A 72089-nucleotide genomic window follows, 5' to 3' on the forward strand; every position below is an offset into this window, starting at 1 on the left:
TCTGTACGACCTAGTAATTGTCACCATCTCTGTACGACCTAGTAATTGTCACCATCTCTGTACGACCTAGTAATTGTCACCATCTCTGTACGACCTAGTAATTGTCACCATCTCTGTACGACCTAGTAATTGTCACCATCTCTGTACGACCTAGTAATTGTCACCATCTCTGTACGACCTAGTAATTGTCACCATCTCTGTACGACCTAGTAATTGTCACCATCTCTGTACGACCTAGTAATTGTCACCATCTCTGTACGACCTAGTAATTGTCACCATCTCTGTACGACCTAGTAATTGTCACCATCTCTGTACGACCTAGTAATTGTCACCATCTCTGTACGACCTAGTAATTGTCACCATCTCTGTACGACCTAGTAATTGTCACCATCTCTGTACGACCTAGTAATTGTCACCATCTCTGTACGACCTAGTAATTGTCACCATCTCTGTACGACCTAGTAATTGTCACCATCTCTGTACGACCTAGTAATTGTCACCATCTCTGTACGACCTAGTAATTGTCACCATCTCTGTACGACCTAGTAATTGTCACCATCTCTGTACGACCTAGTAATTGTCACCATCTCTGTACGACCTAGTAATTGTCACCATCTCTGTACGACCTAGTAATTGTCACCATCTCTGTACGACCTAGTAATTGTCACCATCTCTGTACGACCTAGTAATTGTCACCATCTCTGTACGACCTAGTAATTGTCACCATCTCTGTACGACCTAGTAATTGTCACCATCTCTGTACGACCTAGTAATTGTCACCATCTCTGTACGACCTAGTAATTGTCACCATCTCTGTACGACCTAGTAATTGTCACCATCTCTGTACGACCTAGTAATTGTCACCATCTCTGTACGACCTAGTAATTGTCACCATCTCTGTACGACCTAGTAATTGTCACCATCTCTGTACGACCTAGTAATTGTCACCATCTCTGTACGACCTAGTAATTGTCACCATCTCTGTACGACCTAGTAATTGTCACCATCTCTGTACGACCTAGTAATTGTCACCATCTCTGTACGACCTAGTAATTGTCACCATCTCTGTACGACCTAGTAATTGTCACCATCTCTGTACGACCTAGTAATTGTCACCATCTCTGTACGACCTAGTAATTGTCACCATCTCTGTACGACCTAGTAATTGTCACCATCTCTGTACGACCTAGTAATTGTCACCATCTCTGTACGACCTAGTAATTGTCACCATCTCTGTACGACCTAGTAATTGTCACCATCTCTGTACGACCTAGTAATTGTCACCATCTCTGTACGACCTAGTAATTGTCACCATCTCTGTACGACCTAGTAATTGTCACCATCTCTGTACGACCTAGTAATTGTCACCATCTCTGTACGACCTAGTAATTGTCACCATCTCTGTACGACCTAGTAATTGTCACCATCTCTGTACGACCTAGTAATTGTCACCATCTCTGTACGACCTAGTAATTGTCACCATCTCTGTACGACCTAGTAATTGTCACCATCTCTGTACGACCTAGTAATTGTCACCATCTCTGTACGACCTAGTAATTGTCACCATCTCTGTACGACCTAGTAATTGTCACCATCTCTGTACGACCTAGTAATTGTCACCATCTCTGTACGACCTAGTAATTGTCACCATCTCTGTACGACCTAGTAATTGTCACCATCTCTGTACGACCTAGTAATTGTCACCATCTCTGTACGACCTAGTAATTGTCACCATCTCTGTACGACCTAGTAATTGTCACCATCTCTGTACGACCTAGTAATTGTCACCATCTCTGTACGACCTAGTAATTGTCACCATCTCTGTACGACCTAGTAATTGTCACCATCTCTGTACGACCTAGTAATTGTCACCATCTCTGTACGACCTAGTAATTGTCACCATCTCTGTACGACCTAGTAATTGTCACCATCTCTGTACGACCTAGTAATTGTCACCATCTCTGTACGACCTAGTAATTGTCACCATCTCTGTACGACCTAGTAATTGTCACCATCTCTGTACGACCTAGTAATTGTCACCATCTCTGTACGACCTAGTAATTGTCACCATCTCTGTACGACCTAGTAATTGTCACCATCTCTGTACGACCTAGTAATTGTCACCATCTCTGTACGACCTAGTAATTGTCACCATCTCTGTACGACCTAGTAATTGTCACCATCTCTGTACGACCTAGTAATTGTCACCATCTCTGTACGACCTAGTAATTGTCACCATCTCTATACGACATAGTAATCACACCATCTCTGTACGACCTAATTGTCACCATCTCTGTACGACCTAGTAATTGTCACCATCTCTGTGCGACCTAGTAATTGTCACCATCTCTGTACGACCAGTAATTGTCACCATCTCTGTACGACCTAGTAATTGTCACCATCTCTCTACGACCTAGTAATTGTCCCCATCTCTGTTCGCCCTTTTAATTAACCCCATCTCTGTACGCCCTAGTAATCTCACCATCTCTGTACGACCGTGTATAATTATGTTGCCTTAGGCTCTGTACGACCTAGAAATTGTCACCATCTCTGTACTACCTTGTAATTGTCACCATCTCTGTCCGACCTAGTAATCACACCATGTCTGTACGACCTAGTAATTGTCACCATCTCTGTACGACCTAGTAATCACACCATCTCTGTACGACCTTGCAATTGTCACCATCTCTGTACGACCTTGTATAATTATGTTGCCTTAGGCACGTCATTTCACCTTTTTGATATCACGCAGCTTGCACAAACCTAATTATGATATCACCTTCCACTGTTTCGACCTGCACTGTCTACCGTCTGGTCATTGATTAGGCGCTCTGTTAGTGATATATCTCGCGATTTCTACAGACCCGATGTCTGCGTGCGTTTCTGATTATAGTTCTCCAGCTACTTCATTAAAAATATATCTGCTTGTGCTTTTTCTTTATTCGGAAAATCAATAATCAATCCCGATAAATGGAATAATTATTTTACTAGTTAATAATATTCCTGTGGTAAAGTGTGAATAGAAAAATTGATGCCATGAAGTTACAGTTTCATTGTTTCCTTGTGAAAGCCAACTTCGACGTTAGCAAAATTCGTACATTCTTAATTCTATCATTGCGTCTGTATACTAATCAGAGAGGTAAATTACAAACAGTAATGGTGAGCAATAGGTAACGTACAATGTCTATATTTAGATGTGGTTCCCGCTGCAGTACGCGCACCACATATACATACATACCATTCGTCCAGCTGGCATCATTATTGTCTACATAATGTTGTCACGTAGTATCACCTTTACCGTCATTACCAGTGAAACACGGTCAGTGTAATCCAGGATCAGCGCTTGTACTCCTCGTTAAGCTTTTCTCCTGAATTAGATTCGTCACCTCTAAGAAACAAAGACATATAAAAAGAAAACAATTAAATAAAGGGATTGAATGATTTCTTTATTGTTATCATGTCGGCACAGGTATTGGTAGAGATATAAAATGGTATCCCAACTCATACACATTTTTTGTATGCTTTATTTTCAAATATCGTTCGTTAAAATATAATGATTCATGTAAATCAGTATTTGTTCTTAAAATTGGGGCCTTTTGATATATGTAAATACCCCTACAGAGTCCACTTTATAACTATTTTGAGCACCTTAACGCCTTTGTGATGATCCAGCAACCAAACTCCTAACCGAAAATGATACTATTGCATTATACACACGGTATAGTTCTGATAGAAAATCTATTTTTGGTATTTTTGCTATATTTAGGAGCATGCTATCGTACTTTTCTAATAATTTCTGATTAAAACATCGCTGTTATATAATTTTTATATTCACCTTCCAATATGTGCTGACAGAGAGCCCATTGTACGACCCTGTTTCTCTACTTCATGGCGCCTTTCTCTTTAATAATCCTTATTTGGAAATGAGGACATCAATTTGATTAGCTGTTATAAATACAATCTTAATAGGTTGTACCAAAATGCCCTAATATTACAAAAATGAAATTTGAAATAATTTGGTGTCTGAACTATATTATATAATTGTTCAAAGAGAGGTAACTCCCTATATATTTTCTCTATCGCCAGCCTGATACCGGGTAGAAGTGATAGACATGCGTTCTGAGTTGCTTGTATATAATTGTACGTATTTAGAATGCTGAGACCCCGTTAGTGTGTCAATCCTTAATATAAGATAAAGTGTACAGTAGGGAGTTAAACGTGAAGAGGTGGGGATGACGATACGTTAGCAAAAAAAGGTTGCAACTACTTTTGTATAACCCGTTGGGCATTGTGCTCATTAAACAGATAGCTGACAACCCTAAATATAAATAAATGCGTTTAATGCAAAACAAACTGCATCAAACTTTTCTTTTACAGAAGTGTATGGAATGTGATACATGTTGTATCTTAATGCGTATAAAAAACCTGCTTACTGTATATCATTTTACATAAAGGGTGCAATAATATGAAATTTGTTACATTAAGGTGGTACCTCTTTGAATTCGGGGTTGAAATATCGCATTCTCTTATGCGAAATACATAAATGGTTTTGTTACATTTATAGATTATCACACCGTATTTTCAGTGTTTGTCGTGAGAACAAATTTCTCATCGGGAGCATGTGCATAAAATCGAGAGGACTCAAGATTTTATCTACGTGCGAGCGATGATAATTTTTTTCTAACGTTAAAAATTGAAAATGCTGTATGATAATCTATTTATCATCTATATACTACTACCTTATATATTTCTCCATTTAAAAAAAATCAACTAAACACCATGTTTTCCAAATCAAATGACTTCTAAGATCAATGGTAAACGATCGCCTGTGACAAACGTAAACAAATAGAAGTTTTGCGCGGAGGAATACAATGAACCAGCAAATGACGATAGGATAAATATTTCCCCCTAACTTTGTAGTGAAATGTTTTTGACAGTCTATTTTCATACGCGGATCATTTTTGTGTTGACACTATTTCCGCTTTCGGACGTCATCTGGCGGTAGCAGACGTTCTTTTTTGAGAAAATACGTTCCCAAGTGCTGGAGAATGGGAAAATCCGTTCTCAAGTTCTTCTCAAGTTCTTCTCAAGTCGTTCTTAACTTTTTCTCATACTGACAACCAATGAGAATGAATTTATCATGCTACCGGTAGGTGGTATAAAGTAGTATATAGATGATAATGAGGGTTTTCACAGCAAGTGTCTCGTGTTATCTTTTCAATGATTATGAGTTATGATAAGTACATATATGTACATATTTATGTTCTGTGACTTTCACTGTCAAATATCTTCGGGAAATAATATCTGTACATGTCCGCAAATTGCCATTAATAATCGATTCAGCATCGCGTATTCATTAATGTAAAACGGATTCATATATTATTGTTGTGAAATCAGATTGCATGCAGGTTTGTCTAACTTAATTGGTGCAGATTTGTCTAACCAAACTGATATATAATTCCAAAAAATATCTATACCATCAATAGTAACACATAAAAAAAGGCATACGTCAAATTCTGATACCATAAAGACAACACACAGAAACTAATTGATTTACTCGCAACAGCTAAGGTCATTTCAGCGCCGGCTTTCTAGGGAGACTCCACAAAAGAGAAAGAGTAGAAGGAGAAGACAAGGTGCAAACGTGTTATTCCGTCTTTGCGTATTGCAGAGTTATCTTCTCTTGGGAGCAGGTATTGATTGTTACGTCACTTGTTTGTGAGAGTAACGTTAACGTCATCAATTTTTGAGAAAACGACGTAATTTTCTCACACAAACCAATGACGTAACATTCAATACCTGCTCCCAAGAGAAGATAACTCTGCAATACGCAAAGACGGAATAGCATATATCATACGAATATCAGGGACGCTATGAACCGTATCAACTCATCAGAGGCGATATTGTGTGATTCACAAAGGGGGACGTTTCCGGCACCACATCTGATCACCAGGTGATGTATCTCCTAACACAAAATGTAGATCAATAACGTTAAAACACACGGTGAGAAAGTATGTAGCCAGAGAAGAAGTTGATTAAGGATATTTGATGACGACCGTAAATTGTCTTCAACGTAAAATGAATCATCATGGCGATAAAGAAAAAATACCAGGCTTATTATATTAATGGTCCACCCGCTACATTTCCCTACAGTACACATGCTTCTTATTTCCTAATTTGATTGGCTAAAAGGGCGCCTTAATCTAAAGCAAATATGGTCAACAGCATAAATAACTCTGGAACATACTAAGCATGCTTATAATTATTAATTTAGCAGGACCCATCTGTCAAAACACTTTTACTACTTTTTAATGTCCAACAGGACACATCTTTCAAGAAAATGCTTATTTATATTTGTTAACAGGCCACGTCTCACAAAACATACTTTCATATTTTTTGACTGTCGAATAGGATGTCACAAGAACTTACTTATTCTATTTTTTTTTTTTTGTCAACAGCCTGCACCTCTTACATACTTTTGTCTATTGCTAGCAGGGTCCATCTGTCAAAACTCACTTACTTTTTACTGATTTTTCATTAGTAAGCATTATAAAGGGGGAAATGGCTTTAAAACATTGTGAAATTTAAATTAAATATATGGCATTCATTTTTGTATATTTAGAAAGTTTTGTGGAATGGAATGGAAAAGCATTTTTGAAGATGTGTACTACATTTTGTACATAAACGAGTGTTCTATTAGGATAATTGATACTTTCACCTTTCTGAAAATAGCAATGGTGTGTGGTACAAATTATTTGCGTTGTCTGTCGGTAGATTTGCGTATGCATATGTGTAAATATAATGTATTGTTGTGTTCTACCTATTATGATACTTTGGTTCGTAAATATTAATTGAATATTGTCCAATTAATTGAAAAAAAGATTGATGTTGTTTCTGTCCGCCTTTGACTTATAATGAACAGGAAATCATGGAATATCTGCTATATTTGCTTACGTGGTTTATTTGTGCCAAATCACAAAGAAACCAATAAAATTCAGAAAATAACTTATACTCCAGGCGGAGATATGTACAGGTTGTCTCCCTTGACGCGTGTACTCGCTTTCTTTATGATCAAAATTGACCTTTTCAGGCTTAAAGAAATAAAATTTTATATTTTCTTTATTTCTTATAAAGGTTTATCGTAAAAACAAAACGATGTAAAAATAGATTATTCCAACAAATCTGTCATGCTTGATATGTGGGTTTGCATTGTAATCTTGTCAAATGTCTGTCGTACAGTACTGTTATACTTCCAGGCGTAATTCTGCCTGAATCGTCACGATCTAACCACTGTTATCAAAACATGGGAAGACACAAATATTATCAAGTTTAATTTTGACCCATATTTATTGACGAATTCGACGACTGCTTTCTAGATAGTTTGTGTTCAAATTGTTGAAAATAATATAGTCAATATGTATAATACTGCGATGAAAAACTATATGTACCTGCACGAACAACAGGGATAGGTTACAGAAACTCCGTGTAGCTACGATAATCAGCAGGAAGTCAGATACCCAGAAGGAAACAATAAATAAATAATAAGAGACACTTGATAAAATACGCTAAACTATGACCTAACTCATAAACTAGTGGGTTCATAAAAGATTCTTGTTATCGTTGTTATTTGGATTACAATACTGTCTTGATAACAATCCCCCTTAAAGGGACATCACGTGAAAAGCCATATTTTTTTTTAATGAATGCACTTCCACTTATGTTACCTCGCTATCCCCATATTCATAGTCCGTTCCAAAAGTCCAGTTTGACCACTTGAATTGTTCGGGAAAGCCCTGCTAAAAATAGCGCCGATAACGTCACCTAACACGAGCGGTCTGGGCAAGATGAAAAGGTTTCCAAAGGGGCCCCCAGAGAGGGGCGTCAGGCAACTGCAACTTCTTACCGCAATACGAAACCAAGTTATATGATTTCTAAGTCCGTATCTAAACTTATTGAACAGTAGTTAGAAGAAGTTAATTGCACACTTGCCAATATTCAGAATTTAAATTTATTTAGCTTTAAACATATTTGTTGCCAATAAGATTGAACAAGGGATGGGGCACACGTTTTTACAATTTATCACAGCCTTCTCTCGTCATACATTTACAATTAAATGTCAGCAATGATAATAGGCATAAACATAAAGTATATATATATATAAATATATATTAAATTTGATACCGGCATGTGACATCTGTACGGGGCTAAACATCTTTCTTCAACCGTGGGACAAACCTTTCTGTAAAAAGGAATATTCACGAGACGATTATCCTTTTTCAAATGTTTTCATAAAGTGCATATATGCAATGACAAACTACACGCGTATAAAAAGAGAAACGTTTGTGATTTTTTTATTACATTGTACAACTCAATATCTTTGGCCAATTTTTGTTTCTATACCATGCATAAAATGTTATGTATACTCTCTTTCCCACTTTCACTGTCTCCATACGCTAACTCTTAGTAAGTCATACTATTAGCCATCACACACACTAAACTGTATGGCAAAACCACTACGTGTACATGTAGCATATGTGTCAGATATGGGACGTGTTGAGCTACTTGACAATTAAATGTTTTCAATACTTTTCATAGATCAAAGCATTCTTGTCAATGGACCATTTTTTATGTTGAGTCAAATTTTCTTTAATCATTTCATTTTTGACCGAAACAGAAGCCGTAGTTATCGGCAGCACGCGTCATTTTTACAACGTAAACAAATGTTTCTTCTCCTATTTTCAATACGTATTCCGATTCTATCTGAATTGGAAAAATAATTCTTTATAGAGAAAAGGTTGTTACATGATCATACATTCTAAGTCAACAACATATGAAAACATGAACTGTTGAAATATCACGATTTAAAAAAAAAATGTTACGCGATCCTATTTACTAGAATTAGGTTCTCCTTTCTTAGCTATTCATCCTGGCCCGTCATTTTGACATTTTTAATCTAGCTGCGATAATGAAGCTTTCTGACGACGAGAGATTTTTTTTATATATTGCGTCGTTGCGCCAGAGGAAGCCGGGTATTCATACTAGTACTAATTTAAATCTTGTATGTAAAGACAAACAAAAAATCGTTTAATTCAGCAATATAATTTAATCATACCATTTTAGTGAACCCGGTTGTATTATAAATTATGTAAATCTAAAAGCGCACGTATCGCATTTGACCCCGATCACGAGTACCGACAGAGACAGAATACACCATGGCTATCACAACAGTTAACCCTTGGAGGGCCTCATGACAAAATCAAACTAACCAGTCACTTATCCCTTCCTTTCGCATAAAGCAGTTGTATAATGATAGAAACACAAAGTAAACTCTCTCCGATACATGCCCATTGATATATTAAACTAAGTTCATCTGTGTTCAAACTCAGACAAAGATACTAGCGAGGTTATAGTTTTAGATATTTATTCATAACATTAACAGCGCTAGCATTTCTGTCGATTCCATTTCAGCTTAACTGGCTATCCGGAATAATACATGCACCGTACTAACTGCTAGGGCAGTTATTTTCTCCCACCTGTAATAATGATTCCGTAACGTCCTCCTTGCGCTAGCTTTTGACCATTTGGCAACTTTTCGCTTCGTAGCTGACACGGTACAACACTTTTCTTTGGCTTACTTCACACGGCCAGTCATTTTGTTTACAAATAAATGGTGTACAATGCGCATGCGCTAGTAGAGGGAAATCCATGAACAAAACGTTGATCAGACAGGTAGAAATACCGATGATTATCTTAAATTTAATCATTTTTATGAATCTATTTCAGTCGAATCCGATCGTTATTTTCCATAAGGAGTCTCACTTGATATGTTTATGTATTATTTGAAAAAAACCCACCAAAAAATAGTTACTTCAGCGTGATGCCCCTTTAACGAAGTGTCATCTCCACGCAGAGTTACGGTCCATGCAGGAACGACAACGCTGGGTAGAGATTGCCTCATACAGTCTCCATATCGTACAGAAATATAAACGTAGTTCTTAAGTGTAATGGGCAATACATGAATTCCCTCCAAAGACAACCACAGAGTACAAAATCAATATTTGTTTTATTAGAGGTTGGCATAACAACATATACCTAATTTCCGCAAAAGAACCAGTGTTGAAATTAACCAGATACTTGAACATTTCTGGTAAATATTTGTGTGTTATATTAATAATGCCCAATAAACATATATAGACATTATACCGTAGTGATGATTGAATCCGGGATAGCTATTCGTGACGTTGGATCACAGAGTTACGGCCTGTCGTAAAGTCTCGTTTTACAGTTGCCTTGAATTCAATCTTGATCGTTTCTTAGCAATAATTTTCAGAGGAGTATCAATAAAGAAAATACGTTCATAGCATTTATCTCATCTCAATATTTAGTTTTGAAACGAAAATACAAACTAAAAGCAAAGATGATTAGTTGGTGTTAAAGATGAGAATCAGTAACTGGCCTCTTTTGCAGACTCAATCAAGGTACTCGTGACAAGATATGGTGTATATATAACTATAGAGTTGTATCACTTTTGCTTTGATGTGATCATAACAAACGAATAAGATAGTTGAAGTTGCAGGGTGATAGTGATGGAATAATACCAGACATACGTTTTATGGTTAAATAAAGGCACGATTCTTGGGGATAAAACAGTTATTTGATGTACCGGCATTGGGTTACAAATTGATGAAACGGTCAAATAGTGAAATATTAATGTCTAAAAACTGTCAAGAGAACCAGAAATATTCCTTCGGTTTTTGTATGGGGTATGGTAGTGTAATAATGGGGAAAAAATACTATGACAGATGAAATACGTGTTGTTCCCAAATAAAGATACCTTTCGAATTCCTCAAAATCCATAATACAATTATTTAAATACTGGGGTATGCAGTGTCTTAATACGGTCATAGCGCTGAAACTTATGGTACAAAAAAACATGACAGAAAAGTTTAGAAATCCAATAAAAACAAGCCATGTTTGTAAGTTGTATTTTGTCGGGAAACGGAAATCTTGTTATACAGAAGCATGATAAACTAGTACTTCGTCCTCCGTAAACAAGGAGGGAAGAGGGGTTCCGAAGGTGTCAACAAAAACCTCGAAACCATTTCTCAAAACAACTATATATGAACTGAGGAAGGATTGGTACGGAGACAACTGAAAATAATTACAAGGGAAGAAAGACCACGAATTCAGCAAGAGTTAACGTTTTTGGTTTCATAGCCGTCATTTGATATTACAAAAATGAGTAAGTATGCTTTCCTTGGTGTTCAAGTCTAGATCAGTTTTCAAGCAGGAAATACAACGATGTCTGTAGGATTAACAAGGATTACCCAATCAGATGTTTTGTCTGCTGACACAGTTACATACTTATGCAGATCGTTAGATATGTTTTGGACATTGCATGTTCGTTTTGATTTTCAAGCTGATGAATTGTTATTATGATGGACCGGATAGATTTTAACACACACTGATAGAAAACACAATTTGCAATGCTTTCGTTATGCCCATTTTCTATCGTACCCTTCCATAAGAATCCATTAGTATCTTAAAGTTCATATTTATAATTCCAATTGATATTACCGTTCCTTCCTAGCTTTGTTGTATAATAATTAAATCAGCAGTCACAAAGTGTCCAACTTGAACAATGATTCCTGACGCATATTACCTATAGGAACAACACAAATTGTTCATACAGTAAAATTGTAATCAGATTATAGAGTATGGCGTGCCAAACGCTGCAATATTCAATTATTGAACATATATATAAAATAATTGTATATTGCAACGTTTGACACGCCATAATACAGTACTTATGTCAGGCAAAAGGCTAACAACATACTTTGAATGGTTTCAAGGTTTACAACATACTTTGAATGGTTCCAAGGTTTACAGCATACTTTGAATGGTTCCAAGGTTTACAACATATTTTGAATGGTTCAGGGACAATTTATTTGTTATTTATTAACAGTTGCATTCCATTTTTCACTTTATGGAATCAATAAGTTCCGCTCAGGAGTACAGCAGGGGTCAATACTGAGTTCACAAAGTTAATACTTCGTATGTCCACCGTTTGCCTGAATGCAAGCCTGGCAACGTCGACGCATGGAGCCTATCAGACGGTTCATGAATGCTTGTGGGATGGCATTCCAGATCTGTACCAACGCTGCAGCCAAATCAGCCAACGTCACCGGTTGATTAGGTAATGGCCGTAATCTGCGCTTCATTTCATCCCAGACGTGTTCAATGGGCGACAGATCGGGGGATACAGCAGGCCAGTACAACACGTCAACGTTCTGCTGCGCCAGAAAGTCCATAGCGACACGAGCTGTGCGTGGCCTGGCGTTGTCCTGCTGTAGCGTAATGTGACGTTGCTGCCCTTGCACGAATGGAACGACGTGGGACCGGAGGATCTCGTCACGGTAACGTAGCGCGTTCAAATTCCCGTTAACAACCACCAGAGGCGTTCTCTCGTTGGCTGTGATGCCGCTCCAAATCAAAACGCTGCTTCCGCCGAAAGAACGTCGTTGTACCACACACGCGTCACGGAAACGTTCTCCAACGCGACGATACACTCTGGAACGGCCGTCACTACTATCCAGGGGTCCGTAACTGAAAGCGTTCTTAAGTGTCAAGAACACCTTAAAGTGACCTTAGTGTAACTAATAGCAGTCGTAGGGTAGAGTTAAGAATATAACGGTATATCCGCTAAGAGCAACGGGACCTGCTTCTCTTACTGCCCTCTTAGTTATGTAGGATATCTGGAGGCATCCTTACTTAATTAAGATTACCCTAAGCTATTTATTGACGTTTTATGGTGTAACTGGTAAATGTATTACTTTACTAAGGGTGGCCATACCCTCTTTTTGCATTCAATTACACAGAAAAAAACACTATCATGGCTGCCATGCTTTTGCACCTTAAACAAAACATCCCACGACGTTTGTTGAGGGACAGAAAAAAACCACTGGATTACTTTAGTGACGAAGCCATCATAGCAAGTTATCGACTTGACAGGCAATCTATCTTGGAACTGTGTAATATGATGACGAATGAATTGTCACGCCCAACTCATCGAAATCGAGCTCTCCCCGTTTCGCGCCAAGTAATGGTTGCTCTCCGATATTACGCATATGGAAGCTACATGTCAGTTATTGGGGATGCTCATGGAGTAAGTAAAATGGCAGTATCCCGTGCAATAAACCACGTGTCTTTAGCACTAGCCCGTCGCAGTCGTACAGACATTGTATTTCCTATGGATCAACAACAGCAAGGTGATGTCAAACGAGAATTCTTGGCAATGAGGGGATTTCACAATGTCCTTGGGGCTGTGGGTGGATCGTTAATCCCATTGCGACACCATCTGAAGACGGACACTTATATGTGTCAAGAAAAGGATTACATGCCTTGAACATTCAAGGAGTTTGTAATGCCGACAGCATATTTCTAAATATTAGGGCAAAATGGCCGGGATCAACACATGACGCTATTATATGGAGTAACTGCAGTTTCAGTGCCGCATTTGAAACAGGAACTATAACTGATGGTTGGCTACTGGGATACAGTGGCTATGGGCTAAAACTTTGGCTGTTGACTCCAAAGCAGAATCCCCAAACGCAAGGGGACCGGCGTTACAATGTATGCCACAGAGGAACACGTTGTGCCATTGAACGGACATTTTGCATTTGGAAAATGAGATTTAGATGTCTCCACAGAGGTATCACTCTCTCCCCCAAACGGTCATGCAATGTAATTCTTGCAACAGCAGTTCTACACAACATATGTATCCGAAGGCGTTTGCAACTGCCAGACGAGGACGGGGAACAAGGTGATGATGACAACGATGATAACGATGTGTTCAGTGCCGATAGCAACTCGGGAATTCAAGTAAGGGAACGACTGATTGGGCGGGTGTTTTCCAATGCTTTGAAAAAAAGAACTATTTACTTCATACATGTAATAATGCTTTTATTGGACATACAATAACAGTATACAAAATGTTTTGTTGAACATTGTGTTTTATTATTAAATTGAAATTAAAGTATACATTACCTTTATATTTTTTTTAAAATTTTCACCATTCGTTTTCGTTCCACAAAAAAAGTCTAATATATTTTCCGTCTTCATTACAGCAACAGTACCAGTGCTGTCAAACCTGTCATTTACACCTGACACCATACAACTTGCCTGACTTACCTTGACCTTGAACTTATTGTGTTACAAATGTTTTCCGTCTTCACTGCAGCAACAATACCCTTCATCCAAGGGGAAATTAGTCATGATCGGAAGTGAAATTGGTCCATCTATCCCTGAATTCAGTAGTTTTGGAACTTTGATTAAAACTCTTACCTCAAAAATGGTTTGATCTATAGGGTTGTGTATGCATAGTCAGAATATGTTGGAATGTACTGAAAGACAGAGTCACTAGTCACAGTACTGACACGGTTTGGCAAATTGATTCTCTCGTCACTTTCAACGGATAGAGTAGACTTTCTTTAAAGCAGCCAACATGTCTTTCTCGCATTTCAGTCGCTGCTGTTCAATACTTATTCTATCGCGTTCAACAGTCAGGCGCATTTCCTCAACTGCTAATTTTCTTTCTCCTAATTTATAAATGTCATAAGGACTGGCACCAGTCGTCGCTGGTGAATCATATTGGGAAATCCTTTTCCGTTTTCTTGTTGAGGTACAAGAAGGCAATGCTGCAGATGAATTCAAATTGGATTTTGAGGCGACATCTACTATTTGACTTGCAATATCTGATTGTCTCTGTGTGCCTTCATCATGTCCGCCATAACTATCATCAGCATTGTCATGTTCATCGTCATCGGTAAAAAGTTCTTCTTCACACTCCAGGGACCTACTGAAATGATAATAACACACGACAATGAAATTGAAATTACTTTATTTCATTTGAGTACTTAATATTACTATTTAATTGTAAACATGTTTTGGTGTGTGTACATTCACAGATGCGAGACACAGACTGAGAGACACCCCCAGCTCCAACCCCACCCCATCCCTGACCCTATTTGGTGTATACATAATATACCAAATACGGTCTAGAAGGAGTATCTCGGCTTCATATCTGTATCAAATTTAGGTCAGAACATCTGCTAATTGTAATTTGTTGAAAAGTTAATAGTTTTAAAATAAGCAATAGAAGGTCCCTGGAGCATGGTATTTTGCATGGTTAAACATGAACACAAATAAGATAAAACAAAAACTTGCTATTCTGTATGAAACAATTTGTTTACACTAGGTCTTACCTTATATTTTGGGATGAAGTTTGAGTGAAATCTATGGTATCGCCAAACTCTGTTTCCAGTCCATAAACGGCAGTGGCGCCAAGTATTTTCAAAATACGTTCTTCGAGGCCCGTGATTTCATCATCGCCATTTCCGGGTCCACCCCCTGTCATACGCCTTTCCCTCCTGATTTTAGCCTGTTTCCCCTTAACTATCGAACTCCAGTCATGTCATTTTTTCTTAACATCTTCAGCACATACTTCACTTGCAATATATTTCCAAACTTTCTTCTTTCTATCGTTTATGATCGTATCCGAAAATGTTCCTAAAATAACATCACGATTCCTTTCAACCTCTCCCAGAAGAACCTCCAGTTTATTACTCATAATTAGGTTTTCTTATCTTAACAGACGTTTTGTTCCCTTCTTTTATCGATGCCATCTTTTCTTAATTTTTGGTTCACAACAACATTCTGCGTGACGGTAATGCTTATCCTGTTAGTGTAAAGCAGTATGCATTTCAAACGTAGAAAAGACCGTGTGAGCAAATAGTTAAAAAAACCGGAAGACGGTAAACTTTATTTTCCTGAAAATTTACCGCTCTTAGCGCTGGTCGTACGTAATAACTTTAAGAGAAGTTTAAGGTTGGTAGGGGCGGCTTACGAACACATTTCAGTTACACTCCTCCCGCATTCTTTGTGTCACCCTAAACCATTCCGTAAATTCTTAGTTAAGAGTGACCTTTCAGTTACGGGCCCCAGGTGGACTCGCGGCTCGTCCGTAAACAAAATGCCTGCCCAATCCCGTCGAGTGAATCACAGATGCTTTCTGCACCAGTCCAGACGTGCTACACGATGACGTGGCAGAAGAACTGAGCGGATTGCAGGACGTCGCGGACGGATAGCTCGTTCATGCAATCGGTTCCGTACAGTTCTCGGGCTTATTGGTAGCAACCCATGGATTGTCCGTGCAGTCAAACTTGCAGTTTGGAAACAATTTCTCAAATGGACAAGCCGAATATGGTTGTCCTGTTGACGTGACGTCACACGTGAACGTCCCGCACGAGGTCGATAGCCGACGTGGCCAAACTGTTGATGTCGTCTCCACAAATTCCGGATTGTATTTCGAGGGACATGAAAACGTGTAGAGACAACGGCTTGGCCCATACCAGCTTGAAGCATACCAATAATCCGGAAGCGGTTATTTTCATTGAGCCTCGGCGTAGCATTTATCACAAATTAAAACGTTATAATGCTGTTTTTACTGTTCATTGGTCTCAACAGTGTGACCCAACAGTTGAAAAATAAACTTTCATTGTCGAAATGGATGGCTGGACGAGAAAAACGTGCAAACTGGTCAACGCCTATAGAGAGCAAACTGCATGGGAAAAACTGTCAATGACACACGAATAGTGTGTATGTGTCATACTCGGTCATGTGTGTGAATTTTCATGTATATACAGTTGGTTATACATGTTCTATAACAATTCTTCGCATGCACAGTTTTTTTCCGCTAATATACATTCTGAGTGAAAAAATCTATCACATACATTTTGATACTAGCAGACATGGAACGTCGTTCAGAGATAAATCATACTGTGACGTCATAAAACGTCACACTCCATCGGCTTTCATCGGTTATTTCCGGAAGGATGAAAGATAACCGGAAAATCTTTGAACTGCTGGCCGTTGCATTTATCTCTTTGTCGGTGCTTCATGACTTTTTAATTTCAGTTTTTGCCACAGGCAAAAAAGTAAAAACGGGGATGTTTTCTGAAGATCCTATTTTGTCATCAACCAGGTTCTGTTAATATTTCTACCGGGAGATATTTTCAAAAAGAGCCGCATTAAACCAATAGGTCAACGTCGACATTTATTTTTCCTCGTCTAAAATTTCATCTGCTTTTGATTTCCATTTGTTGAGAATATGAACGAAATAATTAACATTTTGGAAAGTCTGGTTATAGTCTTTACATAATTCATGTATGCATCACCACTCATAAAAGAAACAATGCATAATTAATTTATGTCGAATCAACAATAATTTTCCAGACAACGAACCCGAGTTCAACGCCCTTTTTCAGCAACGTATTACTTTTTCACAACGCATGCCGATGTATAGCTAGTTAGAGACAGAAACTGTTTAATTGTATTTGGCATTATTACCTGTCAAACCTCAGTGACAGTTACAAAATTTTAAATTCAATCCGGTGTTTTAGGATGGAACAGGAATTCTAAATATCGATATAACGACAATCTCAGTTACATCAAAGTATTACAATGTTTTCCTTTTTTTTAATTTTATTTTTTTAACTAACATCTCTATACAGTTACATTTATAGACTTATCGTCAAATATGTAATATGCACTTTTTTCTATAGCAATTACCGAACAGTTTTTTCCCACCTTATTTCAATTATTCTTTTTGTGACCTGACGGAAGCGCGCAGAGGATTTTATTCTTAATGTGGGAAGAAGCCGGAGTATCCGGAGAAAACCCCCGTGGTCGGGCAGGTACAACCGGGATTGAAACCGGTCATATTGGACAAGACGAGCTCGCTATCCACTGCGCCACCCGACCCATCATATACGTTACGCNAGTTTGGAAACAATTTCTCAAATGGACAAGCCGAATATGGTTGTCCTGTTGACGTGACGTCACACGTGAACGTCCCGCACGAGGTCGATAGCCGACGTGGCCAAACTGTTGATGTCGTCTCCACAAATTCCGGATTGTATTTCGAGGGACATGAAAACGTGTAGAGACAACGGCTTGGCCCATACCAGCTTGAAGCATACCAATAATCCGGAAGCGGTTATTTTCATTGAGCCTCGGCGTAGCATTTATCACAAATTAAAACGTTATAATGCTGTTTTTACTGTTCATTGGTCTCAACAGTGTGACCCAACAGTTGAAAAATAAACTTTCATTGTCGAAATGGATGGCTGGACGAGAAAAACGTGCAAACTGGTCAACGCCTATAGAGAGCAAACTGCATGGGAAAAACTGTCAATGACACACGAATAGTGTGTATGTGTCATACTCGGTCATGTGTGTGAATTTTCATGTATATACAGTTGGTTATACATGTTCTATAACAATTCTTCGCATGCACAGTTTTTTTCCGCTAATATACATTCTGAGTGAAAAAATCTATCACATACATTTTGATACTAGCAGACATGGAACGTCGTTCAGAGATAAATCATACTGTGACGTCATAAAACGTCACACTCCATCGGCTTTCATCGGTTATTTCCGGAAGGATGAAAGATAACCGGAAAATCTTTGAACTGCTGGCCGTTGCATTTATCTCTTTGTCGGTGCTTCATGACTTTTTAATTTCAGTTTTTGCCACAGGCAAAAAAGTAAAAACGGGGATGTTTTCTGAAGATCCTATTTTGTCATCAACCAGGTTCTGTTAATATTTCTACCGGGAGATATTTTCAAAAAGAGCCGCATTAAACCAATAGGTCAACGTCGACATTTATTTTTCCTCGTCTAAAATTTCATCTGCTTTTGATTTCCATTTGTTGAGAATATGAACGAAATAATTAACATTTTGGAAAGTCTGGTTATAGTCTTTACATAATTCATGTATGCATCACCACTCATAAAAGAAACAATGCATAATTAATTTATGTCGAATCAACAATAATTTTCCAGACAACGAACCCGAGTTCAACGCCCTTTTTCAGCAACGTATTACTTTTTCACAACGCATGCCGATGTATAGCTAGTTAGAGACAGAAACTGTTTAATTGTATTTGGCATTATTACCTGTCAAACCTCAGTGACAGTTACAAAATTTTAAATTCAATCCGGTGTTTTAGGATGGAACAGGAATTCTAAATATCGATATAACGACAATCTCAGTTACATCAAAGTATTACAATGTTTTCCTTTTTTTTAATTTTATTTTTTTAACTAACATCTCTATACAGTTACATTTATAGACTTATCGTCAAATATGTAATATGCACTTTTTTCTATAGCAATTACCGAACAGTTTTTTCCCACCTTATTTCAATTATTCTTTTTGTGACCTGACGGAAGCGCGCAGAGGATTTTATTCTTAATGTGGGAAGAAGCCGGAGTATCCGGAGAAAACCCCCGTGGTCGGGCAGGTACAACCGGGATTGAAACCGGTCATATTGGACAAGACGAGCTCGCTATCCACTGCGCCACCCGACCCATCATATACGTTACGCACAAGAACAAATATCTACTTTAGGTTTGAAAATGGCGTCATTGATGCAAAAATGATATTGTGAATACATTTTTACCAATCATCAACGATACAAAAAAAGCTACATACGGGAGACCGGGGCAAGTTCGGCCACCCCTGATATGTTTGTGTTTGAGCTAATATTTACAACTTAAAGATCTTAGCAGTTTAGTTGGCTGGGCATTCACACGAAAAAATGGCGAGTAAAAATCTAATGTAAAATTACAAAACAGGAGAAAATGACTTTTGAGAGGGTAGAAACAAAATCATGATATCGCTTCTAGTTATGCGAACTTTCTGTAAACGGAATTGCTATTTTTTTACGGTCAAACGTGTAACACACGACACCTTCAAATGATATACATGTACATAAAAGCCAAGCCAAGCACTCACTACCATATTGCTGTACTGTAAGAATTTATTGAAATATCAATTTGGGCCCGGACAGTTTCGGCCAATGATACCGTGGCAAGTTCGGCCCATGTAACACATACAAAGTCGTAAAACTGGCGATAAAATCTGACATTGCAGGCTTTATAACGTCATAATTAAGCTAGTTCCAATGGGGCCGAACTTACCCTCATTCTGAAAGCAGTATTAAAATTATCTCATTCTAAGTCAGTAAATATCAGAGATCAACAAAAGCTTCGCTCTTTTAAGGCTTTGCCTTTTCATATTATATTGATAATCACAAGTGGTATAAGTTGGTACTTACCCGGGATAATAATTCCTGTTCAGGAATTGCCTGAATTCAGTCATTACAAAACATCTTATTATAAATGATACTGATGTAAGTGAACCTTAGGAAAATCCTTGCTGAATAAACATAAAAACATAGTTGATTAAACATGCTACGTAAAGATACCCCTAAAGAATACAAAGTCTGCCTCACTTGATGACACTAGTGATTCAATTTATCCCCTCTTTTGTATTTATTTAACTGTTTCAAAACGTATTGTTATTTTTATAAGTGTCTTTATATTACTATATATTGACAATATATAACACTGAAGTGTATGTTGTTTATAACCTAGACACTCAGGACCACTGTAAGGTGCCATTTTACTTCAGTGTTAAACCCTTGGTACCATAACACTCCACCCAGTCATAGTATAATTAAAAGTGTTCAACAAGGCATCAACGCAAAGACGTGGAGTAGGGTTTGGTTTGGTTTAATTTTGTTTACCGTCCTAATAACAGCTAAGGTCATTCAAGGACGTACCTTCATGTGTGTAGTGTATGCGTGCTAACGTGTGTGGAGTAGGAGAGAAAGGATGAGATCAATGTTGAAAGTATTATAATGAGGGCTGTTAATCAATTTTGGAATCGTCGAATGATCTCTCAGAAGAGACACAAAAGAAACACCTTGATTCTGAAGGGAGCTCAAAATTAATTGCCTCATATAAACTATGATGTAAGTTCCTCTAGTAGGATATAGCAGGCCTCAATCTTCTCCATATACATTCAAGTTATATATTTATAATGGAAAGACATGTTCGTTGATTCTTTTGTACTTTAGTATCACTGATACTCAATAAACAAAACGGCCATATGGGGCATGACAATGGCAAATTTGTTTTGCGTTAAGTCGACAAACTTAATTGTGAGCAAGTTCTATTTTACTCTGATTTTCTGGTGAGTGATTTTCTATCGTTTTTGTGTTTGGTATAAGTTAATTAGAATAAACCTACAAAACATGAATAAATATTTTGAAAGTGTATTGACAATGCAATGGTTTCAAACTATTCAAAGGAATTCATCAAAATACAAGGTGACTTCATTGAAATCGAATAATCCTGTTCTAAATATTCCTGGACAGAATGAAAGTATGTCAATTAACTTTGATATTTACTTTGATGCACGAAAGGCAATATTTTTGTTCCTCTATACATGTTTGCTATAACTTCTTTTTAACGTTGCCAGATCGATATATCTGTCACATTTATTCTGACGGTGTGTATAGGAGTATAATTAAGACATGAATGCTTTGTTATGTGTACAACATGAATACCTTTTTTTCTATTTATGTAAGTCATATTCATTTTCAACGTTTTGTTAACACTAGTAACCGATATGTAAAAACATGTTTCGAAAGAGTCGCTTTGTTTTACAGAAGCATGGGCAGTTACTAAGGTTAACTTTAAATTAAATAGAGTCTTACAAAATAACCCATTTTTCTGTTCTATAAAGTGACATTTTGACAAAATAACGTGCTAATTTGGGATACTTTCGTGCAATGCTTGAGGTGTAAACGACAAAATCAAACCACATTAATATGTTTCAATTGGTCTAATACCACGTAATTAAGTGTTCACTTTCCATTGAGATGCATGTGTTTTAAGAGAAAGATAATGTAGTCAATATTGCTAGCCACAGCGGATGCAGTATATGATGCTGTCCGTTACCGACCGAATGGCAACGCAAGGAAAACGATGTAAGGCAATTTAATACTCTCTTGAAATATGTAAATGAAATAAGAGATCCGATGATATCTCAACAGGCACATGTAATCTTATATCTGGTAAGACAATAACAACAGTGAAGACAATGAATCAGAGACACTAAATTCTATCTATCTGACTACTTATTTGTAAGTAGATAGTACATAAATAAATAAATATACAACATTCAATATAGCGCCCTATCTAGCTACATTGTAACATAAGCCACTCTGAAGCGCTTTACAGTACATATATATATACAATTAATACAATTAGCATATACATTAATCAATACAATTTTGAGGAATTCGCAGGACCTGCCTGATCAGGCGCTAACTACTAGTCCTATGTCACCTGGCTAATATCTCCCTATGTGTGTATGCCTGCGTGTGTGCTGGAGATATAATGTGCTCTGTTTGTAGTGGGACCGTGCTTCCAACGGCATCATTTATAGTGCCACCTCACTTGAATGCTACACGCAGATACCGCAACATCCACCCCAGATAAATGTATTCTCCACCTGGTTGTTGGAGTTGTGTAGGCAGGAGAAGAAAAGACAATTCTGAATATACATGCGTGCGCCGACTTCGGGGATCGAATCCCTGCCGACTGCTTGGAAGGCCGGAGTGTTTACCACTTGACTAATCCGCCCATAATAATAGGTGCTTATATACCACTTTATCACAACCTAGTTCGTAGGTCGTCTCAAAGCGGTTCACAAATAAATAGTTATCCGTGGTTATAGGGCCTTTGCAACCAGCCACCATCTTTCCCAACTCCCTGGAGAACATACAGCCGGTGCTGTCATTTCGGCGCTCACAGCTAGCTTTCAACAATTCTAGCACTGTAAACACAACAATGCATACTTTCTTTCCTTGACAGGATGATATTTGTGTTTCGGTTTGATAGAAGGTGTAACTGGTTAATTAAAGGTATATTTATTACTCTAAACATTAATGTGTGACGTTTTTGCATTATTTCACCTGACCACGTTTAATTCGAGTTTCGCCTCATTGCTTCTGTCGGACCATGTCCTCGATAGAAGGTTGATGAGGATTCTGGAGCTTTAATATATTACAGCCATGGTCGTTTTTGAAGTAAGCTGGTAACAGCGGTTAAGTTAACGTTAGGGAGATCAAAACCTCATTTAATGGAGTTCCAATTATCTCCCACTACATACTGGACTTAATAGACACTTACTGGGGTATAGTGTATCCTGGCTATTTAATGCATATGTATAATGTTATTTTACACGTCAGTTGGTATACGGTTACATTGACGCTCATATTTTTATCGTGCACAGCTAACGATGTCAATATCTTTAAAAGGTCGTAAAATCGTCCTGTCTCTATCGTGGCTAATTGATTCTGTGATCCCCGTGGATTATCACGGACCAGTGGTTATCGTCTAATGTTTTGACATTTTTGTTATTTCAAAGCAAAATTGCCTTTAATAGATCAGGCAAAACCGTTCAGTCATGGTGATGGTGGAAGACGTAAACAAACAGCCTCATGTAGTTGTGTAATCAATTGGAAAAATAAAGCAAACAATACTGACCCACCACGAACATGTATGTAACTCTCTTAATAGTGGAACTTACAATACTGACCCACCACGAACATGTATGTAACTCTCTTAATTTTGGATCTTACAATACTGACTCACCACGAACATGCTTGTAACCCTCTTAATAGTGGATCTCACAATACTGAATCACCACGAACATGTATATAACTCTCTAGCGGATATTACAATACTGACTCACCACGAACATGTATATAACTTTCTAGTGGATATTACAATACTGACTCACCTCGAACATGTATCTGCCTCTCTAGTGGGTCTTACAATACTGACTCACCACGAACATGTAACTACCTCTCTAGTGGGTCTTACAATACTGACTCACCACGAACATGCTTGTAACTCTCTTAATAGTGGATCTCACAATACTGAATCACCACGAACATGTATATAACTCTCTAGTGGATATTACAATACTGACTCTCCACGAACATGTATGTATCTCTCTAGTGGGTCTTACAATAATGACTCACCACGAACCTGTATGTAACTCTCTCGAGGATCTTACAATACTGATTCACCATGAACATGTATATAACTCTCTAGTGGATCTTACAATACTGACTCACCACGAACATGTATGTAACTCTCTTAATTTTGGATCTTACAATACTGACTCACCACGAACATGTATATAACTCTCTAGTGGATATTACAATACTGACTCACCACGAACCTGTATGTAACTCTCTAGTGGATCTTACAATACTGACTCACCACGAACATGTCTATAACTCTCTAGTGGATATTACAATACTGACTCACCACGAACCTGTATGTAACTCTCTAGTGGATCTTACAATACTGACTCACCACGAACATGTATGTAACTATCTTAATAGTAGATCTTACAACACTGACTCACCACGAACATGTATGTAACTCTCTAGTGGATCTTACAATACTGACCCACCACGAACCTGTATGTAACTCTCTTTATAGTGGATCTTACAATACTGACTCACCACGAACATGTATCTAACTCTCTTAAAAGTGGATCTTACAATACTGACTTTCCACGAACGTGTCTGTAACTCTCTAGTGGAGCTTACAATACTGACTCACCACGAACATGTATGTAACCCTCTTAATAGTGGATCTTACAATATTGACTCACCACGAACGTGTCTGTAACTCTCTATAGTGGATCTTACAATACTGATTCACCACGAACATGTATCTAACTCTCTTAATAGTGGATCTTACAATTCCGACTCACCACGAACATGTATCTAACTCTCTAGTGGATCTTACAATACTGACTCACCACGAACATGTATGTAACTCTCCAGTGAATCTTACAATACTGACCCACCACGAAACTGTATATAACTCTCTTTATAGTGGATCTTACAATACTGGCTCACCACGAACATGTATCTAACTCTCTTAATAGTGGATCTTACAATACTGACTCACCACGAACGTGTCTGTAACTCTCTAGTGGATCTAACAATACTGACTCACCACGAACATGTATCTAACTCTCTTAATAATGGAGCTTACAATACTGACCCACCACGAACATGTATGTAACTCTCTTAATAGTGGATCTTACAATACTGACACACCACGAACATGTATGTAACTCTCTTAATAGTAGATCTTACAATACTGACTCACCACGAACGTGTCTGTAACTCTCTATAGTGGATCTTACAATACTGATTCACCACGAACATGTAACTAACTCTCTAGTGGATCTTACAATACTGACTCACCACGAACATGTATGTAACTCTCCAGTGGATCTTACAATACTGACTCACCACGAACATGTAACTAACTCTCTAGTGGATCTTACAATACTGACTCACCACGAACATGTATCTAACTCTCTAGTGGATCTTACAAGCGTTATGTGTACAGACGAGAAAACCATCATCAGAACTGTCATCAAATATTTCCCTGTTTCATTCGTTCGAAGATTTTAGATTTATCGAACATAACTTTATATTGAAATGTTACGACAAGGTTTTACGGGAGTTAATTTAAAAAAAAATGCAGAAATCGTTGTCGGGTTTGATGTCATTTCGATTAAGCATAACACTGTCACATTATGACAACATCAATCAGCTAATATATAAATGCATTTAGAAATATCCCGCATGCTACTCACATACGTCTACCTAGCAAGGGGGACGGGGTATTTCCTTTTGCGTCACTGGTTGGAATTCCATTAAATGTTTCCCTGATTGGAGAGATTAGTTGTCAGCAAGGGCGTTGATTTCATATTACATGTATATCTTAAAACAATTGTCCATTTGTCAAACATAACGGATCCTTGCATCTATGAAAATGACAATAAATCGCACACAATACTAATAATGTTACATTGAAGAAATGGAGTGTGAGAAAGAGAATAATATATCTTCTTAAAATATATACTTTCTTGAAAACATTTTGCGACAAAAGCCAGTCGGTCGATAAATAGAGGATATATAAAGGGTTTTGGTTGAGTTTTATATTTTAAGAGTATGGCAGAATATCGATATTGTTCACAAGTGGACATATCGGTATGTTCAGTCTTACCAGTCTTAAAAGATATATGGGAGTCAATTGGAAAAACATTGCTCTTTATATTTATTTGATGCCAAGTTCTAATGACGTCACACTTGACAGCAAGGAAGGGCGCCAGCAACGCCATTCTGAGGTTTGCTGCTGCTTTCTGGTAAGAATTCTGAACGAAATTATATCAGTTGTATATTGATGTAAATACCATACTGTATGTTGCAAAGGTGTTCCAAAACAACCACTTATAATGAGGTCGCTTCATCTGAACTTGAATCTGAAAATATTTTTAGTGAATAGAAAGTACCGTTCTGATTGGACAACACAAAATACCTTCACGTTTGACGATATAACATTTCGTATATCTTCACTAAAATATTAGAATTTGTTTAAATGGACAATTCCTGATATTTAACTGGTGACAATGTAATGCATACACTTAACTTAAGTTAATATTACGTTTCTAAATAATCTTTTAACTAAGAGCAGAGTTGAAAGATGTTATAATGTTCCAAACGAGACCATAACAAGTGTTGAAACCAGATCGAGCAAATATCAGTCCAAACATAAGCACGCTTCTCTCTTAATTGACAAAAATGATGCTTTTCGTAATAATGGTATTTCATTAACTGTTTATTATTATAAATTGACCCCGTGGCTAGAGCAAACGTTTTAATTACCTCAGTCGAAATTGGACAAATTTGTCAAAAACGTAAGTCTTCGTAGTCCAATATGACTCTGAACTTTACGTTGTCAGTGGTAAGGATTCGGTATTCAATCATATAGGAGTGGTGATGTCATTTCGATTATATAATCTAACACCCTGTGTTACTATACTTGTAACCCCGGTAGCCCCCATTTCTAACTAGGTTATACACGTACTACAATACACATTCACAACATGTCACGGACTCGGATTTCTGTATGCAATCTCCTACATGAATGAAATGCGGGAACTATCCCAGCGGACATTTCTATATAAGACCATTTTTCCGAGTGCAAAAACACAAATGGTCAAACCAAAAGGTCGATTAGATGTGTTTATGTTGCAGAACTGACGACGTAACAACGAAAAAAGAGTGATACTTCTTACAAGTCAATTGTTCCGAAAATGTACTTTCGAAAACATAATCGCTAACCGATGAGCAAAATACAGGTACGTTTCTTCGCAAACAGCCGACAGTGACGACAACTGGTGTGCTGACAGTGTGACTTGGTGATAATGGTCTGATTACATCCTGTTGTGACACGTCGCTGTGAGTTAGTACATAGGTAGTCAGTTTAAACATTATCGACGTTTCGGTTTTTTTATCGTTTTGAAACGAATATTCCGGGTACATTTTGTTATATTATGGAGAGAGAAAAAAAAGAAAAAAAAGTAGAGAATAAATCTAAGAACAACTTATGAATAAATGTTACACATACAGTGGATTGAGGAGAGAACAGAAATCTCCCGCTAACATATTGACATTAATCATTTTAATATGCATAAATCAGGATTCCTAGCAACAGACATGATAAACCCTCGTGTCATAGTAGACTTCGGCAACATACTGAGCCTCTCAACAGAAATGTAATAACCGATTGTTCTGCTGCCCAATAACCACCAGAATAGCAATGTAGATCCGAACTTGCATTTGTTATTGATACTGAAGCTTTAACAATATACAACATGGCATACGTCAGGCAAATCCTGTTTTGTTTTGGAAGATAATAAATATGTAGTGGAACGTATTTATTCTCAAGGGACAAGGTCTACCTGTGGCCGTGTTAAAATAAAAATAGTACTATTTGTTAATTGTCTCTGTTAGTGAAGTTCCTATGAATACTTAATACAGCTGGTTGTTAATATTTATTCGAGAACAAGTGGATTATTATACGAAATGTGAAGATCATTTAGTTTCTGCGTGTGATGTTAAGTTACACAAAATATACAACAATAACCCGGCAAGAGACGACTGTACGGAAGCACAATATTTATTTCATCATATTTTCTTGAGTAAACAATAGGATTGAACAGCAGGCTAGGCCTATATAAGTTCTCTCCTTTGGTTGACATGACAAAGACAAAAATGAATGAAATGGTTTGTAAGAAAATATTGATGCAAATCATATATAATAGGTAGCATAGACATATATATATATATAGCAGATGGTATAGGGGAGATAATTCCATGTATGTTTCAATTACATATAAATATTTAATTGATATTTTTAGCTATACAATGCTCATATTAAAAAGTCAATCATAATTAATTAGTAATAGGAAAGCAATGCCCTAATGATATATTAAACAGAGAAATTGCTACAATTGTTTTTTTNTAAAATGAGGCAATTCAGCTAGAGGATTTTGATAATGTAGTATATGTGTAAGATGTATTGCCAGTGTTCTATGTGTAAATCTTTCATCCCATCGAGTTTCAGACAAAGCACAATATACGCCTTTCATTGCTGAACACTTGACGTCTTTGTCTCAACGATTTGAGGGTCAGGGTTGCTGTAACTACATAATGTGTTTTTGTTCAGTACATACCAGTTTGACGCAATCTGGTAAAAACTTCACCTTTTCATAATCTTCTGTTGCTACGTTTATTTTTCGTTCAGACAAAAGCAAACCATGGTGTTCCATTGTTTGATAGGTATACACAATTAGTAACATTAGATTAAACATGTTACATTCCATACCATCAATACCAGTCCGACACAAACACGTAGTCTAAGATACTGTCACCAAACTAAGCAAACAATTATGCTTAAGACCTATAATAAATGCTTCCTCAGGCTTTAAGTGACTTATGTTTATTCCCTCTATCGCCAGTAAAGTAGTTTGCATTCTATCCTGTTAAAGCAAGTCCGATTCAGCATTCAATACGTCAGAAAATCTCATCAGCCGGCGACAATTAATGAAGGCCATGGCTTTGTGAAGTCGATTATCCATCAGGGACCAATCTAAGCTAGCCAATTGTTTCTAAAAGGCCTATTAATAATATGGACAAGTTCTAAATGTTTTTGCTAAATTGATATACAAAAATATTTTAATGTGCCTTGATTTCCTTTCATTGCTCATACGACAGTGTGACAGCTCTGATTAGGTCTAGGGCTTAGGAAGGAGGTATACCAATAGGTCGTGTAATGCGCGTATTGTGCACACGACCGAATGAGAGGGCGGTTGGAAATGACATCGAATACATGTATAAATATACTGCTAGATCTGATATAGAGGCTACTGCCAGTCTATCAGTACTTTCACTCTGTGACAGCTGTGGACTAGTACTATTTTCTCATTGAAGTCGTGTTTCGTGTATTGGTGTTATCTAACGCCGACCCCAGCTACTGATATGGAGAGGTAACAAGGTTTGGACAGTGTCCTCGATTGGTGCGGCCTTTTATCAATCACGAACGAGAGAGGAAATTTTCAGTGTTGAAACTTTCCCTTCTTATGACGTGATATTTACTCAACTTTTTCCTTGATTTCTTTTCGAATTTCGAACCTGTGTGGACAGTCGTGTATTATGAGAGAAGGAATCATATTTTCTTCTTTTTATCTGTTCGTTCTTTATGTCTGCAATGTTACCGCTGGAAATCATTATCTGAATGAATGGGCAGTCGAAATTCCAGGAGGGTATGATGAAGTACAACGCGTCACCAGACTCCATGGATACGATTTGGTGAAGGAGGTATGAACGTTATTATGGTTTGTTTCCATGTACGATCAACATGTATAACATTTTTTATGTTCCACGATAATAGTTCACAACAATAGTAATCTTGATTGAATCTTTCCGAGAGTAAATTTCATTAATTGAATCCTAAGCTATAGCAAAAGGTTTCAGCATTATTAAATATTTCCTGTTTTAATGTCGCTGGACAAAAACCTATTCGACTTTACTGGAAACAAACATATGTTACAAATACATGTGTAAAGTATATCATAAGTTTACCAGCCGTGAAGGTGGACCACAATTGCCTACACAATTACCATTTTAAGTATCAATTTTCCCGAATTATCGAAGTAATTACAGTATGTTTGTAAAATGTCAGGACCTATATATGCAATGTACCACAGCCGTGTGTATCATATACATTGCTGCAATAGTTATGATGTATAATATCACTTTTAGTCAAGTTTGTGTGACACAACCTGCATCGTCGTATTGTCTGTCGGACAAATGGTAGTTTTTGTCCGTTGAAGTATTGATCGGTAAATTGTGTAGATAGTAGTTCATTAAATGTAAAGATAGCAAACCCACACCTGCCGCATTTGTTCTTGGCCAGGTATAACATTATCTATATAAACCTCTGCGTACACAGGCTGTGACAACTGAGGCAAATGTGCGAACTTTTCGGAGAGAAAATATTAAAGAATATGTGTAAATTACTTCTTTAAGTCGAAAAACAGTCACGTAAGTCATATCATCATTTATATAAATTCCCAACACGACTATGACTGTAACAAAATAATACATATTCCAACCTCAAATAAAATGATGTATTATTGTTATCTATGTTGGTTATCAAATGAAAATTCTATACATACAACTGTACATAAATGTAATTTGATATAACGTACAAAAATGAACAAGAAAAAACGTTTAGGAACATATTGTTTGAAAAACAGATGTATCGATATAACATGATGTACATAATTGTATGATGAATTATATAAAATACACGGACCAGACCCATTCATAAAAATAACATTATTTTTATAAATATAATGAACAAAAACCAAATCGTACTTTTAGTCTACAATAATAATAATGATAATGATAATAATTATACGAGGTTTTTAATACCTCTTTATCTCAACCTAGTTCGTTGGTCGTCTCAAAGCGGTTCACAAATTATAATCCGTGGTTATAGAGCCTTTGCAACCGGCCAATATCTTTCTCAACTCACTTGGGAGCATACAGCCGGAGCTGCCATTCTGGCGCTGACAGCTAGCATTCAACAAGTCTAGCACTGCCCAACCACGTACTCATTTACAGCTGTGTATACTGGAACAAGCGCAGTAAAGTATTTTGCAACGATTCGGCACAGTGCCGTGCCGTAACTCGAACACGCAACCCTTCGGTCACGAGCCCGACGTCCTACCACTAGACTACCGTGCCTACAAAAGTGAACACACCATTTATATGAATCACATGCATGTATATATATATATATATATAAATCACATCAACATATTTACACGTATGCATGTTTTACAATTTGTTAATATTTTTTGCGATCATAAACATTATGAATTTTGTTTTTCATCATCTCTCGTAGAAGATTAAATATTATATAATCGTTCAAAATAAAACTAAATGTAATATACTGTATATCGTACAAGTCTAACGTTAATAAATACATAGTGAACTGAATATTGTACCCTATAAAACGGTTTGTAACTTATATATTGTTGTACATGTATGCTATAGAGCGGAGTGTAGCTCACATATCAGGCGGAACATGTGGTGCCTTAAAGAATATAGAACGGTGTTTAACTCACATAACACGAGAGACACAAACTGAATGTTGTACATTAACGAATGGAGTGTAACTCATATCACATGAAGGACACACACTGAATGTTGTACATAAACGAACGGAGTGTAACTCATATTACATGAGAGACACAAACTGAATGTTGTACATTGACGAACGGAGTGTAACTCATATTACATGAGAGACACAAACTGAATGTTGTACATTAACGCATGGAGTGTAACTCATATTACATGAAGGACACACACTGAGTGTTGTACATAAACGAACAGAGTGTAACTCACATTACATGAGAGACACAAACTGAATGTTATACATTAACGAAAGGAGTGTAAAACGCATACATGTAACATCAGAGACACAAACTGAATGTTGTACATTAACGCAAGGAGTGTAACTCACATTACATGAGTGACACAAACTGAATGTTGTACATTACAGAACGGAGTGAAACTCACACTACATGAGTGACACAAACTGAATGTTGTACATTACAGAACGGAGTGTAACTCACATTACAAGAGAGACACAAACTGAATGTTGTACATTAACGAACGGAGTGTAACTCATATTAAATGAGAGACATAAACTGAATGTTGTACATTAACGAACGGAGTGTAACTCATATTACATGAGAGACATAAACTGAATGTTGTACATTAACGAATGGAGTGTAACTCATATTTCATGAGAGACACAAACTGAATTTCGTACATTAATGAACAGAGCGTACCTCACATTACATGAGAGACACAAACTGAATGTTATACATTAACGAAATGAGTGTAAAACACATACATGTAACATCAGAGACACAAACTGAAGGTTGTACATTAACGCAAGGAGTGTAACTCACATTACATGAGTGACACAAACTGAATGTTGGACATTAACGAACAGAGTGTAACTCACATTACATGAGAGACACAAACTGAATGTTATACATTAACGCAAGTAGTGTAACTCACATTACATGAGTGACACAAACTGAATGTTGTACATTAACGAACAGAGTGTAACTCACATTACATGAGAGACACAAACTGAATGTTATACATTTACGAAAGGAGTGTAAAACACATACATGTAGCATCAGAGACACAAACTGAATGTTGTACATTAACGCAAGGAGTGTAACTCACATTACATGAGAGACACAAACTGAATATTATACATTAACGATAGGAGTGTAAAACACATACATGTAACATCAGAGACACAAACTGAATGTTGTACATTAACGAATGGAGTGTAACTCATTTTACATGAGAGACACATACAGAATGTTGTACATTAACGAATGGAGTGTAACTCATTTTACATGAGAGACATAAACTGAATTACGTACATTAACGAACAGAGCGTACCTCACATTACATGAGAGACACAAACTGAATATTATACATTAACGAAAGGAGTGTAAAACACATACATGTAACATCAGAGACACAAACTGAATGTTGTACATTAACGCAAGGAGTGTAACTCACATTACATGAGTGACACAAACTGAATGTTGTACATTACAGAACGGATTGTTACTCACATTACAAGAGAGACACAAACTCAATTTCGTACATTAACGAACAGAGTGTAACTCACATTGCATGAGAGACACAAACTGAATGTTGTACATTAACAAATGGAGTGTAACTCATATTACATCAGAGACACAAACTGAATGTTGTACATTAACGAACGGAGTGTAACTCATATTACATGAGAGACACAAACTGAATGTTATACATTAACGAAAGGAGTAAAAAAACACATACATGTAACATCAGAGACACAAACTGAATGTTGTACATTCACGCAAGGAGTGTAACTCACATTGCATGAGAGACACAAACTGAATGGTGTACATTAACGAATAGAGTGTAACTCATATTACATGAGAGACACAAACTGAATGTTGTACATTAACAAATGGAGTGTAACTCATATTACATCAGAGACACAAACTGAATGTTGTACATTAACGAACGTAGTGTAACTCATATTACATGAGAGACACAAACTGAATGTTGTACATTAACGCAAGGAGTGTAACTCACATTACATGAGTGACACAAACTGAATGTTGTACATTAACGCAATGAGTGTAACTCACATTACATGAGTGACACAAACTGAATGTTGTACATTACAGAACGGACTGTAACTCACATTACATGAGAGACACAAACTAAATTTCGTACATTAACGAACGGAGTGTAACTCACATAACATGAGAGACACAAACTAAATTTCGTACATTAACGAACGGAGTTTTAACTCACATTACATGAGAGACACAAACCGAATGTTTTACATTATAGAATGGAGTGAATAACATATATTGGGCGAGATACAAAACTGAAACAGGTACATTGTACAGGCAGATGTATACGACTCATATAGTATACGTGACCCGACTGATTTTAATATGTTATTTTCAAGTGTTAAACTCAATAATTCGGCGAGATTCAACCTAAAACAGGCACATTGTACATATAAAAGTACACAATGAATATTATGTACGAAACATCAACTGAATTAAGTATGTCTTACTCGCATGTCGGACGAGAGACAAACTTCATGTGGATAATTAAAGTATTTGATGTAACTCTCATAGCGTACCGGATACTGTACCAAGTATTAGAGTACATTGTGGAAGAACAAGCAATAGATTTAGTGCAATTCTGATATAAATACATATATATGTATACAAATTACGGTTATAATTTTGAATAGTTGTGATGTGTCAATATACTTTTGATGCCCAGTTTGTAGTATAAGTTGGGTACTAAGAACATCCAATATAAACGTGGAATAACGTCCAATAACGTGTTAATGCACGAAATGATAGAAGTGAAATGACTCGAGTTTACATCAACAATGATCATTCTAACTGGGATTGTTTTCAATTATTTATGAATGTATTGTGCTGTGTAGTAAACAAACGAAACAATGGAAAAGTCTTGTCTGTGCCTAATGTTTTGGACAAATCTAATATTTATCCTAAACAATATAGAGACATTTAATTGCTGACGTGTCAAATATCTTTCTCATTCACACAATAGCAAACCAGTCTTGTGACTTGCTTTGTGTATCAATGAAATATCTCGAGATCAAATTAATGCATGTTACATTTAAAAATAATTCAAGATAGACCTTAGTGATAGGATTATTGATAAAAGCATAGCCCCGCAGTTTCCTGCTTAGCTTAATCATGATTATTTAAGTGCCTTACCTTTTAATATAACTAACAGATGTTCGCTAAAAATGACAATTAGTATTTCCTCTTTTTTCCCCCACTGTACAGCATTGCAAACTGTGTCGTGGTATTTCTGAAATACTATCAAAAATGAAACCACGAACATTTAATCCTAGACAACAACCACGTATATGAGAAAACTGTGTTCTACGTAATGTTACATGCATTAGTTTTCACTATAAGACATCGTAACATGATAATGACTATTCAGTTTTTATACAATGCAGTTTTTAGAGAATACACAGCCAGAATTCAGATATTTCATCAACCCTTTCCATATCGATTTGTAAGGATTGATTGATGTACAATAATTAAATCCTAGTTTCAACTCCAAAGTCAGACTTATTGTCATATATGGCAACAAATGAACAGTGGTTGTCAACACGCTGTCACTCCTACATTTACCTGTAAAGGAACACCTGTCACAAATCGATGTACAATTATAGATAGCTACAGCGGTGATATTATTTACTTTGGTAGTATGTACCAGATGAACACGTTGTAGGATAACATCATTAACACTATATTAGTTGTTTACCAAGAAACACAATTACAAAATGCGGGGCCTTCAATCACATTTTCAAAAATTAAAATTATAAATATCACGTTTCCTCACCTCAAGATATGCATCGGCTATATTTACGTAACGAATATGCTTCCCATGCTGTAATTACGTGCCACCCTTACAAAAAATACTTGTACATAATATAAAAATCATTGATATGTGTCACGGTTTATATGTAAAACTACATATACATTTATTTTTAGGTCAATATTCAATATGAATTGTTTATATATATATATTTTATCTAATGCAGATTTGCAGATAAAACAGGCTGTACAAAATTGATTAGTATACCATTAACGTTGTATATAATCTTAAATTGACAATACAGAAAGTTGCAATTCGTGTGTCGTCTAAAATCATATAACCTCAACTACAGTTTACAATACAATACTACAATACTTACTTGAATGAAATAAGCAGTTACAGTTTGTCTAGTCTGTGATAGACTTTGTATACAAATTAGAATTAACAAGGGTATTTCTATTTATATGTTTTGAAGCCAGTCAAAATAAACGATGGCGTAACATGTATATAGTCTATCATAAACTGTTCATGGAACGGATAGAAAGCTGCAACTCATATGATTTAACGTTTCTTTACCAATTAAAACAAAATAGGTTTTCACAATTTTTATTGTTTAGGATACCCTGTCTTTATAAAATATAATGAATCAGTGATCAGCTTTCTTTATAAACCGGAATGATAGTAGACTATAACACTTTGTATGGTAATGGATACCATATCGGTGAAGAAAGGATAACAAGAATGTAAAATATTAAAATGTTCGAGGATAAACCGGGAGTACAAATTAGATTTTAAGTTTACATTTTGTTGTTTCATGGATAAATGCTTTATAAACAATAAAGACAGTGGATGTTACATTATTATTTTCTAAAGAAAAAAAACTATTGACTAGAAGGTTGTAATGATTTGATAATCTAGATTTGTAATACCCAAAAGAAAATGGACGAGGGTGTTGCAATATCTAGTCTACATGGTGAACATTATCCACAAACTATAGTATACGAAGATGTAACAATTTAAACCGTTAAAGATGTTTACTAATTAGGTAATTCAGTTGACGAGGTTGTTACATTATATAATTTTCAGGATATTTGTAGAAGGTTTTCATACAAACAGGAGTGGATGAGGATGTGACAATGTGTATGGCTACACGCATACTATTGCGAAATATAATAAACAAGTCTGTAATGACAACATCGACTTATACACTTAAATAGAGTAGGACATCATAAATGATTTGTATAGTATTCCGTCTTTGCGTATTGCAGAGTTATCTTCTCTTGAGAGCAGGTATTGACTGTTACGTCATTGGTTTGTGTGAGAAAATTACGTCGTTTTCTCAAAAATTGATGACGTTACTCTCAAAAACAAATGACGTAACAATCAATACCTGCTCTCAAGAGAAGATAACTCTGCAATATGCAAAGACGGAATAGCTGAGACTGAAGTTGTTTGGCCAACGATAAAGATCCTTTACCGACATAAATGAACGAGAGAGTTGACAGTGTCACAGAGTGTGTTAAGGGCTTTTTCTAGAAACTGAAATAGATACGGATGTTAAAATGTGAAGAGTTGAGGATAAACTCTCTGTGCAAATTGCAGTAGAACTTAGAGTGTCGTGTGGGATGAACTTTAAAATCAATCAGAATGACATGTCCTGTTACAATTAAAATGGTTTATGACAAACTTTTTATGCTATCGTGAACATGATTGGTTGTAACAATGTTTTTGGTTAAAACTTTATTAGAAAACTTGAATATTGGAGTTTGTTCTGACTGTTGTGCTATGGGATAAACTTGATGGACGAAGGTTTTATAATGTGTACGAACTATATATAATTTGTATGACAAAGGACAACGTTATTGACAATGTAGGTTGAATAGATTTAATCAACTTGTATTGTCTATGAAACTGTTACTGTATAAACCGGAGTGTACGAAAGTATTCAACATAATGTCTATGATGTACAAACTGTAACAGACAAGGGTGTTAGCATTGATATTTTCCAGAATAATCATTAAATACAAACTAACATAAATTATGTATATCATTCCATTTTCATTGAAAATATTTTATATTTACGATAATGGACAAGGGTATTAAAATTTGTATGGTATTTGATAAGCTTTCTACATTTACTGGAATACACGGGGGTGATAAATCTAAATGGACAAACTAGGATATGCCCCATTTCATATAGTATAGAATTAATTATTCTATACATACTGGGAGGAAGTCGTTTGATACAGACAACTTAATAATCTACTATAGACCTGATGACGATAGCAGAATCCAAATTGCACAAGGGTGATGAAGTAAAGGTCTGTATGACCTGTGACAGATCTCTACAGAACAAAAGTTGTCGACTGGGTGCTGACGAGTCACAATATATTTACAATGATGCCTAATGACGCTATTTTGTGTTAGTGTATGGTGTTCTATGTGATAGGCGTATACGTTTGCCAACCATTAGCCGTGCTTTGTTGTAATTAGCATTAGACAAGTATCAATTGCTATTTTCCGGGCACAAAATACAACAAAACGATAATCAATATTGTCATGTCGACGATGAAATGTCGGAAGCGTCAATGTCATTACCGGAAATTAAAACAGTTGCATGTGCGTAGAATGGTGTGTGTACGTATAAACCAAACAAACCAGGATTTAATATAATCTATAATATTTATTTCGAAATCAAAAGCGCAAAAATACACTGAGGCATAGAAACCACACATTAGACAAACTAATCGCATGTTTACGTGTTCGGTTTCAGTTACTTAACGACTTTTTAGCTCGACATCCTGACATGAAATTCAACAATGACATGTCAAAGACTGTACTGATTAAGGCCATGTTCACTGTGCCTTTTCTCGTTGGTTACTGATTGACCTAGTTAGATCAGGAAGGTAACATGGCGAAGGATGCCATATATATTTCAAGAAACGCTTTGCCTTCCGGAACTCCAAGGATTGCCCCATGGTTATTGAAGGTCATTATACCTTTCATATAAAATGGTGTTTCCTCATTGTACTCCGCATTTAGCTCCAATGTTGTATATGTTGTTGTGAACTCCACTATTGGAGGAAGTGAAATTCACTTACTTGTTAATGTTATGTACTTTGATTTATTATTTGCTTTCTAACTGATTATATAATTGTTAAATGTTTTTGTGACAAAAAATAGAATTAAACTCTAAACAGGGTACAGAAATGACAATGTGCTAGGGAAGATTGGCTGACGTGTTTACCTCTTAACGCCAACCAGGGTTACATTGACGCAGCAAGCTCCATTTGTAGTTAAGATATATCATACAGCATACGAATATAATCTTTCACGTGGAAACATGAAAACAAGGATGTATGCGATAAAGATTGAACCAATCATGGATCATATTATTTATTTATCAATAATGTTTACTAGTTCCCAAAGGTTTTATTGAAACAATCATTTTTATATGAACGCCAAAAATCATTGTTATTCCTTTAAATTTTGCCTATAATTAGTTATACATATACACATATCGAATAAAAAAAAACCAAGTGCAGAATGTTTCAAAAACATGTCCCTCTTTTAAAGCCTATTACAGGCTGTTAGTGAGTCCATTCGAAAAGAGCATCCGATCAAAATTTGACTTTTTTGATATGTAACATCTAAAATGTATGACGTCATCGATGACATAATCCAATACATGGTTATTAAGGTCGTTTTTTCCCCCGACTGATGACATAACAAATGTTAATGTTGATGTTACTAAATGATAGTATGCAAAAGGAAAATCACCAATGCTACTGAACTCATTTCTTAAATATGAAGTATCCATATGTTAAACCTTTATCCACAAAGCAAGTTCGAACTAAGTCACAATTTGAACAAGACCGGGCTGTTGGTGATAGAAGACAATTGACCTCTGGAAGGACAGCATGTGGAAGGTCAGATGGGAACATTGGTGATAGAAGACAATTGACCCCTGAAACGACATCATGTGGAAGGTCAGATGGGAACATTGGTGATAGAAGACAATTGACCTCTGGAACGACAACATGTGGAAGGTCAGATGGGAACATTGGTGATAGAAGACAGTTGACCTCTGGAAGGACAACATGTGAAAGGTCAGATGGGAACATTGGTGATAGAAGACATTGGTCTCTGGAAGGAAAACATGTGGAAGGTCAGATGGGAACATTGGTGATAGAAGACAGTTGACCTCTGGAAGGACAACATGTGAAAGGTCAGATGGGAACATTGGTGATAGAAGACATTGATCTCTGGAAGGACAACATGTGGAAGGTCAGAGGGGAACATTGGTTCAAAGCATGAGACCTCTTAACTGTGATATATGTGTGTTATTTGTCTATGATAATAAGAAAGTATAGACCAGAACTAAGTAGGAGGACGATGTTGATGATATATGGTCTCTGAAGGATGGAACCACTCCTCGTTCCACATAGAACATGTTTAAATAGTTGTCTAGTAGATTTGAAAAATGTTATTCTCGTGCTTTCCAACATTGCATGGACACTTGATTCACCTGATTTAAAACCTTAAGACTAAAATCTGTTGGACCGTGTAAAGGATCGTGCTCAATCACCATCCAACAGTGACTTCAAAAAAGCACCAAAGATTGGAAACTTCAAACATTTGTGACCAAGAACATCAGAGACAGCTTAAACGTAGTGATAGAGTAAAAGATTGACATTTCGAACATATAATAAAATGTTGGTATATCGTTAAACTACCAAAGAATAAAAAAATTAATAAATGTATTAAGTTGCAAACTGGAGACGTGTTTGGAAACACCCTGAATAGTATTTGAAAAGGGAGAATGATGCAGCATTCCAGATAAATGTATCTATATTTGTAGACATATTTCTTTTAAGCCGTTTCTCCTAGTTATGATACTGCTTCGTTGCGCTGTACATGGAAAGGGTTCGAAACTACAGTGGGCTGGCTCATCTAACAGTCTTTTTATTTGCCCTCCATTTATCCATATCGGTACTAATTTGATTTTGTTAACGATTAACACACATCGATACTGTTTTAATTTAACTGTTATTTAATTGTCAACTTATACCAATACTGCCTTAGTAAAAACAAACACATAAAGATACAATACATCAATAATAGTTTCATTTTATTTCCTTTGTATGCTGCCAACATAAGACCGCCAACAATTTGCGACAAATATTGTTTGTCAGGCCTCAATAAAGAAATGACATTTATAGATTTGTTCGTCATGAAAAACTTCTTTATTTAGATGTTTGTGTTTCTTCCATAGGTCACAACACTTTGTGATACTACGATGTATGAATAACTGGTTTGTATTTGCAATGTGTATTATGTATGCATCACCTACTGCCTATGTGAAAACATAACAAATGGTGTTTAATAAGGAAATAGTTTTTTAATTGAACATGCCTGCTTATATCAATGTTTCTAAATTGGTATGTTCTTTTACAGAATAAATATAATATGCATTTGTACTTGTGCCATCCACAAACAATGGAAGCTTTAATAGATGGTCAAGGATACATTTATGAATATTTAACAGAGGCAAATAAACATGTATTTTTTTTATTACGTAGACAACTGATTTTACACAATTATATCTGTGTTGAAGATGACGTGTGACTTTTTAAATGTGGTGTTTATATATTCTATAAATGAATGAGGACAGGGTATAATAACAATGACTGATACACTTTAGATATTGATTTATGACCTGTATGAAAAGAGAGGTATTTAATGTAGCACTACTTGAATGTGATGATCGAAATGTCAAAATTGACAGCATCGACCGAGGATTTTCTATGCGTAGGACACAATTAAGACATCAAGTGGGCACGGCTCATTTGACTATATGATACTCGATACCGGATTGACTCTATATATTAATATAGCCCGTGAGTGATGGGTTAACAACATTGTGGTAGACATTATGTTGTCGTACTAATAGTATGACATTCAACAGGGGTTGGTAGGAACGGGATCGTCTTATACGTCATAAACTTCTACGCAAGGCCTATATCACGGGAAACCTTGATGTTAGCAAACGGATGGCCATGGGGTTCAATCTACGTCATATCTGACAATGAGGAAATATACGTCCTTAGGAATTTTAGGTTATACCCGTTGTCGTCAAAAATTTTGTATCAAAATCGTTACTTAATATCGTAATGTATTCAAAGACCAAAAATTACTTAGGAAGACAATGTATCGGTCGCGTCTTGTCCGCACCTTGAACTCACTTCCCAATAATAACCAGCGACTCTAATCACTACACCAACGCCACTCCCCCAAATCAAAGCTTGCGCGTGGCAATGTTAGCATACCTTTACCCTCCTCGTGATCATCGTGACAAATTACACCTATTGATGATATCAGTACCCGTCATTAATAATTATGTATGTTTAATCGTACGTATTGACTGTGTTCTGGCAGTGATAGCATGCACGCATATCGAGTTATTGTGTATCGAGTGTTTTCTTATTTTTGAAATTAATACACCGGACTACTTACGATCAGAGATGTATACTGGTTACCATCACTTCCACAGCTATTTCCATTTACCACCAGATTTTCTTCTGATGTCAAGCACTCAACAACTTATCACTACCAGATATTACATCGTTACTGCAATTACATACATCACCACGAAATGCTTGTAACGTGAGGTATCATACTTTCTTTCGAATTTTAACTTTTAAAGTTTCATCCATGTTTATTTGCTTTGATAAAGGGGCGGTTTCCTCTTAAAAAGTTCCTTTCATTACCCTCGCCGTCGTCTATACTTCGCTGATATCGGTTGACGTAATACGCATCTGATGCCGAATGTTGTTCCTATATTGGATCATACTTTCTGTATTACCTATTATACCTATTTTCATATAATTCAGGCTCTAACTTAACCTGTTTACATTACTACATAAAGCATTGTATAATGGTCCTTAGGGGGACCTAAGGGCAATAACAGGTAAAACACATTAGAACATCATTATAACGAAAATAATAACTTCAAAATATTGATATGACCGAACATAGCAATTGTAAGAGTAAAAATTAACAATTAATAACACTTCAATACTTTTATAACTATAAATACAGTTTACGACACGAACAAGTTGAGTTTCGCGCTAAAAGTCACCACGGTGTTTTGAGGACACGGCCTCACGGGAAAAAAGTAACTGTGGGAAACGGCGTCAGGGAGGAATAAAAGAAACTTGGAATCGAAGTCTCGGAGGAATAAAGCCCAGTGTTAATAAAAGTCGCCCGGAGACAAAGGGCAAAATGGTGAACATACGATACTTTACAAAATAGCACCCATGACGTTATTCAATCATGTTACTAGAAATTAGGATAATAGATACGTAATATAGATAGGAGAAGTCATAATTAGGATGAAACCAGGACAATCACCCTTATAACTCGATCACGCTGAAACTGCTGGATACAATTTACTCATTGCGTGTTGTAAAGGAAATGTTACCGAACTACTATTGTAAGGACAGATAATTCTACAATTTACCATTATATGTTCTGATACGATAAATGTAATCGACAATTTTCTCTAACTCCCCAATAGATCCATTGAAAATTAATTACATACATTTTGATCGCTGCTAGTCACAAAGCAATATTATATCATCGCTAGGAGTAACCTTATCCATCTATAAGGTTATATAGGAGCTTTTGATCCAAATTAAACACGTTCAGAAGACGTTTAATCGATTTCCTGTAAAAAAAAAACTTCTCATCATGTTGTCACATCACATATAAGAAGGTATGCAATGTTGGTTGAAATTATGTTTATATGTATCTGTAATATCCTTTGAAAATCGAGAATACGTGATGCATTATTGTTGATTGGAATGATGAGAAAATAGAAAATACCTTAAAGATTTCCCAGATGTCGTTTTTCCATTCAATATAAACTTACATTTTCAAAATCAACTTATAATATACTGTTGAATGAATACACATTATTTAAATTGGCCCCAAAGTTAATGTCATATGAAGACACTATTTCAGCACATGATATACGGTGTTCTTCACATATAGTACCCTTATCAACACCTAGTATAATGTCACGTGCACAATACTCACTATTCTAATCAACATGCACAATCATGTTATATGAATGCATAATGCTTTTTCACACAGAATTATGTCACATTATTTTAACATGTCATTTCTGATTTGTTTAACAGTAGTGTTAATATGTTATTTTCTGTATGGAGTAAAAATGGCAATGAATATATAGTACACGTAGTCAGAAATAACTTGTGCTTATTTGTAAGCATTTGATCCGGATAGCTCCATATATGTGTATGCATATTCGTCAGGAGAATACACTGGATGTCGAAAGAAACATTGTGTGAAAGTTTAAATTGATATAACAATCCTCGTAAAAGTTTCAAAACATCGCTTATATTTGGGTAGAAATAAAAGATGACCTTATTAAACTGTTGATGATAATTGTGCGTGTCCTACACCTCTAACCTCCATGTTACCACAAGAACGCTTCTAGTTCTACAATACTTCATTAATTGAACATCGTGTCATCGACGCGTTGAATAGACTGTGGCAAAACGTATTACATTGTACATGCTTACACTAATTGAAATCCGTGCAAACCAATTGATCTTGTTCCAGTTGACAATAGTAGATGCTGTGATACATTTGACTGTATCGACTTAATCTACATGTAACAGGTAGTCAAAGCAGAAATAATCTAATCTGAACAATACGAATGCTGGATGGAATTTCATGTTTAGGTGTTGCTTTACAGTCACTGGCAGGACAGTCAAAGCCTTCTGTGACAGAGTCGAAGGTGGTAAATATTGATTTGATAAATCTGTCTAGGAAACAATATCGCAATATTGGTCGGCAACTAGTGACAATAGCGCGTAAAGAGCATCATGGCATAATAATATACTGTAATTAAAAATATTTAGAATTACAATTTGTATGTTTGCGATAGATTTAAGCCATTTTTTTGTAATTAGGGTGGTTGGTATATGCTCAATATTGAAACAGCAAAAAAATATATTCTGAATTAATTATTTTTTATTTCAAAAGTTACAACTGATAACAGATAAGCTCCTGGCCAACATAATTACGCCATGGATAAACTAATTGAGGAATATATCCAAAATGTTCTTACATACAGATTATTGATCACCTTTCATAAGAAAAGTCCTTAATAAAGACATAAACATTTGTAGTTTAGCAAAATACTGGAGATCTGATTCTTATGATTTCAAACACAGCACTGTGTCTTCTTTGCAGCTCAAGCCTTTTGACAACCACTACCTCTTAACACACTCGGAAGTTCCCAGTCGTTCAAAACGTAGTGCTGACCATCATACAAGGCGCCTCCAAACGGACAACCGCGTGAGTATATCTTAGAGCAGCAATCTTACCCAAACACAACCAAAACATTTAAAAACGTTTGAAAAAAATAGATAATATCTACCATGCTGTGGTTCGCGAAATAAAACACCAAAAAAACAATAAGTGCTGTTAGGTCAACTTTAGAGTATCTGAGATCGAGATGGAGGAGTTTTTTATTATCATATTTATGCATTTAGAAGTCATGATCAGGCATTTACTAACATTATTATGTCAGGTCGACCCGACAATGTGTCTTCATTAAGAGACAGAATACTACAATTGTTTATGTATAAATGTCCATTTGAGTGTATTTATTGTCTCGCATTCTGGTCAAGCATCTCGCAATCGATATTAACATAGTCTACCTAGTTAGGACGGAATAATTCCCGCTTTTTTCACGACCGTACGTCAGTCATTTGACTGAGTATGACGTGGAGCTACCGGATCTCGCCCTTCCAGTGTCTGAATACAAACGATGTTAGGATTATGTATTATTGCGATACAGCAGTCCTTTATCCGAAACTACGGAAATGAAATGCAAAGTAATATTGAATTGAACAGCGACTATTCGAAGTCTGTCACGTGTGCTTATCTCACTTCCGGTGACGGGATTAACGCCGTTCCTGGCATTAATGAAAAGCCTCGTGGAATTAGGTTTAGAGGGAATAGAAATCACCTCATTGTCTCATTACATCCGACGTGACGCCTGAATCACGTGATCTAAACACTGTCAATCATCATGTATTACCTTGAATTATTCATAGCACCATTTGTCTTGTAACAATGTTTAAAACTTTACCATTCGACGCGCAGCACGACAATGGCGAAGGCCAGTCGTACGTGCATCACATTGATTAGACGTTTGCCTGGTAGGATTATATTAATATGGTATTCCAATGTTTAAATCTGCTTAGAATGGATGCTACGATTTGAGCAACACTGATGATATTGGTATCTACATGTAATACCTGACAAAAGGTACACAGTGTGTTTACTGTCTGTATGCTCATCAGATACTACAATACAAGAGTTGTGCAAATCTGATGGTTTATTGTTAATTTTTTTGTGTTCTTTTAATTTTGTTACTTATTTTTTCGTTTTTTTATTGACGTCATTATGTGGTTGTGATGACTACTATTCGAAATGCATGTGTGCGAAGTAGGCCATTTGTTTGATTGAATCGACTACTCGCTAAATAGTGGAGCAATCTCATGCAAACTTAGGAAACATCCTCGTTTTATCAAGTTTCATTTAATATATCATTTTTTCTACATTGGCATGTTGTTTTAAAACATTACGGTGATTCATAATCGATAAAACTTAGGCGGTAGCTTTTCCTGTGGAAATGAAATTGTGTTTTATATTAAATTCCGTAACGTATATTCTATTTTAAAAACAATCGTTATGTGTATTAGGTTTTTTTTCTTTGTTTTCATCCTGTTCAATGAATCAAAGCCGGATGTGAAATTTATTATTTTCTAGGTACACTGGGCAGAGCAACAGGTTACAAAAACGAGAACCAAGCGAGACCTCTTTGAAAAACGAGTCGATGAGGAGAGATCGTATATCCGCCTTGATTTCAACGATCCTCTATGGCCGAAGCAGTGGTATATGGTACGTAGGACATTCAATGGGTCACTGTATATTGTACTTGGTGAAACACGATTAAAATATTGTTTACGTAAAACTTGAAAAAAATAATCACCACACACGCACCTGCCCGTACATACAATTTTAACACTACTGATAATGTACGGTCCTGAAACAGTGACAAAATAAAGGTAAAAACTATAAAGAAAAATAGCAACCACACAAAGAACAGTAGCATGACAATCATATTAAAAAATGGTATATTTGTAGTAAGTACCAAGTATGTCTTGAAGAACTGTTATTCATTTTATAATTCTTATGTTTTATAAAACATTTAGACATTATATATTTGGCTTGGATTATTAAAACATATAAAAGAATGAACGTATTATATCCATATTAAATAATACATTAGGCATAAATACTCGATGTACCACTAAGGAAAAACAGAAGACCCCCTATCACAGAACATTATAAACGGCTGCACACAAATATAGAAAAATATAACTATTAGATATTATTCGTCGTCTTAAATCGGTATCTTAATATGTTTCAGTATTCTGCATTTACGCGTGCCGAAAAGTGTTTTTACAGCATATTTGGTTTTATTGGTATATTACCACATATTTTGCTAACAGAAAGATGGTGAAGTCCATGACCCTACGGAACTAAGGTATGATCTACACATCATTCCGGTCTGGAACAAGGGTATCACAGGGAAGGGAGTTGTCATCAGCGTGTTGGACGATGGTACGTCTTAAACATTGTAACGTAGAGGTACAATGTATACGTATTGCGAGTGTCATACAGCGAATAATGTTGTGCATACTTCATTTCACAAATATATCAATAGATATTCCGCGAATGATGGATTGGAAGTATTTTAAATTTTGCGACCGGTTCTCGCGCTACTTGCAAGGAAAACAACAGTGATTTATACTTTTTAAGTTGATAAAACTCGTTTCAAAGTTTTCGTAAAATATATCAAGTGTATATAACACGTTTATTTCCTAACTTATTTGAGCCTTAAATCAGCAATAATATAATATTGATATCGTGAAATAGCTGTTACTGTAGTAATTTAAGAATTAGGCTGCAGACAACAAGTAGTTTAAAACACAGTTAGGAAACGAAAACGAGATTGTAAAATAAGTTAACACGGAATACAATAGTTACTGGTATATTTGTTGTTTTAGGTATTGAACACAACCATCCAGATTTAGCACAGAATTATGTAAGTACGCCTTGGTTAGCCAGATTGAGTATATAGTTTGTGTTTATACATTAGATTCATTCAGAGTGGGCGAAATCGTCAAAACGCGCTTCAGAATTTTACGTGCAAGAGATCTGTAATTCTGATCATAATGCTAGACTATTACATATATAAGTAGATTAATGTGTATTGATGAACGAAAGACAACATAATCGTTATTGCACGGTATACAGATATTTCAACATAAGCCATATATATATACAAATACGTATTAGAGAGGCCGTAATCTGTGTTTATGTGTGGCAATTAGTAAGATGTTCATTAAGAGAGATGTACATGTAACTAAAGAGATTATAGAAATAAGAGTTAGTGAACTTTCTCTAGCCTTAATTCTAATAGCATGACATGTCTAGGAGGTGATTATTGTCACAATGATACTCTTAATAGTACAGTAATTATACATTGGTTACAAATACACTGCTATTGCCACAGGACCCCCGGGCAAGTACGGATTTGAACGGCAATGACGATGACCCCCAGCCAAGATACGATCCAACTAACGAAAATAAGTATGTAGAAATATTTGATGCATACGTATGTGATACCTAAATAAGAACAACGTGTAAACCTTTTACTCCTCCATATGGTCACTTCGTCCATCAGTGGTATTACAGTAAAAAACTGAAAAATCCAAATCCAAAGTATTACGTTCCATATGTACAATTCAGGTAAGTGGACAGCTAGGCGCCTAAACAACTCTTTGTTACAAAATTGTAACTGTTGGTTACCAAATATTATTTTTATTACAGTATATGCTGCAGCAAATTTTAACAATATTTTTCTATTGAAAAAAAAACATAACTAAATAAGTAAATAAGTAAAAGAAATAATGAAATTGATTTTAAAAAAATCAACTACCTAAATCTTTTGGTTTTTAAAGAAAATGAATTTAAATTTAAATTTGTATACCAGTACTTAGCAGAGTCGATGAAGGGCACCATGCTATATGCTTTTAGTTAAATGCAGTCAGAACACAATTATGACAATTACTTTATTGTAATTATAATAATAACTTGGCTTCATTTGTCTTCCAAAAGTAGTATCTCATTATATACATACAATATAATTGTTTGTGTTAGAACAATGTTTTATTAAAAATTTCAACGATGCAGATTATAAGCTGAGTGTTATTATGACATGATATTGTGTCTACACCAATACTGATATGACATTGATATTGTGTGTATACCAATACTGATATGACATTGCTATTGTGTGTATACCAATACTGATATGTCATTGATATTGTATGTATATAAATACTTATATGACATTGATATTGTGTGTATACCAATACTGATATGACATTGCTATTGTGTGTATACCAATACAGATATGACATTTATATTGTGTGTATACCAATACAGATATGCCATTGATATTGTGTGTATACCAATACTAATATGACATTGATATTGTGTGTATATCAATACTGATATGACATTGATAGTGTGTGTATACCAATACAGATATGACATTTATATTGTGTGTATACCAATACAGATATGCCATTGATATTGTGTGTATACCAATATTGATGCCGATCCTACCCTAGTTATTATGACATGGATATTGTGTGTACACCAATACTGATATGACATTAATATTGTGTGTATATCAATACTGATATTACATTGATAGTGTGTGTGTACTAATACTGATATGACATTTGTATTGTGTGTATAGCAATACAGATATGACATTGATATTGCGTGTATACCAATACTGATATGTCATTGATATTGTATGTATATAAATACTTATATGCCATTGATATTGTGTGTCTACCAATACTGATATGACATTGATACTGTGTATATACTAATACTGATGCCGATCCTGCCCTAGTTATTATGACATTGATATTGTGTGTACACCAATACTGATATGACATTGATATTGTGTGTATATCAATACTGATATGACATTGATAGTGTGTGTGTACTAATACTGATATGACATTGGTATTGTGTGTATAGCAATACAGATATGACATTGATATTGTGTGTATACCAATACTGATGCCGATCCTACCCTAGTTATTATGACATTGATATTGTGTGTACACCAATACTGATATGACATTGATATTGTGTGTATATCAATAGTGATATGACATTGATATTGTGTGCGTACTAATACTGATATGACATTGATATTGAGTGTATACCAATACTGATGCCGATCCTGCACTAGTTAGGTGACAGGTTCTCAGTGTTATTATCACATTGATATTGTGTGTATACCAATACTAATATGACATTGATATTGTGTGTATTACAATACTGATATGACATTGATATTGTGTGTCTTACAATACTGATATGACATTGATATTGAGTGTATACCAATACTGATATGACATTGATATTGTGTGTATACCAATACTGATGCCGATCCTACACTAGTTAGGTGACAGGTTCTCAGTGTTATTATCACATTGATATTGTGTGTATACCAATACTGATGACGATCCTACCCTAGTTATGTGACAAGTTTATGTGACGCCTTTATGTGTTACAGACATGGCACCCGATGTGCCGGAGAGATTGCCATGGTGGCCAACAATAGCTTGTGTGGTGTCGGCGTGGCCTACAACGCCAGGATAGGAGGTATGACGTCAGCATTGACAAAACTAGAACAGTCCCAAATACTGATAAGACGTTCTAGAGGTGAAAGCTGATTTCAACACAAGACAACTGTTAATAATTTATGTTCACCATTGCATGACAATACCAAAATACAACGCTACCAAGCCATGTAAACGTTACGGCCCGATTATTGACGTCATAATTATTTTTTACAGATATTAGCAGATCTACGTATACTGATGAACTAAAAACAATGTAATATGTACTTTACGGTACAGAGATATCTTTCAATAAGTTGAAATATAAACATTCACTGATTACAGAGGCCCTAATCTGCGTTTATGTCTGATCATAATTACTCTGTACAGCCAGGTATATATAACTCAACAGATTATGAAATGTAATCATGTCGTCATAATGGGACCGTTGTTAGGTACTAATTCCTGGACTCCTGACTCTTTTATTTATTAAACTAGTATACCCAATACAAACAATAATATTATTGAGATCCGAATCATAACACATGTATGTATTCTAAATACGGTAAACGTATATATGTAACTGATTCCGCTAGCTGTCATAGTCAATATGGGTTCAACATGGAAACTTATTTCAATGAAAAGCAGGTCAGTTCCTAAATGCAGTTCATACAAAATACCTAAATAGAATGTTTATAATAAGTGTGAGCTTTTCATTTCTTAAGAGTAATACATATCTATGTCATCACGAATGTGTCGTTTATCACTTCAGCTTTCTGCATAACGTATTGTCTTTTTAACATTTATTATTTTCCTAGATGTTTCTTCGTTCATTGCAGCCATATACTTCCCGTCATATAAATACGCATTATTTCAATGGTAAAGCGTACTTCAAAGTATACAAAAACGTGAATGTACAAGACTTTCTTTCATCCTTTCAATTACTTGTATGTATAACCATAACAAAGTAAAATCAACACATTTTGAAGTGTTTATTTCGGAGAGATTAATCTTGATACTCTACCGTAGGAAATCACAGCCCGCTTCCCCCGTCAGCAATAAATGGATATGCCTACATGCATTTAACCCTTCCTACAAACCGACATGTTGTCAGATTCCCTGCATATGAATGATCCTCAGATCATTGAAAACCTTATCTCCCAAGAGGAAGTTTGTCTTTGTGACAAGTATATATTTTTGCAGTCAGTGCCTCAGACTCAGCACAGAGCAATAATACTCTATTTTACGAGTGCCTTGAAAAGCCCTGTGGATCATAAACCCCCGTGTTATTACACTTCCCATACATCAAATTTGTTATTAATAGTTGTAAACGTCGCGGTGATTTCCCCATTGCCGGGCTGCGTGCCAGCATAGGGACTTTGCACTGGTCGTGTAAAGCAGCCGGTACTATATCATTGATCTAAGTGGTACATGTAATGTTTATTACAATAAGGACGTATTGATGCATAAAATTAAACAACAGGTACACCTACAATCAGGCCACTACCGTCGCAATATCTATTAGGACAGCAAAAAAGACTCAAGGGCAGTAAACGAATGTTTATAATCATATAGGTCAACGAAACATACTCAAAGTCTGTTATACGACAGGAATAGTGGCTGTACATCATTAAGGACATCATGATCAATACAACAAAATCAGAATAAACTAAAACGATTTTGATTATGATTAATTGTAATGAATGTCTTTCTATCCTACACTACTTAGGATTATATCCTCCAATCCCGTAGGTTTCCTCACATCATTTCTATTCATATGTTAGAACCAGAAAATTATAATAATATTATTTGTGTTTTGCTGTTGACGTAAAGGCTGCTGCTCATTTTTTTATCATTTTCTTTATTATCGGAAATCTGCATTGTGTATCTTATACTTTTGACTTGCAGGCGTACGTATGTTAGACGGTCGGGTAACAGACAGCCTTGAGGGCCAGGCAATCGCCTTCAACCATAAGTACATAGACATATACAGTGCGTCATGGGGGCCAAACGATGACGGTGCAACAGTGGAAGGACCGGGCAAAATGGCACAGAGAGCGTTTGAGCTTGGAATCAAAGAGGTCAATATATAAAGGAATGTTTTACTTAACAAATAATCAACGTTTATAAGTGTATAATGCTCGAATATATAACAAGGATGAGAACAAGTTAGCTGGCGAATGCCGTAAGTAACTTAGATAAGAACATTATTCAAATTAAACTGTTCTTTTGCCGGTGAAAATTTGTCACGTGAGCGTCGTTTTCAGTCGGCAATTGTTTTTCTCAATTTGACAGATGATAAAAGCACTAAATGTTGGCGTCAAGCTTTATACAGTTTGTTTATTTCAATCAATCGAAAGCATCAAATTAATACGAAACCGACTGACAAATATTATTTCAAATCATCTACACGGCGAACTAGGTTGGACACGATTTAAGTAGAAATATATAAACATTTGTGTTTGTTCCCTGGTAAATTTTCGAACAGTGTCGTTACATCACAGATATTGGAGAATTGATAATAACAAACAGATGTTCTTCATCATTGATGTTACCAAACCTGCCCCTGTCAATCAGCTTCATTGTTATAGTTAAACGTACGGGCCTGTCAACCTGATGTAGAACACACAATGTCCATTTGATTGACCAAAGTGCTGAATTATGAAACGCGGAAGGTTCAAGATGTTGGCGTCTTCCATTACGGGCATTCCTTTGCGATGCAGTATTGTTTTGATGTTTAAATTTTATTATTTTATAAAAAAAAAGTAGGCCCACTATATTAGCGCTAAAAATCAATTGAAACCGTTCGATACCTAAAACATTATGGTAGCAAAATGAACTGTAAACAGTGATTGCTGTCTATCAATCGGACTCCTCATCTCAAATTAATTCCTAAGTGGCCTGACCCGTCGTTTCTGATACAAGAAAGTCATACCTAAATAGCATGGTGGTAGAAATAATAGTTCCTCAACTCGGGACCGAAGTGTATCATGTTGACTGAACTCGAGTAACATAATTCTCCAGATGTAATATGTAAAGCTCGCAGATATAAGTTTGTTTTTCGTTTTATTAAAAAGAATACTTCAATCTAGTATGAAAATGAAAAACAAAAGTCACTCTTTGCAGAAACTTTACACAAAGCTCTAATATTAAAAAACAGTTTGCTTCTTAATATAAAAGATCATTATTTCAGAGATGACAATTCGAATTATTACGAATGATATCATTATAATTATGTACAAATATACTTGACAGGGCCGTAACGGGAAAGGTGTCATCTATGTTTGGGCTTCCGGTAATGGCGGTCGTTTAGGTGACAACTGTGACTGTGACGGTTACACAGGAAGTATATACTCACTGTCCATCAGCAGCGCATCCCAGCACCAGATGACCCCGTGGTACGCCGAGAAATGTGCCTCCACCATGGCAACGACCTACTCCAGTGGGGAGTATGGTGATGACCGGGTGGTATGTTCTATTATGATATCATTTCAAAGTACGTTAATATTGTTTTACAATGTTTTGATTCATTCGTATATAAACCTTATTTGTTTAATATAATAACTGTAATACCTTACACTCTTCACTTATTGTAACTGTTGCTTTGAACTTAGTAAAGATTACGTACTTCATGTATTCAAACTTAAATATCAGACGTACTTTGCACATTATAAATACTCTTGCTTATTGCATACTTGTCTGTATATATGTCACATATACATGTGTTATATACACTGGTATGCTTGTTACAAGCAGTAAAGTGAAACTGTATATTTTGTCAGGCCAGTGCTGATCTACACGGAGGCTGTACAGTCCAACATACCGGTACATCAGCCGCAGCTCCTTTGGCAGCCGGAATATTCGCTCTGGTCCTGGAAGCGAAGTATGACTGGATTTATTAAAAAACTTATTTACTATCTGTATGAGAACGGAACTTCTACAGATTGGAACGAAGTGAATAGAAAGTGCTTTTCTGACCGGTTAATACCGTGATATATTCACGCTGTGACAATGCATGCACCTCTTTTCCACTTTCGATATAGCAGTTTTATACACATGTAGTTGACAGAAATTGATATCTCTATGGCAAATGTGTAATAAAAATGAATATTATCGCAACGCTCTTTCATTACTTAAGCTAACAACATTTACTCAAAAATAAATATTTTGTGTATAGTTTGTGTCCATGTCTCCTCTTATGTGATTGTAAAATCAGTACATATTTAAAGTATGTTTAATTATCACAACCCAATAACAAATTAGTAAACTTCAGCCCAGATTTGACATGGAGAGACATGCAGCATCTGGTGGCATGGACATCCGAGTACTCTTCCCTTCGGAACAATTCAGGGTGGAAGCAAAATGGTGCCGGATACTGGGTTAACAATGCTTTCGGTTTCGGGCTCTTGAACGCCGCTAGCTTGGTACAGGAGGCTCACCCACAAACCTGGAAAACAGTTCCAGAGAAATACGTCTGTACAGTACACTCGAATTCAAATTCCAATTTACCACAGTGAGTCAAAGTAGTATTCTGATTAATTTTCTTATCTTAAATTAATTGTTGTAATATTTGTTCCATTATACGAACAGGCACGAATGGTATGATACATGTGTTGATTTAAAGCATCAACCACAAGCCCAGATTAACTTGATAGGCCATTTGCTTTTTGCGGTTTCCTTAACATGACCAATACGAAAATAGCTTTCGCTATGTTACGAATCTGATACATTTATGCTAAATATGATTAACGTGAGTCTATTACATTTCTAATAAATAGAATCGATGATTATAAATGGTATTCAGCGAAATAAAAGCAGCAAAAACGTGACTATTTCAGTAAAGGAATTATTTTTTTCAAAAGTTTGACTCTTTGTATCATATAATCTGGTAACCACATGCTATACATTAATATTGACTACAAAGTGTATACAAGACACCCTTAAATGGCATCAATATACTGTTTTCAATAAATGATGCTGATAAATCACATGCTGAATTCCAGGCGACTTCAGAGCGGCTACAAATTGGACATCGACTTGACCAGCAGTGGTTGCCAAGGACAGGACAATGAAATACGATATCTGGAGCATGTCCAGATGCAGATAAATATGGACTATTCCAAGAGAGGAGCTCTGCACATAAGCCTGACATCGCCAAGCGGTAGTTGTCACAATTATTCTATAACTTAAAACTTAGAGATATGTGTTTACTCGGTCGTATAAGCCATTACCGGGTGAGCAATTTGCTAGTAGGTGGGCAACAAAAACACTCATCATGGATGCGTTTGTAACATGGCACTTTCATCATCTCTGTTGGTATCACTAAAGCAATCTTATTCTATCAAAGTTGTATGCGTAAAGCCAAAGGAATGAAAAAGAAAATAAATTATGTTGAAAATAGAAAACAAATGCGTTTAAATTCAGTTGAAAATTAAACGTTTGTTTGTTAAAAATAGAGAAATAAGTACATTTGTACACACACATCAGTATAAAGATCACAGCTCGAATAAACACCTTTGGTTGTCTTTTGCCTGAATATATGTTGGCGATTAATTGAGAGATGTATTGCGAGCTGTTTTTCACAACAGCGAAATAGAGAGAGATAAATACTTTAAAACGCTAATGCATGACTGTGCCCTATGGCGTACATATAGAGTACCCCATAAAGGATAGTTAGACACTTACAGTAAAGTATTAGTAGTATTGCACAACATTCGTATAGTGGCTTCAAAAGCGCGTACTTAGGCTTAAGTCCAAACTATCTTTTAAAGAAGCAATTGGTCATAGTATACTTGATTATGCCAATAATATTTCCTTTCGACCACTACCATGGCTGTAATTCAAAAGGTGAATCTAATAATTATCTGGAATCGTAGCAACCTTTTGCCTGCTATCAAACTGTCTGTAGGTTTATGTGTTGTTATGGTTGCATTATACTGTTACTGAAGTCTACCTACAAGACATTTATACATTCCTATAATAAATGACACACGTTGTGTCCGTTTGAGGCTCGTCCAGTTTGCACTCTTACAGAAACGAAATGCCATAATAGCTAAAAACAAGGTTAGGTTCGTAAGTGTAATCTGGTTTATGATAAATCTGAAAACTAATCGATGACTTAATTGATTTATTCAAGTGCGACTAAACGGGAGAACAAATGAAGGCCAACTATACAGACAGAGAAAAATATAAAGCCGAGTTATATAATTAACATGTAGTATGTATACATTTCTAGGTAATGAGACGATGCTGCTGTCTGAAAGATCGATGGATGGGTCGACTGCGGGTTTCCAGAACTGGACATTTATGTCTGTGCAGTCCTGGGGAGAGAACCCTACCGGACAATGGAAATTGACTATCAAGGATAAGGTACCTGAACTGTATATCCGTTGATTAGATAAAAATTGAAGTTACAATATGTGGTGTTAATAAGGGCACTTCAAAAGAAGTTTAACTGTTAACGGTTAACGGTTAACAAAGATAACCCAACAGGACATGAACTCCTCACGTGATGACTGAAATGTTGTTTACGTTCACAGTTTCGATCACTTTTTTATCATGAACGCATTGCATTGCGTTATGTACATGTCTTTGTCTTATCCATTCAATCTTTTATCAAAATATAACGCTCATCACATAACGCAGAACTGAACCCGTTTACTGTTGACAGAAGAGAGGTGATAATCACGGGGTAGTTAAAGGCGTTACCCTCATCCTTCATGGTACCAAGGAGATGCCCGATCATAGACAGAGGGCTGGCGGTCGGCGAATTTACGACGTAGACTTTCAACCAGCTCACAATGTCAGACCATTGGCACACGACAGAACACTTGTGCACTACAAACCACACTTGCAAACACACGTGAGTAGCAAAATATGGCGATGACGGTATTGTCATATATCGACCGATAGATTTTAAAGTCAAACCAGAGGTCACAGTCACCACCTGCTACTAATCTGCACTCCACAGTCCCAAGATGAACTTGTATACCAAATATACTTACTCTAGGTGAAATAATACGAGATATGCTCAGGACAAAGTTCTCCAATGACTGGAGTCAGAGGTAAAAGAATACACCAAAAAGTCATTCTGTTCCCACACTATACTCCGTCGTCATATGATCCTGCAGAAATATGACTAATGTTAGTGAAATTTATGTATAGAAGAGTTGCTGCAGACAAACTTCTAAAAGGTTAAGATCAAAGATCAAAGCATAGGACTTTTGTATTTACATTAAATGGCAGAAGTCGACGTCAATTATTCAGCAACCTCGTTTGTCCCGCATGATATTTAGGACAGATATCATGAGTTTATGTTTCTATCCATTTAAGCTTGGGTTTGCGTTTCGTGAAAGAAGATGAAGAGAGTATTCTCCCAATAAAGGATGACGAATTTTACTCCAAAAGAAAACAATAGATTCCAATTCCAAATCCATTTCTCCCCGTGTATGCACTTTCCCTGTTTAATAAACGAAGTTGTTTACCTAAACTACATTATTGATACTGATTATGTTTGCCATATCAATCAAACTATATGTTATGCACGTGACACTATGGTGTCCAGTTATCGTTATAATGTCATTGTGTGCTTGCAGAAGTCATTCTCTCAACCTGGCCAGACACCGTTCCCGAGCGTCAGTACGTACCAGAGGCAATACCAGGATCTGATGAATAAATTTCGCTTGCTGAGTTGGAAACTAGGCAACTAGGTGTCAATAAAAATATATATTTTCCATTGGTAGTTCTCATTTCTGTCTCGTAAATAATCTATTGTTCCTAGCGGTATTAAAGAAAAACATATTACGAGTATTCACGAAAGGGGAATCCTTCTGAATAAATGAAGAAAATTCACGTGCAATTCTGTAATTGGCTATGTTTCTTAATCGATAATGGCGAAGGTGTTAATGCCTAAAGGGGTTATTTGATTATCATGGTCATATTGATGTGGGATTGAGCTCAATGTCACGATCTTTGCTTCTGTTTATCAATCATTTTAGTTCGAATCGTGGAACATTATCGGCTAAAAGGTGTTATGACGGACTTGTTTGATTTTAATCAGTGTTATCGTCGTCTTGAGGGTCTAAAAGCTAACGAACCTAACACAAATTTGACATTGGACACAATCAATGCTCGGAACTAATCGCATTTTTTTATGACGAAGTGGACACAGAATGCGTGTTACCTAATCGATAGTTAATACAGTATGCACTACAAATCACGAGTATTATCTAATCGTATCAGTTAACAGAGATTGTTTGCAGAAGATTGATGTTGAGTTTTACTCAAGCAAAATGTAAAATGTAACATATAACCGGACTATGAAAAACAAATCTTTTTGGGCCAGAATTTCATTTATTAATAAATAAATGTTTTTTTTAGGAGCAGAATTACAATAATCAAAAAACATTGTTCTTGTATTTCGTCTTTCAGCACAAATGAGCATAACTTCCTTCTTGTGTTTATGAACGTATTTAGACGTTATTTGTAGCTTGCACATGTATGTGAAGATAAATATCCAAGAAAACCATTTTATAGAGCAATGATACAGTCGTGATAATTACAGGGGTGACGTGTTAAGATAACAAAGAAAGTGGTGTACTATCTGTGACACAAACATACACACATAAACGAGTGTGGTGCCATTTGAACAAGTATATAATGTCTTATGACAGGGATACACGTACACGATTTTGGATACCATAACCACTGCAAAGATAATATATTTTGGCTGTAAAGTGAATGTTGTAAATAAAGATACGAATGTTTCCCTCTACGAAGCGACAGAAACTATGAATTACCCTACCGCTCAGCCTATACACAAAAATGGCTAATGTTTTACTAATGGCTTCGGGTACATAAATATATGGACAATGTATTTAATGTTTATTTGATTTAATATCACCAATTGAAGATCTCTACACAAAAACGTACACGTACCAGAAACCGGTAAAGCCATGGTCCCAACACGCCGTAGTTGCAAGTGCGTGCTGTCTACTTGCAAAAACGTTGGCAAAATTTGGGGATCCGTACGTTTGGAGTACTGACTCAGTACGGATTTGGGAGCACGCAGGCACCCACTCCGTGAGTCTTTTAAATTTTCCCCCACGGTCACTTGCTCTACGGACGGCGCATTTAGCACGTGCGTGCTGTGCACGTGATAAGTGCGCGGTCTGTGCTTACCCTGCACTTCCCCAGTTCTTCTGTCCAATGAGAACGCAGAACTGACGTGGACCGTACCGAGTAAGCACGTGCTCCGCACTTACAACACACGTTGTGCGCACTGATTTCTGCAGTATATATAAAAGCCGAGCTGGAGAACCTCGGAGGGTCGTTCTATATATCCCCCCCCCCCCCCCCCCCCCCCCCCCCCCCCCCCCCCCCCCCCCCCCCCCCCCCCCCCCCCCCCCCCCCCCCCCCCCCCCCCCCCCCCCCCCCCCCCNCAATCGCACGGAGATCGTACGTTGTAAGCACGTACAACTCACTTACCACGTGTGCAACGTACGATGCACGCAACCGCTCACGGCCCGGAGGCGTGGCGTGTGGGCCACGTACTTACACCTTGCGCAACCGTGCGAGTGACGTACTCTCTCCCTGCTCTTGCCACTCCCTCCCCACGTTGTCAGAAAAAAACGTGGCGGCCGCGACCTCCCCCAAAAACGTACGGACTAAAAACACGCACGGTGGGTTGTGACCGGGCCTGAAGTGTTCCCTGCTGCACTATGTGGCGTTTGTCTTGAAATGATGTAAAATATTATTTTACCTTATAGCGTATTATGTGAAATTATGCAAATATCAAATCATTTAGGATTTTTGTCATTTTGTTTAGATGAAGTCTTTTTTAATCGGTCAAACATTCATCTTCAATACCGTTATTTAAATAAATGCCATTAACTAATATTTAAAAGAACAAACAAGAACAAAACACACACACACACACAAAATAAAAAAAAATACTAAAAAAACAAAAGTATCTCTGTTTAGTTATAATGAAGAGTTTTGTATAGACACTTGTCGAAGATAAACTAATTCCAATCTGCTGTGTGCGAATACTGCTTTCATACACAGACATCCAAATATGTGTGTAACATCAAATGTTTTGTTAACAATTCCTTAATATTTATAAGCCTCTGACAACCCGTCAATGCATATCAATATATGCTATACAGTACAATTCATACAGTGTAAATGGCAATTGAAGATAAAGTACAACATCTAGTCTCAATTCTGTTGCAAACACATTGAGTTTCGCCATCTTCAAAATGGAAAAAAAACAAGCACCTTAGACAAAAAATACAAGGGGGGGGGATGTTCATGTGGGGAAAATTTTAGGAAAATGGTGAAAATACATGATTTTTAAAGAAAATTCTCAGGGTGGGTGGGTTTCCTGTCGCCTAAGAAAAACTCTGGATCCGCCACTGTATGCTATCTTTTATATGAACAGCTACTCTATCATTACATTGATAGCTATAAGCTATCTACCTTATTCACAATCATCCTTAAATATCGGCATTGTACACCCAATAAGGACGGTGCCACTTTGAAATGCTTCCACATTCAGATGTCATACCCTGGACACGGTATAATGAGACCCACCCTCTAAACAATGAAATCTCCTGACAACGGGCTAACTATATGTATATGACGAGAGGGATGTCTAACAATGGGCATATGTACACTTTTAGAAATTGATCCTACTTGGACACCAACAGGAATCATCTAGGAATCGGAGTGTAGTATAAGGAACAATTACAGGCAGATGTGACCAACACAAGTTTAAATGTTATCCTTTTTGTTGTTGTTTTATACATATTTGTTTTTGTTCGATGTACCATTCGAACTTTCAACACTGTCGTTTTATTCAATACAAAAACATATATATATATAAAGCTTGGGATCACTTATGGATTAGCAGACGTTCTGGTTGGCATATGCGTCGGCTACATCACAGCTTATTCGATGCCCCTGGACTGTAGACATGGCTAAAACAATGACGCCATAAACACCTGTATCAGGACAAATGAAATGTATTTGAGGCAAAATGCAATGATGGTCCAGAAAGTGTGACTTTCACATCAAATTTTCAGAATGTGTTTTTGTGTTATATTAAGCATTTCGAGAAGGTTATGACATCAACGTTTAAAAAAAGCGTGGAGAACATAATGATTTTTATCGTTTATCAGTATTTTATACTCAAAATTGCAAATATCACACTGTTCCGTTGGTAACATTTATATGCTATATATTATAACATTTATATGCTATATATCATAACGTTTATATGCTATATATTATAACGTTTATATGCTATATATTATAACATTTATATGCTAAACATTATAACGTTTATATGCTATATATCATAACATTTATATGCTATATATCATAACGTTTATATGCTATATATTATAACGTTTATATGCTATATATTATAACGTCTATATGCTATACATTATAACGTTTATATGCTATACATTATAACGTTTATATGCTATACATTATAACGTTTATATGCTATATATTATAACGTTTATATGCTGAAATTGTATTTCTTTGTCAGGTAATTTGTTCAGTAATTAAGTTAGTATTCTAGTTTAAAAAATTATAAAGTTTTCTCAAAAATGGAGATCTTGGTAACTTGTTATTTTAAGCGAAAAAAGTAAGGTTCAATAAGGACACTGTTACCCACGAAACTACTACGTAAAAAATCCAAATATCTGATATCACATATTAACATAGTTCGTAGTTATTTAAGTTAATTGCATTACTGTTATATACCTAAGAGTTAGGGCCATTTGATACATGTTGGTATATGTTGCGTATGTAACACGGACACCAAGTCAAACGTTACGAACAAAACACAACTTATATTCCGGTTACCTCAAATAGATTTCAGTTGCAATTGCATTGGGGTGGCTAAGATTATAAATTAACCCTCACAGCCAGTATACATAAAAGGGTGAACTTAATTCGATGAGGGTATGGACCATGTTTAATATTCGTTTTAATACAGGAGAAAGTGTGTGTCCTGTTACAGTCGTAACACAACTGTAAATGTACAGGTAGCCAGTTTTATGTTGTGCTTAAAAAGCATGCCAAAGGTTTCATCAATTCACGAAAAAAAGGAACTTTAATAGATTTTGATCGCAAATCATGGTGTTCACCATGCGGTAAGATAACATTCGTTCGTTGCTGAAAGACACCATGTCTAAAATGTCGTCATTGTTACGACCATCACAAATTTATCGCCAGGAGACATCAAAGCGAATGTCATTTAAAATATCAATGCACACGAACAGTGTCATACACGTTCTTGCTATTCGTGTTAAATAGCATTAACTGTTCACTTCAAATCACAAGAAAATTGACCTAAAAGTTTAAATGTATATCCCACCACGTACGTAACATATCACCACTGGACAGGACACGGTTGGTATCCAAGCCAGTACGCAAAATATCAAACAAGTGCGAATGGTTTACAACCCGCCAGAGGAAAATACCCACTGCAGGCGCCATCTAGGTGGATGTATATTAAGATTTTAGGTTTCCCAGTTACTTTTCTTGAGACAGGTTTTTTCGTAACGATTTGGACGACAATCAGGATGCCGATGTCCATTGCATGATTGCGTTAAGTTTAACAAAAGAGCTATGGCGAGTTGCTATGCCTCAACCGGCTGTGACCAGTGCAGTGACAAACTCATCAATTGGCCGACCTCGGTCGCCAGGAGCAGGTCGGCCTGAGAAGACACATCTTATTTTATAATCGAACCTCGTTATTTCACCATCTTCAATAGCCAATGGTTTATAATTTAAATTTGTACTATATTCAACCTTGGCAGATTTAGCCTTGTGTTTAATTCCCCTCCCCTGCCACCTAGCAGAGACACTTTACTAGCAAAACTTTAAACTTTCAAGATTATTTCAGCACTGGTCGCCTATGTATTTCCCTTGGTTATCATTTACAGTAGAATATGGCCAATTATCTCTAACAACTGATCAATTCCAGAAAATGTTTCTTTAAGTATTGTCCTCCTTTGTTTTAGGTCACCTCAGACAAAGTCTCAAATTGACCTATTGCGATCGACTCTTGTCCGGCGTCGTGCGTCCGTAAACAATTCACTTTTTCGACTTCTTCTCCAAAACCCTTAAACCGATTTCAATGACATTTTGCAGAAACCTTCCATGGCCAAAGGTAAAATGTAAAATTATTGAATTATATGGTCCCCAGCCCCAAAGGGGCCTGAGGAGCAGGGCTAAAAAGGGTAAAATTGATTAAAATTTCAAGATCCAGATAAGGTAAAATCAAATGCTCTTTATAGATGGAAGGGTCTTAAGGTGCTTTACCAAACTAGTGAATATCATGACCCTGAGGATTCACGTTTCCCCCTGGGGAGGGGGTAAACTTTACTATAGTTTATATAGGGAAATCACATTTTGGACCAGCATTTGTTTAATTTCTATTGGAATTAATTAAAACTTGGTTAGCATTATCAGTAATGGATAGCAGTTTTATGATATGTACATATCAGCCCTGACTGACACCAGGGGCTGATGGGTGGGGCCAAAACGGGTCGAATTGACTGAAATTTCAAAAATCTTCTTCTCCGACCCAGATAAGGTAGCATCAAATACTCTTCATAGATGGAAGGGTCTTAAGGTGCTTTACCAAAATTGTGAATTTCATGACCCTGTGGATTCACGTTTCCCCCTGGGGAGGGGGGAAACTTTACTATAGTTTATATAGGGAAATCACATTTTGGACCAGCATTTGTTTAATTTCCATTGGAATTAATTAAAACTTAGTTAGCATTATCAGTATTGGATAGCAGTTTGATGGTATGCACATATATAACAGACCTGACTGACCCCAGGCGCCGATAGGTGGGGCCAGAATTGGTTGAATTGACCGAAATTTCAAAAATCCTCTTCTCAAGACCCAGATATGGTAGAATCAAAGACTCTTTATAGATTGAAGGGTCTTAATGTGCTTTACCAAAACTGTGAATTTCATGACCCTGGGGTCTAACGTTTCCCCCTGGGGAGGGGGTAAACTTTACTGTAGTTTATATAGGGAGATCATATTTTGGACCAGCATTTGTTCAATTTCCATTGGAATCAATTCAAACTCGGTTAGCATTATCAGTATTTGATCGCAGTTTCATGATATGCAAAAATCAGCGCTGACTGACCCCCAGGGGCTGATGGGTGGGGTCAAAAAGGGTTGAATTGATTGAAATTTCAAAAAAAATCTTTTCAAGACCAAGATATGGTAGAATCAAATACATGTACTCTTCATAGATGGAAGGGTCTTAAGGTACTTTACCAATACTGTGAATTTCATGACCCTGTGGTCTCTCGTTTCCCCCTGGGGAGAGGGTACACTTTACTATAGTTTAATTGTGAATTATATTGTCCCCAGGAGCCTGAGGGTAGGGCCAAAAAGGGTCAAATTGACTAAACTTTCAAAAATCTTCTTCTCAAGATCCAGATATGGTAAAATCAAATACTCTTCATAGATGAAAGGGTCTTAAGGTGCTTTACCTTAATTCAGCTTACTGAGAGAACCACTATTTGTACATTCACTCTACTTTTGCATTACATGTAGTTCAAGTTACCTTTATTGCAAAATGATTTCTTTTTCTTTTGGCAACATCGAAAACATCAGCTTTTACATAACTCAGGTGACCGTTAAGGACTTCCCACCCTTTGTTATACACATGTTTTTCTTGTCGTTTTTCCGTGTCGTCATTTCCGTATTGCGTATCGGGCTTTCCATTACCGTATAGTGTAAATTATAGTAACACCGGGTAAACAACAGTACACGTACGCGTGCGTGACGATGATATGTCAAAACCCAATATCGAGACTTAACTTGGAAATGTGTAATCACACGTACTTCAGAAATAAAGCTTATGATACAAAGACATTAATTAACTAACGGGAAAACACTGACATACGATCAGACGTCTTCAAGAAGGTCGTATATGAGGCGCATGGAAATATGATGGAAGTCCAGTTCATCTGTACTTCCACACTGTTCTCTGTATAAGGAATATATAGGAATCAGTTGGTTTTTGGGTTTTTATAAATCCTCGCAACCGCTTTTAAGAATTTAGAATACTGTGTTTAAAAAAAAGGTTATACATGTATCTCTTCCATCTACAAAACATCAACAAATAACATGTAAACCATTCATTCCCTAAACCTTTGATTAAAAGGTTGTAAAAAAAATGTTTTCTCTAAATGTTAAAATATTTCCGTTCAACATTCATATTTACAGTGTTGTTCAAATCCACTAATACATAAGTGGACATAAAATTGTAGTACAGCAGTATTTTTGGTCTGATTTTTGACAGCTAAATAAGTCTCATCAAGGGTCATTGATCTGTCAGAAGTTGAAGTAGCCAAAGGTTTTTTACTTTGGTGTAGAAGCATCCTAAAAGTGGCAGAAATATTAATTCGGTGCTGGATTTTCACGAACTTGAAGAGTTGTGCCCCTTTGTTTGCTTTCCTATACATCTTATTCTGGCAGTTTATCATTCATATTTTTATTTTTCCATTTGTGATGCACTTCATATACATCTGATGAGAATGGAAGATATCGAAAAATGCACAAACTTTTCCAAGAAAGCTGAAAGTTAGAAAAGGCCAAAAGGTGAAACTTTACACCATGCAGGCCAGGTTTGAACATTTTACTGTAATGTTTGTTTTAGTTTCCATGTGGGGAGGATTTTAAATGCATCTCGACTGTTATATCAATCAATTAATTTTCATTTAGATGGGGTCCCTGAGAATTATTTCATATATAATTTAAAATTTGTTTCAAGTAATACTCATACTCTCTGTTTTAAACTAGGAACACTTGCTTTGTACTCTTAAGTATTTGTGCAGTTATGATTGATTGTCTTCCTTTTGCTAATAGTCCTGGGAGTTGTGTCCCTCACATTCCTTTCTGTTATATATTGGATATAGTTTGTTACTTTTATAAGTTCCCAGTTTCCTTTTAGATAAAATATGTCATGTTTAGGTGATTTTTGAGAATTGGTGGTTTTGCGAAACTTGCTTATTGTTTTGTAAAGTATCAATATTTTTATGTTTATAACATATATAGGGTGCTCTCATAGCTACCACTTTCTTTAAAATGTAGATTTGTTTGCCATTTTTTTTTTGGAAAAAAAATATCCAGAAATTTTAGTTAGTTTTGAAGTTTTGCTTAAAACTTACCATACCGACAATGTCAGACAATTTCAGACATGCGAATCATATAATAATATGTCGTTCTTCTTGAATTTGGTGTACAGATAGATCTTGAATCGACAGATCTGTCAGATCAACACAAATTACTTAATTGGAGTCTATAGCTACATGAAGAGTTATGTCCCTTCACTTTCTTTTTTAGATTACACGATTCAAACAATTTTCTACTTGGGTCATCGAATCCGTCAAAATCTGTCAAACCATAATCTACATACAATGTGCATGGAATAGGGGGTTGGGGGGTTTAAAGTTGCCCCCTGAAGAATCGGGGATTTTCTTTCATGTCTACTACTTTGGGGACATTGAACAGACCAAAATAGATCTTCTGCCCCCATTGCAACACACTTGGGATCTTAAATCTTTCCTTTCTCTCTTCACTGTTCTGCCTTTCTGTGCTTTGCCGTGCCGCCTGAGAAGCATGGCGGACACTTAGGATCACCCTGTCCGTCATCACACGTTGTCGTTGGCGGCGGCACCGTCACATTTAAGTTTTCCAGACTTTTTTTCGCCACCATTTATCATATCAATTTGTAACTATGTATTTGGCCTAATCATAATAGATCACAGATCAAATTCGAACCACGCGTGGTTATCATAATTAACTGTTTGCCATACTTTGTTACCGCTTGCCACTTAGTATGTGGCTTTATCATAATGAATTACAGTCAAGAGTCCAAACCCTGTGTCAATATTTCATTTGTTGCTGGAGTTATGACCCTTTGCACATAACAAATCTCATAATTAATTGTTTTCCTAGACTTTTTTTCGCTACCACTTGCAACATCAATTTGTTACTTAATATGTGGCTTTGTCATAATGGATTACAGTTTGAGTTCGAACCCTGTGTCAATATTCCATTTTTTGCTGGAGTTATGGCCCTTTGCACATAGGAAATTATCAAAATTAACTTTTTTTTAACTTATTTTCGCTACTGCTTGCCTATCAATTTGAAACTTTGTTTGTGGCTTTATCATAATACATTACAGAGCTTGAACCATGTATTAATATTCCATTTTTGACTGAAGTTATGGCCCTTTTGCCCATAGGAAATTCTCTGATGATAATTAACTGTTTCCCATATTATTTTGCGACCACTTGCCACATCAATACGTAAATTGATGCTCGACTTTTTCTTGAATGATGGATTACAGTTGGAGTTTGATCCTCATGTCAAATTCTATTTATTGCTGGAGGCAACACACAGGCACACACAATATGTATCATGCACTCATGATACCATCCACATATGACCTCAGATGTTGTGTGGACGTTGAGCTCCCTTAACCAACCAACAAGCAAGTGAAAGCATAACGCTTTTCATATGGCCATTATGGTGACCATGATGTTTCAAAATGACACCCTTTAATTGTGCGGGTGCACGTGCCTTCAAATTGTAGTTTTCTTCTATAGATAACTCCTTGACACCCTTCCACATATGACCCTGGCTGCTGCGTGGACATAAATCCCTTGAAGTCCTTTTGTATGGCTTGATGTTTTCAAACCAATGGTCTGGAGCATTACTTGGTTAAGAAGACTGAACACCGTTTAACAGAGGGTCTCTCTCATAATAATCTGGCTCCCTAGGGGTAGGGGTGGGGACCGAAAGGGGGATTCTCCAATTCAATTACACATTTTGTTGTTAGGACCCCTGCACATCTTTAGTAATCAGGTTTTCCGTCTGTCTGTCCTATCTGTTTTTAGCTCACCTGCCAAGGACAAGTGAGCTTTTGTCCTGGTGCGGCGTCCATCGTCTGGCCATCGTCCGGCCCTCGTGCGTCAACTTTTCCCTTTAAACATCATCTTCTCTTCTTCTCAATAACCTAGAGGCCCAGAGACGTGGTATTGGGTCTGTAGTGTGCTGGGATGAAGGGCTATCAAGTTTGTTCAAATGAGTGACCTTGCACGACATTTCCAGGTCACAAGGGTTAAATGAGGTCAAATGTTTAAACGACTTATTTTCAATGACCAAGGGGCCCAAAGACCTGATATTGTGCCTGTAGCATGCTTGAATAAAGGACAACCAATTCAAGTTTGTTCAAATGAATGATCTTGCCTGCCTTTCAAGGTCACAGAGGTCAAATGTGCTAAAATCTTAAACAACTAGAGGACTATGATATTGAGCCTATAGCATGCCTGGATGAGAGGCTACGAAATGTGTTCAAATGAATGACATTTGACGACTTTCAAGGTCACAGGGGTCAAATGTGCTAACATCTTTAAACAACTTCTTCTCAATAACCAAGAGGCCCAAAACCAGAAGTGAGGATCTGGTGGCCATCTTGAACTTCAGGTCAAGATAAAAATAGTGTGTTGCACACCTAGACTCCCTAATGAGTATGTCTGTGTAGTTTCATGATGATATGCATAAAAGTTTCTGAGAAAACCTCTGGAAATGTTCATGGCTGAAGAAGAAGAAGAAGAAGGAGAACACAGGGGACTTAATTACGGCAAATTTCAGCAAACCTGGATTTTTTCAGAAAAGAGTGAATATTATTAATAGTATACAGTATCCTAGCACATTACTTTTACTTAACATACATTGACAAAATGGTACATTCCAACCATACTTTCACACATTTTATTTATTCATTATGCAACATACATGCCCAATTCAATTTCATACAAAAGTTTTGTTATTAGTTAGCATTTTCTAACACTCCTAATGTAGGCACATTCTTTATAGTATACAAATGAAACACATTCATCTATGCGAGTAATTTGTTTAATATTTTTAAATATTATTTGAAATTCTGTAATTTTTAAAAACATGTAATTGTACTAATCTATCACAATTCTATGGCTGGTAAGTCTATTATTAATTAATATTAATACAAGAGGCCCAGAGGCCCTGATAAATCGCTCACCCGGATAATAAAGCAACCATTTTTCATTACATAAAATCCCTCCAATGGTACAGAAGTAGAAAGATTTTAAAGATTTAAACCTCTAATTTCGCTATTGGGCCCGCAACGGGGTCCAAACCAACCGTTTATAAAAGATTTAGTCCCCTTTGCCCAAGGATGCTCCAGGTTCAATTTAGTCCAGGACAAGCAGGTGAGCTAATAATGCTACAGATCTAACATACTTATGAATGCTCAGTTACCTGTTCAGTTAAGATAGGTATCAAAGTTAATAAACACACCAATCTTATATACATTCCAAGCACTTACATAAAATCACAGTCTTTTAACAAAATAACAAAGCTAGTGAGACATCCTGGTAGGAAACATGATCATGTTCTTAGCAGAAAAACTAGCTTGAACATATAAGCAGACATGAGGTATTTATATTGAAATCTATTCCTGATAAGCTCTAGTTCCTGAAGAAAAGCACTATCACTACTCTAAAAGACTTGTTGAGTTAAACATTGAAGTATCACTAAAATCTATCTGATTTAAAGTAAACAACGAACCAGATGGAGTGATATTAGGATACATGTATTGTGTGTACAAATATCTTCAGATTTGTTTTCCTCCCACAACCACTATTAACTATCTTCACTTCCAGTTCCAACTCATTGACAAAATCGGCTACAAGTTGGTAAACACTTTTGGTTACCCATTACCTAGTGGGTAACACCCTGGACGTGATTTCACTGGTCAGTCATCACAAGAGAAAAATATATAGTTTTTTGGATACAATATCTGAATGTTGTGGGAGAAGAAAGTCCCAAAACTCATGATGGTTGATCATCATGTTTATCTTCCTCTTTTAAGTAAATTTTCAAATTGTAAAAGACACTCGGTAAACCTTGTGTCTTTATACAATTTGAAAATTAACTAACTCTATCCAGATTTACATTAAAACTAGCCACCACTCATTAGAGAACCTATATATTATATCTGAAAAGTTGTTTCATATAGATAATATACCTACAGGGTGAAAGGAGAATGAAAATCTTGACTTAGGTATAGCGGTATGACTTGATATAATGCACTCAGAATTAACCCTTTAAAGGAAAGGACTGTCATCATAGCTCCTCCTTCTCAGACTTCTGTTCTGTCTTCTCTGCTTGTTGATTTGTCATTTCAACATATTCCTCATCATTACTCGCAGACTCCTGTGGTGAACTGTCATCGCTCTCAGAGTCCACATCGTCCCCATCTTCAGTGTCTGTATCATCACTATCACTTGCGTTTTCCATTGCAGCTATCTCCTCTGCTGTCATTTCAGAGGAAGGCATGGATATCTGGAGATCTGCTTCAGAGCACAGGTCTGTAAACAATTCAAATCAGCAACCAATTAAGTACATTGTCCATCATGATCTACCTCACATTGTCCATCATGATCTACCTCACACTGTCCATCATGATCTACCTCACTCTGTCCATCATGTTCTACCTCACACTGCCCATCATGATATACTTCACATTGTCCATCATGATCTACCTCACACTGTCCATCATGATCTACCTCACATTGTCCATCATGATCTACCTCACATTGTTCATCATGATCTACCTCAAGGCAATTCATAATTTATAAAATCTTAAATCTGGAGATCAGTCTCTGCATATTATACAGAATCTTGACTAAAAAAACAGGTAGTATAAATCAAATCTATTTGCCGAACTAAGTCAACAAAATATTGAAAGTAGACTACTATTACTAAAGTCGCTGGAAATCCAGAACAGTGCCCTTCTTCTGCAGGGTCACACTCAGAAACTCTGACCAAGAACATTTTTTTTTCTCTAAAGACAACTGCCTTTAATTTCTCAGAGGTCGCACGTGGGAACCGTTAACTCAAAATGAAAATCTTGTCTGATTAATATTTTAGGAAACTCTAGTGTCCACACTACACGTAGCACAGGTCCACTGAGAATGTTTCATTTCGTTTTAAGAGCAGAAATACAGAAAAAAGGATAATGGAACTATGATAAAATCAACTTCGAATTTCCGATGCTGTTAAGTACAGTAACTCTTTATCTGAATACTTTTAAACATAAAAACTGATTTCTTACAATTTTTTTAATGAGATATATAATTATGTCATGGTGGTCAAATGTCCTACCTGCCATTTCTCTGCAAACTTTTTCTTCTGTTTCTTTTATCTCTGTGTATTTTTGGAAGGCTGTCATTATTTCTTCTTCATGGTCCTCCAGTATCGAATCACACTACACATATACAAGAACAGTTAATAATGTACACAACCTACTAATCCTATAAGTATATAAACAATGCTCCCTTTTTTCATAATCAAGAAGGTTCATGTAAGTCAGTTAAAACATTTAAATAATTTTACTTTAGTTCTAGATTTTTGTTTACTGTGGGTTCAACATCTTTGCGACAAATCAAATGTGACGTCATATGATAATATCCAGTTCTGTTGGAGTCGACTATGGGATTTTATATGGTATCACCTTATAATGACCTACCAGTGTTGACAATGAAATGACATTTGATTTAAGCTACAGATTGAAACGTCCAGGAATACTGACTTCAAAGAAAAAGATAAATATCTTATATAATGCTTTACTCTTTGATTTTTTTCCCCCATTATATCCTAATACAAGGTACAGAATAAACCATTTAGAAACAAGAGGCCCAATGAGCCTGCATCGCTCACCTGTTATTAATCTAACACTTGTAATCTTAAGATTTCATAAGAACCTATTAAAAGATTTAAACATATGACGCCTCTGACCTTGATTGTCGAACAAGGACATTA

At 36.3% G+C, this 72089-nt stretch overlaps 3 protein-coding genes across 5 annotated transcripts in view; 2 read left to right on the forward strand and 1 right to left on the reverse strand.

Annotated features, from left to right (window-relative positions):
* Positions 1 to 12892: 12892 nt before the first annotated feature.
* Positions 12893 to 13405, forward strand: LOC110462003 (putative nuclease HARBI1). The gene has a single exon (XM_021515799.1). It carries the CDS (start codon positions 12893 to 12895, stop codon positions 13403 to 13405), a length of 513 nt encoding a protein of 170 aa, XP_021371474.1.
* A 15751-nt stretch (positions 13406 to 29156) lies between these two features.
* LOC110462830 (neuroendocrine convertase 1-like) lies at positions 29157 to 57902 on the forward strand. Its single transcript, XM_021517072.1, has 15 exons — positions 29157 to 29681; positions 44631 to 44735; positions 46218 to 46349; positions 46964 to 47075; positions 47522 to 47559; positions 48031 to 48107; positions 50122 to 50210; positions 52076 to 52248; positions 53423 to 53635; positions 53950 to 54050; positions 54441 to 54680; positions 55171 to 55328; positions 56403 to 56536; positions 56838 to 57029; positions 57763 to 57902. The coding sequence occupies exons 1-15, from the start codon at positions 29517 to 29519 to the stop codon at positions 57874 to 57876; spliced, it is 2043 nt and encodes a 680-aa protein (XP_021372747.1). The 5' UTR covers positions 29157 to 29516; the 3' UTR covers positions 57877 to 57902.
* Positions 57903 to 68957: 11055 nt separating this feature from the next.
* Positions 68958 to 72089, reverse strand: part of LOC110462910 (protein canopy homolog 2-like) — a 9419-nt gene continuing 6287 nt past the window's right edge. For all 3 annotated transcript variants that reach the window (XM_021517190.1, XM_021517354.1, XM_021517279.1), the window contains exons 5-6: positions 71433 to 71535; positions 68958 to 70636 (exon numbers count right to left, since the gene is read on the reverse strand). In XM_021517190.1, the coding sequence (XP_021372865.1) occupies positions 70392 to 70636; positions 71433 to 71535 (348 nt within the window). In that variant the 3' untranslated portion in view covers positions 68958 to 70391. The remainder of the gene's footprint in view (positions 70637 to 71432; positions 71536 to 72089) is intronic.

Source organism: Mizuhopecten yessoensis, unplaced genomic scaffold (assembly GCF_002113885.1).
Source record: "Mizuhopecten yessoensis strain PY_sf001 unplaced genomic scaffold, ASM211388v2 scaffold207, whole genome shotgun sequence".
Classification (NCBI taxonomy): domain Eukaryota; kingdom Metazoa; phylum Mollusca; class Bivalvia; order Pectinida; family Pectinidae; genus Mizuhopecten; species Mizuhopecten yessoensis.

What these genes read in the sequence shown, in the direction of transcription:
- LOC110462003 (XM_021515799.1), top strand. Translation starts at nt 12,893, where the DNA reads ATGGCTGCCATGCTTTTGCACCTTAAACAAAACATCCCACGACGTTTG.
- LOC110462830 (XM_021517072.1), top strand. Translation starts at nt 29,517, where the DNA reads ATGAGAGAAGGAATCATATTTTCTTCTTTTTATCTGTTCGTTCTTTAT. An exon ending in GCCTCCAAACGGACAACCGC is followed by an intron (nt 44,736 to 46,217) that starts GTGAGTATATCT and finishes ATTATTTTCTAG; the next exon opens with GTACACTGGGCAGAGCAACA. An exon ending in AATTGACTATCAAGGATAAG is followed by an intron (nt 56,537 to 56,837) that starts GTACCTGAACTG and finishes TACTGTTGACAG; the next exon opens with AAGAGAGGTGATAATCACGG.